This window comes from Phasianus colchicus, chromosome Z, assembly GCF_987193195.1.
Source record: "Phasianus colchicus chromosome Z, bPhaCol1.hap1.1, whole genome shotgun sequence".
NCBI classification, from domain to species: domain Eukaryota; kingdom Metazoa; phylum Chordata; class Aves; order Galliformes; family Phasianidae; genus Phasianus; species Phasianus colchicus.
The window spans coordinates 82,244,919-82,298,211 of NC_143476.1; the positions used below are offsets into that span (position 1 = coordinate 82,244,919).

At 40.9% G+C, this 53,293-nt stretch overlaps 1 protein-coding gene and 1 long non-coding RNA gene across 3 annotated transcripts; one reads left to right on the plus strand and one right to left on the minus strand.

Moving 5' to 3' along the window:
* Nucleotides 1-6,973: 6,973 nt before the first annotated feature.
* On the minus strand, nt 6,974-9,503 carry LOC116239685 (uncharacterized). 2 transcript variants are annotated; one of them, XR_004169147.2, is made up of 3 exons: nt 9,178-9,503; nt 8,502-8,769; nt 6,974-7,496 (listed from the first exon to the last, which is right to left on the minus strand). It is a non-coding gene; the product is annotated as an uncharacterized LOC116239685 (long non-coding RNA). The 2 variants fall into 2 exon arrangements; XR_004169146.2 differs by having other exon boundaries at nt 6,974-7,609.
* Nucleotides 9,504-9,701: 198 nt separating this feature from the next.
* GOLPH3 (golgi phosphoprotein 3) lies at nt 9,702-41,584 on the plus strand. Its single transcript, XM_031609893.2, has 4 exons — nt 9,702-10,233; nt 29,966-30,097; nt 35,230-35,344; nt 38,343-41,584. The coding sequence occupies exons 1-4, from the start codon at nt 10,021-10,023 to the stop codon at nt 38,765-38,767; spliced, it is 885 nt and encodes a 294-aa protein (XP_031465753.1). The 5' UTR covers nt 9,702-10,020; the 3' UTR covers nt 38,768-41,584.
* Nucleotides 41,585-53,293: the final 11,709 nt, after the last annotated feature.

Below are 53,293 nucleotides of genomic sequence, written 5' to 3' on the forward strand. Positions count from 1 at the left end.
GAAAAGCAAAAATCATGTTTTGACTTGTAATGTGAAAACAACTGTCACTCTGAAAGTGATTTTAGATTCCTGATGCATTTCTGCTTTTCTCATTTCAGCTTCTGTTATACATAACTAACTGAAGGGTTACTCTTTGTTTTTAGCATATTTTACTCATTCACATCTTGTTTCTTGTTAGTTTTAATGTGTTTGATGTGCTTTGTCCATATGCAGCCCATTGTCCATCCCAGGGGCAGAATGCAAGTCTCTCCCTTCTGACCAAGACCCTAATTTTCCAAGGCTATTCATCCACCCAGTGCTTTTCCAAAGGTAGCGGCCCATTCTCATGATTCAAATTGCAGCTGAATAGCTATCTGGCAGAGATGATGATAAAAAGGGCTAGTCACTGAAATGAAGTAGTAAATTTAATAGTAAAATCATTATTTAATGTATCAGTATTTAATAGAAGCTCCTTGAATACACAAAGCCTCTGCAGGTAACAGTGGACGCTAGAAAGAGCTGAAATATAATTACCAGGGGCCTGGACTCAGGCAAGAGAAAATGACTGAACATAAATGATTCTTCCTAATCTTTGTACTTTATTAAAGCATTAGTAGCCCTGTTGGTGCTGGCTGTCTATCTTATTATTCTGTCTAGACTGGCAGACATTCTTCCCCTTTTGAAGCCAGCGAGGACTTCCCTTACAAAGCAAATGATTCTCCAACTGAAACACATGCTCATTGATGTCTCTATATTTGTCAGAATAACACTGTGTACAGCTGCTCTTGTCACCAAGAAATTTACTTTGAACGTTTATATTCCTAGAATCAAAGTGTGGTTTTGGTTGGAAGGGGCCTCAAAGGTCCTTATTTCCATTCTCCTGCCATGGGCTGGCTGCCCCCACCAGCTCAGGCTGCCCAGGGCCCCATCCAACCCAGCTGTAAGCACCTCCAGGGATGGGGCACCACAGTTCTCTGGGCAGCAGTGCCAGTGCCTCACCATCACCACTCCCTCAGTGAAAAGTTTTCCTCAACATTTAATCTAAATCTCCCCTCTTCTAGTTTAAAACTGTTCCCCTTTGTTTTCTGTCACTATCAGGCCATGTAAGAAGTTGTTTCTCACCTGTTTATACGCTCCCTTTAAGTACTGGAAGCCTGCAATGAGGTCTCCCCTGAGCCTTCTCCAGGCTGAACAAGCCTAGCTTCCTGTCTTTGTAGGAGAGGCGCTTCAGCAATCTGAGTATCTGCTGTGATTCCAAGTCCTTCTCCACAGGACTGCTCTTAAGTTCTTCTCCAAGTCTGTAAACATACCTGGGATTTCCCTGGCTTAAGCACAACACCTTGCACTTGGCCTTGTTCAGCCGCATTAGGCCCCAAGACAGATCCCTGGGTAACACCGCTCATGACCATCCTCCATGTTCATGGGACATAGAGCCATTAAACATATCCCTCTGGATGCACCCATCCAACCAATTCTTTATCCTGCAAATATTCCACCTTTCAAATGTCTCCAATTTAGAGTCAAGGATGTGGTGCAGGACCATGTCAAAGACCTTGCACAGTCTAGGCAGATGACATCAGTTGCCTGCCCTTTATCTACAGATGCCATCACTCCATCACAGAACCAGATGGGTCAGGCACAATCTGCTCTTGGTGAAGCCGAGCTGGCTGTTTCACATCACCTGTTTGTCCCTCATGTGCTATTGTTTATGTGTGAGAACTGGAGTTTAAAGAGTAAACTAAATCACAGGGCTGAACAGCAATTCTTTAATAGAGCTGAACTCTTTTAAGTGAGGAAGTAATATTAGCTCTTCTTTCAACGCAGGGGATAAGAGGCTCTGGAGGAATTAAAACCTTTTAACAGCATTTGCTCAGCTGCGGTAACTGTGGTAAGGTTTTATGGATGGATTCAGTCCCTAGTGGAATTTTCTTAAGATATGACTGAATGCTAAACTACAGAAAATGTATTTAATACGTCTATCTTAGCTTTTGTTCAATTTGCGTAGCTGTTGACTTGCTTGACTTGTTGAGGTGCCACACAGACAACTACACTGGCAGCAGGATCTTTTCGAGATAAAACCATAGAATCACAGGATCATGAAGGTTGGAAAAGAGATCTAAGATCATCTTGTCCAAACACTGACTCATCCCAACCATTCCCACTAACCCAGTGACACATCTCTACATTTCTTGAACACCTCCGGTGATGGTGACTCCACCAGCTCCCTGGGCAGCCTTGCCAATGCCTCACCACTTCTTTGGAGAAGGAAGTTTTCTTAATATCCAACCTGAACTTCTCTTGGTGCAGGTTAAGTCTGTTATCACTCGTCCTAAATCACACGCTGAGGCTGATTTCCTGTCTCTCCTGGATGTCTGCTTGGGCCAGCTGTAGGGAGGTTTGCTTTGCTTTAATCAGCAAGTAATCTCTACCCGGTCAACACCAAATCCTCAGTGCTGAGCTATGGGAACATGTCTGTGTTGAAGTAGGCAACTGCAGCATAAGTGCACATGGGCAGCTCTGGTGTGTGAGGTCAGACTTTGAGGTGAATGTGATAGCGGTGAAGAGCACAGGATGTATCGCTCCCTGCAGATCTGGCGGGAGAAGCCTCAGAAGGGCTCTGAGGTCAGGGTTCTGGCTGAAGGAGCTATGTATAAAGAAGCTGTCTCCAGCTGTTTGATTTAAGCCATGCTCAAAGAAGCAGGGCTGTGTATTTTTGTAAACAAGCCAAACAGTATGAAAGGTGCTTTATTCCTAACTGGAGTAACCTGTAGGACTCTAAGCTGGCCAGCTGCCCAGATCAAGAAAGATCTCTTCCTGCAAAAGGAATGTTGGCAGATGGAGCATAATCAGGAATATATACATATATAAAATTTTTGTCAGATGTGCTGAAGAGACATAGTAAAAAAGCCCTCTTTGAAGTTTTTATCTATGTATTTTCAAAACTGAACATGATTTGTGTGTGACAGTATATTTTCAGAATGTACTTGGAAATCCACAGTGGTAAAAATGGTATCTTCTTACTCCAACAGCTGTGGTCCTCCCTCATTTCCATGCCCTATTTATTGATGTTAGCGTCAAAACTAAGTCCCTGCTACTGTCAGCACTCCAAAGAAGGGAGAAGAGCTCAGAGTACACCTTGGTAAAAGGCATTTGCTGAGGTGTGTGGTTCAACTACAATCACGTACCCAAGAGCAATGTGTCTGTATCACTTCAGATATAGCTCCTGTCAGAAAACAGGATGCTAGAGAAGCTTTAGCACTTTGTATTAACCCTAGATTTATGTGTACCATTGAACACCTGTTCAAAGATGATGTCCATATCTGAGGGCACATCATGTTCTGTACAGATGCAAGCTGTGCTTTTATTTTGGCCACAGGACATTTATGACCAATGGCGAAGTGCCAGCTCGGTCCTCCTGTTCCACGTTGAGTTTGCAGTTAGGAAAACAGAGCCCATTTGAGGCAAAAAAGGGAGAACCTCCTAAAGTTCTCTTTTAGAGCCAGTCTTCAGAGTGGGACCATGCTTCCAGGATTGGGAGTGCTTTCAGCACTTTGGGACTGCTTGCCCACTGTGAGCTGAGAGCCATTTCCTTGCTGGATGGCAGCCACAAGTGCATTCAGTAAAAGCTTAAATGCATTCTTCTTGTGTGTTTGTTCTGCAGGAACACAAGGGTTGCATTTGCTGCTGTGTGATGCAGAATATGAACAGTGAGAGTAATTTTGGTCTTGGGGGATTTTTAAAGGTTGTTTTAATTTCTCTCTGAAGGATTTACTGTGTAGTAAATAGCTGTTAAATCATTACTTTATCCTTTGGCAGAGAGAATTAAGCAAGTGCCTAAGAAAACATCAGTGAAAACAATTAGTAAAAAAAGATCATACATGCCGAAGTAGGACACCTTGACCGGGATGGCTGACTCATCAGTTTGACATATTCTGTGTTAAATATGGAAAGCTCATATGTCATCTCTCAGCAAGAGCAAAAATAAATTTATTTTCTTTCGAAGATGACTTACAAACCAGATGGGATCTCAGCTAAACCTCTGCGCAGGTGAAAGTACTGATGTGCTGTGCAGCATGTCCCTGTACAGCCACGTAGATGCATTGGTGCTGTTGAGAGGACCCTGGCCACTACCTCACACTGCTGGATGTCTCTCTTTTTCCAACCATCACCTGGGTTTCTCCACTGAATTTGTGTTTCTAACCTTCATTGAAAATTGTGAATGGCGATAATTTAGATGCTTATTTCTTTTTCTCTCTCCTCCCCATGGAAGTCACTGGAGTCCTGAAGGTCTGTGTGATCCTGCCTTCAGTGGCCCCTGGGAGCATGAGAGCCAGCCTAAGGCTTGGCAGCCAACAGACTCAAATGGGAGCATTCACTAAACAAGCGAGGGAAGCACGTTTTACACAGGCCTTCTAGGTGTCCCTAAAAACTGGATGGGATCCTTAAGAATAAAACAAACATCACTCTCATTTTTCCAGATATATCAGGTATTTCTGGTGCTGTTTCAGCTCTGTTCGTCTCCAAGAACGAAGGCCCAAATCCTCTCTCTTTTTTCCCAATCTAGTTCTCAGTTGGAAAAACATATAAAAATCCACTAGAGGCAGAACCATGAGCAGGAAGTACAAGATGTTACGTAATAGCTTTGCCACCCAGGCTCCTGATCACTCAGTCAAGTTTCTGCTGTTTGAATCCATGGTGATTGCTAGAAATACTAGTATTAAAAAAATGGAGACATTGTTATCACACTCTCTAAAGACTCATGCTTGAATATTATACATCATCTTATTTATGTGCAGGTTGTCTTGTGCCCAGTGCACAGCAGAAGTTCTCATGCATCTGCTGGTCATTAACAAGCCTGCAACATCACAGTCAGGAGCTATAGAAATGCATTTATTCAACTGGACAGCAGCACGCTCTCCAACAGCCTAGCTTAAATAAAGCTAGCCTCAGAGATCATCTTGTGTTTCGTACTCAAATGCTCTTCAATCAGTATTATGCAGGTAGCGGGACAATACAGTTGTCTCTGTCCCACCATTTTGAACGATTACTTCAGTTTAAGCTAAGGATGTGGTCTGTAGAGTTTCATTCAAAAATTTCTTGCAAATCCCCTATGAAGAGATTTGTTCAGACAGCAGCTTTTTAGCATCAAATATATTAATCAGTGCTTGCATTGATGGTAAAATGTTAGCTGGTGAGAAGCTCTTTTGAAAAGCCATTGCATAGAAATGATCCACTGATAATGTTATTTTATGACACTGAAGATAGATGGTGTTGCACATAGTCCAGTGCAGGATCTACCCAAAGAAAATCAATCTACATTTGGCTCGTGTTAACCCTGTGGGAAAACATTTCCAGGTGATTTTCTCAGCCTTCTCCTTCACAGTCGATGGAGAAACTTGAAATTCAGGTCAAAATGGAAAAAGCTGTCAGTGCCTGGCGGCTGTGCTGCTGCACTCCTCCCCCCAGTGCAGATCAAGCACACTCACAGCAAGAAGGTACGATACAGTGCTCCATAATGCTTGACTAGCACAAGACTTTGTCTGTGTTTTCAGAGACAACTGTCAGTGTAACAAACCCAACTAATCAGATGTGCTTCCATACTGTTTTGAGTCCTGAATGAGTCAGGGAGAAGCATAACCCAGAGATGTCTGCGTGTTCCATCAGTGAACACCTATTGCATGCTTTGGGTAGATGGTATTACTGGAAGAACTATCGCTGGTGCTACTTCAAAACCCTCTGTGTGCTGTGATCACAGCCTGGCTGCTTTCAGGAATGAAACCATCCTGCACAAGGCAGGTGTGGAACAGACCGTGAGACATGCTCGGCTGAGCCCTCAGGAACAACCTGACTCTGTTCCTCTCCTTCACCTCTCTGCACAGAGGCTTTTAAATTACAACTCCATGGAAACATTTTTCTGTGCACCATCTGGCTTTATGTATTTTTCAATGAGTTGATGAGTATTTACATACCCTAGAGAGAACAGATAGTTACTGATTTGTTACATGCGAAGGGAAACAAAGCTTTTTCAAAACTGATTTTATATAAAAGCCATTGGATTAAGTGCTTTAAATTCTGCCAGAATCCCAATGACCATTGTGGTGATGGTTTCACAAGATTTCCACCCCATTTTTCTCACTGAACTTGCTAAATAAGACAGCTACACATTTTTCCTAGTGATAATGGTTGGGTTGAATCACTGTGTAGAAATGAAAAAGCATCTTCCTCACAAACTGCACTTTAACCGATACTTTGTCTTCATTATTTCAGTACTATAATTGCAGTATTAAAATAATAAGTACAGATTCTTGCTACTGAGCAATACTGCTCACACACAGGGAGAAGATGCCATTAAAATGCAAAGATTTCAGGAACTAGCAATCATCTGAACTCCACAGGTCAGGAGAAAATGAGAAGACCTGGAAATACATGAAACGAAGGAGACCTTTTTGGAAAGTTGATGCCTTTCTGTGTCTGCCTTTGGTCTCCCTAAAATGTCTGTCAGTCAGCCTGCAAGAAAAAAGACTATCGGTTTTGTTTTTAAAAACATTAAATGCAGCACTAGATTTTTAATTCAAAGCCCTGCAAATCTAAAAGGAATCATTTTACTGACTTACTGGCTACATCAGATTCTATATGAGCTAGGTATTAATGCCACTGGATGTAATTTGCGAGTTCATCGTAACTCGATCCAATCTGTGACAAATACGGAATAATTCAAATACATATTTTTGAGACAACATCATTCCTAAATCTGCCAAGGAAGAGAATTAAAGAGAAGCTTATTGGAAAAGATATCTTGCCAAATTTCAGCTTTGTGAAATGGTAATTTAAATGATATCTGACTACTGAGTGCCAATTGCTGCCTGAGCATGGGTTTGTTGTATGGACAAAAAGAACTGTAACAGTTGAAGCTTTTTATTTAGCAAAATTTGCTGCTATGCTACTAGTGTTGGGAAGTTCACTGATAAAACCAAGAAGAAAATGCCAGTTGGTCTGCAATGGCTAGTGATGGTTTTATTTGGTACCAGGACAACAGTACAAGTAAAACAGGTACAGCTGAAACTACAAGAGAGAAAACACTACAGAACAGCATGCAGTCACTGTGTTCTAAACATGGTTTTTACAGCCATTTGGCCATTGATTCTAGTTTCTTCCCAACTAAAATGCCACATGTTGGTCTGCTCACTTCTCTTGCCCAATAGCAAGTCAAAATCATTGGCTCCCTCTCCTGTTGTCATTCTGTGCCTTTGTTCCTACCGCAGGTCAAACTCTTGTTGTCGTAGATCAGCAGTCCTCCAGATATTTTGTTCCTTCAAACTGCTTTTGATTATTAAAGTTCACTGCAGAATTTACTTAAGCACATACCTGTAAACAGTATGGTTTTAAGAATGGTTTGGCCTTAGGAAATCCCTGTGTCCCTTTGTTCCTGGCCACTGGCTTCCATGTTGTAAGAGAGTATAGAGCTCCTTCAGTCATGATACGGTGCCAATTTGTGCAGCTTCCTGATCAGCAGATTCCTGAAATGATACAGGTTAACACCATTTGTGTGTGTCACAGCAGATCCTTTCAGGGATTCCAGCAGCATCTCCACATGACACCAGCTGCAATGGGTGGGAGAGGCAGACCTTCACTGTAAGGGAATGGAAGACACGGATAGGAGTGTGAACAAGCTCGACTGGCAAAACCACTGATGGGGAAGCAATATTAGGGTGAGCAGCTTTCTAGCTGCTGTTTCTGTTAGAAAACAACTTCTGTATTCTTAATATTAATCTCAAAATGTGTATGTGCTATTAATCTGATTGTCCTTCAAAAGAAAAATCAGCCCAGCAATATCTTGCTATGAAGCTGTAACAGTAGAACCAACATTTACTCAGAAAGGCCAAAGTTTTTTGGAGCATATCATGGTTTAAAACTTCCAGTACTGACTGACTACATGCCAAGCTTGGGACATTTAAGCTAGAATACATTTGTCAAGAATGAATAGCAGTTGACCTCCTGCTTGTTAAATAAAGTTACTCTTTGTTTTACCTGCTATCCCAAGACATTTGCATTCAGTTTGTTAATTGCCTTTTCTGCTGATATCAGAGATAAGCCCTACTCCCACTGCAAAATGAATCATGGGAACTGCAACCAGTGCAACAAAGCGAGTCTAAGATTCATGCCTTTGCTATTTTCCCTTTAATTTCTGCTTCCCAAGGGGCTGGCAGCAGTTCAGAAAATCCAAGTGCTTTTGAAGTCTCCTACACCTGGCTAGGATAACTTCAGCTCATCAGCAGCTGTTAAGATATTGTTAAGATATCAGCTTTCTGCCAGATATTGGCTTAGGAATAAAAAGGGATGTGCTATGAGTTTACTGCAAGCCAAAGAGAAACTATTTATAGATGACAGCCCCTGCTTTTGCATTATATCTTCCTAACAGAACAATTAAAAAATGTAGCCCTTTAGCTCTGTGGCCAGGTGCCTCTGGGGTCAGAGTAGGGACGTGCCAAGTGGCTGTCCATGTGATGGGATGCACACATTACCCAAGGGCTAGGGAAACAGCCTCCTGAGCTCCTGACACAACCATGTTGGACTCATTAATACTTCTGAAATACGTTCCGGTGCGGATAAATGAATTGCAGAGAAGGTTGTTACATGGCACACTGATCTCCCAGGTGAAGATCCAACAAGCTATGTTGTCCCCCTCTGAAACAGCAGCTCTTGGTACTATTCAGGGCTCTAGTGCCAGTGGAATCAGATGCTGAAATGTGTCTTGTTTGCCCTCCTTTGGTTTTGTCTATTGGCAGTGCTCTGGTATAAAAAAAAAAAAAAAACCAAACAAACAACAATAAAAGACTGGATCAAAATTCAATTATAAGCAGCTATAATTTGATTCACACTGAGCTTATTAGTTCAGTTCAACGACAAGGAATTGGAACTGAAACTGATAACAAAAATACATTTCTTTGAAGTTCCACCGCTAAATTCACGCAAGCATCTGAGCACTTAAGGGCAGAAAAGCGACTCTGTCGAATATGACTTCACAGGATGTCAGACGTGAAACTGACCAATAAACTTTAATGCCTTTATTAACCCACCAGTTACATCATTTGGTCACTTTTGTAACACAAAACGGAAAAGCTGGAAAGTTGCCGGTCAGCAACTGCTTCTAAAAAGCCATTTAAAAAACCCTGCAAACAAACAAACAAACAAAACCACCGAAGATGAGTCCTTTGCGGCTGCCCGCAAAAAAATAACGACAGAAGAAACGACGTGAATAAGCAGGAAGGTATTCGAGCCTTCCGTCGGTTAACGCCTAAAACGCCGTCAGGGGGTAAAAGAACGTATTTAAACAGCGGCTGCGGCGTCGCAGCAAGATGGAAGTCACCCGAACAGCCCCAGCGGCCGCGCGGGAGGAGAGCGCCGCCGCGGTGACGGAGGACCGAATTAACAGCGGTGCTCCTGTTCGGCGAAGGCATTTCCGCAGAACGGATCTCGCGGCGCTACCGAGGAAACTTTTATTTAAAAACCCGCTGCACGCAGCTCCTTACGGCCAAAGCCGCCAAGGCCGCCAAACCCGCGCCGCGGGCTCCAGCCGCGCTCCGCTCCGCCGCCGCCCCGCCCCGCTGATGGCGGCGCCCCTCGGGGCGGAGCGCAGCGCAGCGCCCCTCCCACCGCCGCCGCCCGCCCCGTCCCCGCCCGCCGCCTCGGGGCTCCTCCCGCCCGCGGCCTTTTCCGGCGCCCCCCCTCCCGCCGCTGCCACATCCTCCGCTGACATCAGCCCGCGCCGCCATATTGCACCCGAAGCCGCCTCCGCCAGCTCGGCCCCCGCTGCCTCCGCCTCCGCGGCCCGGCCCCGCTCCCCATGACCGCCCCCGGCCGGCCGCAGCCGCGGTGCGGGTAGGGCCGAGCGGGAGCGGCTCCCGCTACTCCGTCTCCGCGCTCCCGAGTTGTCGCCGAGCACCGCCCCCGTCCTTCCTCCTCCTCCTCCTCCTCCTCCTCCTTCTCCCTCAAAACTCCCAGACCCCCGGCCCGGCCTCTGCCCTCCCGCCGCCCGCAGCCATGACGTCCCTCACGCAGCGCAGCTCCGGCCTGGTGCAGCGCCGCACCGAGGCGTCCCGCAGCGCCGCCGCCGACAAGGAGAGGGGGGCCGGGGGCGGCCCGGAGGACGAAGGCCGCCGGGAAGAGCCGGGAGACGACGAGAAGGGAGACTCCAAGGAAACGCGGCTCACCCTGATGGAGGAGGTGCTGCTCCTGGGCCTCAAGGACCGCGAGGTGCGGACCGGGCGGGGGTGCGGGGGGAGGGGGCGGCGGTGGCGGGGGGGGGGGGGGGGGTCTGCCGGGCCGGGGCGCGGGTGGGGGGCTGTGGAGGCGAGGGTTGGGTGCCTGCGGGTGGGACGCGGCCGCCGTGAGGCCTGGGCGGCCTTGCGGTGGCTGTGCTGCTGCTGCTCGGCCGCCGCTGGGACGTGGGAGGCCGGTGTGTGTAACGCCTTGTGCCCGCGGGGCTTCGGGGCGCTCGGCAGCCCTTTCTGAAAACTCTTCCGAGGCTGATGCGGCCGTAAAGTTGATGGAGACGGACGTGATAAGAACGCGCCTCCAATCCTAAGTGGGTCAAAATGAGGAAATAGCGTTTTTATGTAACTCCATGTTTCCACTGAGTTTATGACACCCTTGGTTGTCGTGGTTCCGTGAACAGCAGAGTGTATTTCTGTCGACCTGGTGGTCAGCTTTGTACTGACTTATCATTCTGTAAGTAATAATCAGAACAAAAGACTTGCACGCTGTGCAAAGCCCTATCGGGGGGAACAGTTTGATATGCTGTGTGGTGAAGCATAATATGCCTTTATTTTAGTTACTAGTTCTCGTGTGGACTTAATTAAGTGGCCTGCTTAATTCTCTGTTGTTGTTGCAAGTAAACTAAAGAAGACTGATTTGGGTGGAAGTATCTTGAAGCTGTTCACAAGTAGAGAAAAACAGGAGGAAACTGCCAAGCAGTCTGTTCCTTGACAGTGCATTGCATCTAGAAGAACTTTACTGGTTGATGATGTGTAGATTAGGAAGTAGTTTTCCTAAATAATGGTAATTTTATTGTTGGGATTCTGTCTGTGTATATATATGTTGCAATAACATGCTTTATTTCTCTCTCAGTCCACGTACTTCAGGCCACGTTCTCCTAATCCCACTTTTCCCAGATGGACCTTGCCATGGCATCACAGTAAAGTCAGCAGATACTCACAGTGATGTGTGCTTCTTCCTGCTGATCCTGAAGATGTGCCTTTGTGTGTTGCTCTTCTAACTCACCTGAATAGTTGCAGGGAAGAGTTAGGCTTGCTGAGACAAGCCAGGATAGGAGGTCTTGCTCTGAGGAAGATGGGTTAGACTAGGTGAATTTCCAGCCCTGTTTTTCCTCAGATGTGTGGTAAATCTGCTGAATCAGTGGGCGCTGGGCTGTAAAGATTTCAAACTAGGGAGCATTCTGTCTGCTTAGAAAGAATGTACAGCACGAGTGTTCCTCATATATCAGAAGTTAGTAATTCATACTGGACCTAAAAAATGCAGCTTTGTACTGCTAAATCTTCTAACTTTTAGCATGAGCAGCGATGGTGTGTGCTACAGGCAATGCAGTATTTCTTTGTGTGAAAAAGGGAACTGATTACAGTAGCATGGGTATTCGTGACTCCCTTGAGATTTTGCAGTTAAAACGTCAGACAAGAAGAATGATGAGAATGATAATGTCATTTGTAGGGTGGGGGGCTTATGTGCACCAACTAGCACACAGTTTCTGAGGCTGGTTAGACTCAGATCACTAGAGCCTGTGTTTTGCTTCTGTGTCTCTTTGTACCTCTGCCTTTTATGCAAAGTGAAGCTCTTTATCTTTACAGTTTTTTAAATTTAAAACTGTAGATAAATTTTTGAAGGTTTGGGGTTTTCTGTTGTTCTAGTGAGCAAAACAAATCTACTTTATGCAATTGGGAATGCTTTTTATGAAGTTTTTACTTCCAATAGAATCGATCCCCAGTGACATTTGTTTGAGGCTTTCTCATGACAGCAAGTGGAGAAAAGTAATAAAAGGTCTATAAAGAACAACTGTGAAACTGCACAGAGTGTAAGGGACAGGGAAAAGCAGGTATGTGAGCTTTAATCTCAACTAAAAGCCAGTAAATCTGCAGTTGACAATGTCCTGTTTAACTGTATGCTAAATTACTTCATTGTGTTGGAATAGAACAAAAGTTACAAGACTGAACTTGTGTAAGAATGCATTTCCCTAAAAACAGTTACTTCACAAAAGTCGCCACTAACTGCATTGATAACTTAGCTTTGACAGTTTTGGGGTTAATTTTTTTTAAACATTAAATAGTAGTGAATCATGGCATAACATGTAAATTTTATCAAAAATGCCTCACGTGCCAGTGGACACTTTATGATTTCTTTGTGTAGGTGGAAGAGCCTTTGCTCTTCAGAGAGTTTTACAGGAAGATTCAGACAGTGATGGACAGGTGCGTTCAGTGTTTCTAGCAGATGGCTGGTATTTGTGAGAATCCTGCTTTCGTGGCAGCACAAGGCCTTCAACAGCCATAGCAGAACTTGAGTTGTTGCCTAGTGTCTCCGCACTGTTGGTTCAGCCATGTGCATATCCTGCTGCCCTAACAAACACAGAACACCTCATTCTTAATGCTTGAACACAATTAACAGCCTTTGCACATGCTTCCTAGGCATTGTCTTTTTCAGTTTTTTTTCTTTTTTTGTAAGCTTGATCTTATTAAAATGTGATTTATGTACATGGGCTGATTGTTCTTTTTTTTTTCTTTTCTTCCATTGCTGTTTGTGTCTTCTGTGTATGCACAACTATTTCTGTATTCCAAGGTCGAGACAGGTTGCAAGGGGTGTGTGCTGATATACACACATGCTTGCATAAGGTGTCAAATGCGGTGTCCTTGGAGGAACAGATAATTCAGTGGAACAGAATGCATTACTGCAGTACCAGAGGGAGCATCCTTCAAGAAATACCCAGAATCCCTCTGGAAATGAGGCTACGAAGGGGAGTCTTGTTCATCCATCTAGAGCAGAGCAGTAGCCTGTTGCTATAGGAATAAAAAATACTGAAATAAAATATTTTGCTGTATTAAGTTAAAAGTAGTATTGTGGTAGGATAGGTCGAAGTTCCTGTGAAAGGGAGATTGTTACATGGAACTTCTGAAGCATCGGAGCTCGTCATTGCCAAAAGAATGGAGTGGTAAATACTAACAGCTTATTTGTAAATGACAGCTAAAGGGCTAGTGCAGGCCTGTTGGCTCTTCAACAGTGGCCCTTCCAGATACTGTCCAGCTCTGTCCCATAGGAAGCTTCATTTTAAGTTGTTTTTTCTATATGTAGGTTTTGTTTTGTCTTTTCCTTTTTTCCTTTTTAGAGATCTCTCTTGATAGTCGTTGGGAATCCGTTGAAATACAGCAGTGCATACGGCTGTTATGTGTACCCTGTGTCATAGCTAGATGAATCAAAGCAGCTATTGAGGTTTATAGTTTAGATAATAGGTATAATATAATATAATAAGGTAAAACTCATATTTGATCTGTAACTAGTCTGTTGTTTGCTGAAAGAAAGCTCATGTGAAGTATGCTGAAATAAGTCGTACTACTGCCTGCTCCAACAGGGAATATTTCTGGTTCTACTATTTGTTCCTTTGGTGAAGCCTAAAATGTTATTTGTGAGAGTGAAGCAATATTCAGTCACTTAATTAGGTGCAGAAATTCTTTGGAATCTTTGCTCATGCTGGGCCTTTGGAAGCCTCATTTATTGATAAAGTTGCAGTGTTACAATAGAGTTACAGTGTAGCTTTTTGTGAAAATAATGTGAAGGCTTCTATATTAAATTTTCATTCTACTGAAATAAATTATTAGGGAGTGAATTTGCCTATCCTTTAAAAAAAAATCTGAGCAGTTAGATTTATTAGTGAAATTTCTGCTCATCTTAAAGAGATCTTCATGAAAAGTGGGGAAAAAAAATTACAACTTTTGAAATTGATTTGTGTTTTATCCAGTCCTAAACTTTGGCTTTGTGATGCAGAAGGTTGTGGGGTTGTACTTTTTTCTTTGCCTACAAATTCTCAAGTTTTGAAAAGTTTTGATGTTATCTTCTTAGTTCTGCTTAAAAGAAAACCATATCCATGGTATAACAATGGGGTGTGTAATGTCTGTGATGAAGTCATTCCTTTCATAGCTCTCTACCTTTCTGCCCTTCTTTTTCACCTCCCAGCACAAGGCTCTGAGCTGGCAGAAGATGAGAGGTGCAAGACGAGGAGCACACAAATTCTGAGATGCAGTGAAGCCCCTTTACTGTGCTTGTCAGTAAATCCTCCTTGAGTCTTTGGAGGATCTGGAAGTAGCGTTATATTTATAAGTTGACTTTGTGTTGAAAAGGTGTTTATTTTTCAAAGTTTGGATGCAGCCAGTATGTTATCCCAGCTTCTCTAGCGTGGCTAATCTGTGATCTGTATTACTTATTCATGAATAACTTCAAGTGCAGTGTAATTCTTCCTTTCATCTCAAGCTGTCTAGTGTAGGAAAACCAGAAAAAAAAAAAACTTATTCAGAGCATTTCTAGTGATGCATCACAATTTTTTAGTGCTCTTAAAAAGCAAAGCTGTAACTCTTCTTCCTCTCTTCCAACAAGCTGTTTTTCTGGCAGATTTTGTCATGATGTGTACCTGAGAAAGGTATTGCTAGTTAGTAGTGGAGTAAGTAATTGTGGAACAGAAAAGCAAGGTTTTGTATTTAAAAAAAAAAAAAAAAAAAATTATTTCCAGGGTTTTGGGTGTTTTTTTTTTTTTTTGACAGTGAAGCAGTTGAGGCACTGATGCATTTATTGTAATTAAGCTGCATGTAATGGGCCTTCTTTGCAAGGCTAAATTGACAGCCTAAAAATTGCAGGCAGTATGTCAGCTATGACTTTTCTTTTCAGAGCAAGTGACTGCTGCACACATTCACTTGCAGTGCACTAGCTGGGGAAAGGGAAGCTAGTTCCCAGTAACAATGCAGTCAGTTTCCTTTGCATGGGCACATCTGCACTGAGCTTTTAGTAAAGAAGGTAAAAATATCAGTTGTCTTACTGTGTACTGCTGCTGAGTACTTGTTTTTCCATAGCTAACCTGCTTGTAAAATGTCAATTTCAGTAATTTTCTTTAGTTTCAGAATGAAGTATTGATGAAATATTACTGCAGAAAGATTTAACATGCATATTTCTGACATAAAGATAAAAAAAAAATCATAAAAATATCAAATGGAACAAAACTGTTCTCTTCCTCTAAAAGATACTGCCCACAAACCTGGGTGTGTGGGAGCAGATAGGCGTCTTGCACTGTTAGTCTCATTGTAGAACCATGGGTCCGTTCCACCTTTAGCTTACATTGAACTACAGTATTTCAGCCCTTTTGTTTCGTTTTGTTTGTGGCGAACCATTAAGATGATAAATGGTATGCCTTGTGAGCTAGATCTTTGTAATTGGAAAGGCCTTAAACATTTGCAGAACCTATTGCTGTTTGTGGATGTTGCAGGGTGCTGTTCATCACACCAGGAAGTTAGTCTGGGCTTTTTGCTTATCTTTCTGTTGCTAGTTTTCTTCCCATGTGTAAGCTGCTTATTGCTATACGTTTTCTAATAATCTCCTTTTGCAGTCTTTTTGGATAGTTTCATGTCGTTATAGCCAGTCCTTACCTGAAAGGCTTGCAGTCTTTTGTATGCAGGCAAGTATTGTACTGTGGATTTTCTGCTTAGCAAACAGTCTTTCCAGTTTTTACTTCTATAGATGCTTGTTTCTTCCCCATCTGGTAGTCTCAACTAGGAGAGAATCATTCCCCATGTATTGAGTTTCAGCACATTTTTTGCATGCCTTACTGGAGGCAAGTACAGTACTTTCTGGTTGGATTGAGGTATGTGCCAGGAGGGGTGCCAGGGCTCTCTCTGAAGCACCAACTATAACTGCTTCGCCTATAAGTTATTTAAATATGGCTTCTGCTTTAGCAGTATCTGCAGACTGTGTACGAGACTTTACAGTTGGTACATCTTAAACACTAAATGCAATAACTTGTTCCTTTTAGTGCAAGAGCAGGGCAGGGGGTGGATTTTTTCTTATCTTGTAGTGAGAATGTTGTGACATGGCATTCTTAGGAGATGCTCCTTTTTTTGCAAACTTTTTGCACCTGGGTAAGTGAAACAAAGGCTGTTCTGAAAACAACAAGCTGAAGGGATCTAGGGGAGTTCAGACAATCTCATTTTGTGTGTATTTTTTTAAAACATGTAAGACATGGCTCTGGAAATTCATCTTCATCATCTCCACAATGACTGATAAATAAGGATGGTTCACTTCCTTCTAAGTCAATTACTCTGCTGCTCCTCTGTGTTAACCTAGTGCTTTACTTTGTACTTAAGTTGTCACAGCAATTTGGGGGGAGGGAAGGGAGAAGGTATGAGGGAAGGATGGCTGTTGTATTTAGCGGCTGGTACCAGTATATTGGTAAGTCAAGAGGAGAGAGTTCTAATTGTTGTGTTGCCTAATCAGTTAAGCATCCACCTATTACTTAGCCAGCATTAGACCCACTTTCTCTGCATTAGAAGGACTTACAGGATTTCAGCTCTTTCCTTCTGTGAGAAGAGCGTGCCATGTCTGGCTGAGGTGGAGTTAACTTTCCGTGCAGCAGCTGGTTTGGTATGCAGTTCTCCATTCGTGACCTAAACGGTGCTGATAAAGGATCCTGTTAGAGCTGTTGCTGAAGGCTGCCCGGCAGCATCAAGGCCTTCCCTGTTTGTCCCTGGGGCGCAGTGGGACGGCCTCACCCGCAGCTGCGGGGGACTCTGCCAGGATAACCGGCCCGCGGGTATTGTGTGCCATATGGCCTCAGCAAAAAAAGGAGGGGGTGGGGGTCGTTGCTCAGGGACTGGGTGGTTCTCAGTCTTACACGTGGGAGGTGGTGAGCCATTGCCTTTGCATCACTTTTTTTCTTTTTTTCTTTCTTCTTTACTTTTCTTATGAAACTACTGACCGCGTTGTGGGTTGGTTGTTGTTTTTTTTCTTTTTCACCTTATCCTGCTGAAGGAGAGAGAGCAATCTGTTGTGGGGCTCAGCTGCCTGCCAGGGTCAGCCCAGCGCCAGAGGCCCTCTGTGTGTGCAAGTGCTGTGCCGTGAGCTTCTGCTTGTTGAATTTGCATCTAGGCAGGATGTGATCTCTTTGTTTCTGTTCTGCCATGTTTGCTTACTGCTGTGGGAAGATTCCTTTTGAGTGAAATATCTGGTCTGGAGGATTTGAGCACCAGTTCTAATTAAACATTTCTTTCAAATTGGGGCCAGATGGTATGCTCAGTGACAATAGCTGGTAGTGTAGAAATTAAGTTGCAGGTTATGGAACGTGCTTATTGCAAATTGTGCACGGTGTATGGAGAACAGAAGTTGGACTCTGATGAAAGGCAGTGCTGCATGAACTGCACATTAATTGAAGTAGCTGTCTGCATGTGCATGCACCTAATCATGGCAAAAGTGAGGATTCTGTGTCTTTTGTTAAGGGCTCAGCACTGTGTGTGGGTAAATTGCTTCCTCTTCAGCAAAGTTGTCTTTTAGATCTTCCCTTTGGTGAGATGTCTGAGTATGTAAGCATATACACAGACAAAGCTGGGTGGTAGCATTTGGCTTTAATGCTTTCAGTAGTCAACAGCAATTGCTATTTGTTACTCTTAAATGCAATTTCAAGTTAGTCAAATACCTGACAAGTTTCTTGGCAACAAAATTACACTTTCCAGAATGTGCCTGCATGCTTTCCTGAAGTATTTCTAGTGTTTGGCTGCCAGAACGCTTCAGAGACTTTCTTCACAACCTTACCTTGTGTTTATAACTAGACTACAATGTATATTCCAGTGAATTGGCTAATGATTTAAATGTCATTGAAGTTGGAAAAGGGACTGCAGTCTGGCACTATGTTCTTCAAATTGTAGTATTTGAGTAGTATGCAGTTCTGCACTCAAGTTTGCTTTTCTCTCTTAAACCTCTGCAGTGCTGAAAAGGCAATGGCTTGCCTGAAAGGTAAGAATTGCTGTGAAGAGTTGGTTAGGTGTTGATTGGCACAGTTTCTCAGAGACAATAAAGAGGAATCATTTTTTGTAATTGGTAATCAAATATCCAAATGTGGAGCTGAAATGTTTTTCCTTTGACACATCAGAAAATACAGAATATTCTCCTATAGAAGTTTGTCTTGAATATTCTGAATATTCTCAAATTCTTTTTTTCCGTGTTACTGTTTCTGAGGTATGAGTGATGAGGGATGAATGTCTCTAGCATTCTCATTTTTTTCCAATTACGTAGATAGATAGAATGGCTCCTTTTACTGAATCTGAAATTATTTTGTACCAATTTAAGAGCTTCTTGAAAAATGAGACTCCCTGTTTTCTTCACCAGATTTATATTACTCAAAATTACCCTCTCTGAATGCATTCCTATTAGGCACAACCGAGCTTCACCTTTCTTTAAAAGAAGTTGGTTAGGGAAGAAGTTAAAATTGAAATCTCCAGACGTTATTGCTGACAAAACTAAAAATCAGTTTTTTGCACTTCAGGGAAACTTATTGTCTTGGAATCTAAACACAATGAAATAACTTTGAGCGTCCTCACCAGAAGAGGTTTGTGTTATTTGCTTGTCTTTTAGGTCCATAATACAGAGAAGAGAAGGATAAACAATGAGTGGAAACGAAGGAAATGATATTGAAGAATTCTTAAGCAAGACTCTAACCCTGAGTGTTTTGTTTTCAGCTAAACATGAATAGGTTGGGCTGAGATGATGCAGTTCCCTGGCAAAGGAAATTGATTTGGGTCTTGGCAGAGAATGCTGCCACAGAAGCTGAACTCGATGTTGTGTTTTAACCCATTTGGCATCGTGCACAACTGTAGTGCTATGGAATTTCTTAATTGGTTTTCTTAGATTTCTTAGATATGGATTTTCTTAGAGGTAAAAATATAAAAATAAAAAATCTTTAGCTTTTGTACGTAGAGATGAGTATATGAGCTTTGAATGTTTTTGGAAAGTAAGAGAATCCCTGAGTCATTAAAGGACATATAGAATTTGACCATATCTGCTTTTCTTGTTTAAGACTTCCACTGTCAGCTGCAGCTTCTGAGCTGTTAAGCTCATCTACAGGAACATTAAACTACAGTAACCTGCCTTGGAAAGGATATAATGTATTGTTTGATTATTTGAAGGTGAAAATGGATTTGTGTGTGTAATAAAACATACCTGTAATGAGGTTAGCCTAGTATTACTGTGACAGTTCAAACAATTTTCACATTCCAGCCTGTCTTCAAGTTTTGTTAGAATTAAGCTTTCCCTTTCTCTTCTTCCATCATTTGTTATCTTTTGTTTGCATTTTCCCCCAGCTCCTTATGAATATGGTTAGATATGCTGGTAAAAAGACTTTCAATTGGTTCTATCTGGAATTAAGGTGCTTTGCATGTTTACAGTCTCTCTAAGGTTACTTGAAGAGCTGGCTGAGGGCTTTACAGAGGTCCACTTTTAAGGACCTAGTTGAGGAGAAACTCATGCTGGCTGTGCAGGAGAGGAGTTGAGCAGAACTAGCATAGAATTGCCATTACATTCCCGTTACGTCTCCTCTACTTGCAGTGAGCTATCAGCACTTTGAAAACTATTAACTGATAAAGCTAAATTTCCAGTTTTCCTGGTTGTGAAGAATTAAATTATTTTGTTATAGAGGTTTGTAGTAAATACACAGAAGTGGTATTTGAAATAATTGTTTAGACATTAAAATGGAATTAGCAGATTTGTTAAGTATATAGTTTTACACAATAATTAATTTTGGAAAAAAAAAATAAAAGAAACCTATGTAAGAAGCCAACAAAGCAAACAGAATTACATCATTTCAATATTTGTACAGGTCAGAGGCACAAGTAGCATTTTTGCAGTGCTTCTGGTAGTTTAACAGTTTTCATAACTTTTGTAGCTGCTTTTCTGCTATTTCTATATGAAGATGTCTGATTCCCTGCTAATGTAGCTTTATGTATTACCTAAAGTTATGCTGCCCAGCCGTGTTACGCAGACCATGGTTTTGGAAGTTTGAATCCCACAAATCAACATGTAGTTATTTCTTGTAGTAGTGACAAGTTTTTCCTATTTGGGTCATTGAGAACTTAGGAAATTTTTTTTTGTACTTTGTATTCATTTCTTACCAAACTTGTTTGCTTATTTTTATGTCAAGAAGCTTCTTGCAGCAATTTTCTGCAAACGTAGGTAATTTTTTTTTTAGAAGACTTTGTTATTCTGATATAAGCATTTTCTGCTCTAAAAAAGAACGTTGAAGTTTTCAGTGTTGGATGGAAAAGTCAGGTGCCGGTTTTGTTGGACAGATACTTTGGGTATGCCCAGCGTTGAATTAAGCTTATATTGCATCAATCTTCCTGACTTGCACCGAAAATTCAGCAATTGTATTTTTCTTTGTAGGATGATAGTATTTCTAAATGAATCACTGTCTTTCAAAGGGCTTCCTTATTTAAGAAGCCTGTATTACAGCAGCTTGGTTATTGACTTCAAACTGCATGAGATTTTTTGAAGTTGCAGTGTCAAGGAGGATAGTTCTACTTACCTGCAACAGTACCAGGCAATATTTCCTAAGCAGCAATTTTACTTTCAGCAGTGTTATGTAAAGGTTCTGAATTCAAGGTTCCCTTTCTGTTCTTTGTTCTCTTCTGCCCTTCTCTGCTGGGATCTCCGTTTAGTTGCAAGATGTGAAGGAAATACCTGAGGAGATGTAGTGTGTCTGTAGAAGAATATTGATGGTAGATGCATTAGGAATTCATGAAATGAACATTTTTGGTCAACGTAAAGGAGAGAAATTTTATGTTAAAACACAATTTATAATAAACTAGATACTTGCCTTATCCTTTTTGTATACATGTGTTTATAGTTTGTATTTTACCTCTTTGAATATGAGAACAGCTTTAAGGAAATGTTGCAGTTTTTGAGATAATTCCAGCTGCTTTTAAACATTCAAAATACTAGTAATAATTGCAGAGGGCCTGCATAAAAATAAACAGTATATTAAGGTGATTCTCCTCTTTGTGAGAGTTATGATAGCCCCATGCTCCTTAATTTGCTAGTACTCTTCATTAAAAACAAAATACTTTAAAGAGGTGTAGTCTATTAAACACCATATTTGTGAAGCAGAAAATAAAATCTGTTGTAGCAACTTTAGAATTTATGTCTGCAGAGGATGCAAGGGAAAGGCAGCAGCCATTCTTGATGTGGAAACAGTGGCAGAAAAACTGTTTTAACCCATTGCAGGGCGCCTGGACCGTGTGTGCAGTTACCCCTGCAAAAACAGATACTGTTTATCAGCAGCAGTTCAGGTTCTGTTGGACCGCCTATTTTGGCGTGGCTATCAAATGGCTGTAAATGAAGACACAGAGGAGGAATTACCTTCTCAGGTTCAAGGAATTTTGTGCAAGGTTGAGGTAAAATGCTGCAATTTCAAAAGTCACTGTAATTTAAATGAGACTCCTGAAGGAAGAGCAATTGAAATGATGTATGGAAAGGAGTGGTTTCAAAGTGATTCTTATGCTGGCAAATTGGTTATGCATTGGGTATTGTTTTGACCTCTGTTTCTTTTCCTGCTTTTCTTTTTTCCTCCCTGGTGTTTATTGCTGCTGTGTTAAGAACTGTAAGTACTTACTTAAGTTCTAAATGAGTCTTTCTCTTATGACTGGGATGGCTACTCAGTGATCATTTGAGTTTTCCTGCTTCGTTATGCATCATGCTATGTAAATGCCATTTCTTAATTGTGTAGTGCAGCTTATATCATACTGTTTTGCTTTGGCCTACGAATAAACCAAACTGACCGAGTTCTTCCAGGTTCCACATCTGATTTATCCAGTCCATCTCAAATTATACATCTGCTGGCAACTGTTTTTCCTTTTCCTCATCTTTGAGGAAGAAATGAGCCACCTTGTACTTCTTATGTTTCCAGTAATGCGGTTCACAAACAGACCATGACATTTCCAGCACTGTGTCTTTATTATGCTGGTATGTTAATTTAGTAAAACTGATTGAGGAGACCTAGTATAATTGATCTCAGTGATGCCCCACGATGTTGTCAGGCCTGGAATGTTTTTCAGTATGTTTGTCATCTGTGATCTCTGAGAACTTCCCATAAAAATAGTCTGCCAGTATCAGGAAGAATAGAAGACAATGAAGAAACTACTGCTTGGAAAAACTAGATATCTGTTCATATATAAACATCATAGTTTTATGTTTTAGAGACTTTATATGGCTGCCGTTCACAGGGTATTTGAATGCCAGCCATGCAGAAATAATAAAAGTACAGGCAAACTCCTGAAGAGTTCAAGACTAGTAGCTATCTTTAAACACACAAGTAGTTGAAAATCTTCCTCTGGGATCCTCTTTTAATGGAAAAAAAAAGAACCTATCTGTAAATATGGAATTCACTGTGTGCTAATGTGAAAGCTTGCTTTGATTATGCCTCCTATTTGAGAAACCCTGATTTTTTGGTTTCATGTCTTCATGGTAGGTAGTCCAGTTCATTGTTTTGTAACTAGGACTTTGAAGCCCCTCAGGAGCTGTGATTGTTATTTATCTTAACTTTCTGTTACTTACCAGCTTGGCCAACTTCTCTACTGGTAGAACTGTTATGGATGGAAAAGGTTACAACATTGTGTTTCAGGTGTCTTTACACAATGCTTCAAAAATTGCATTCCTTACTACATTTTTGAAGTCTTTTTGTTTGTGTATTTCGTAAAAGAAGAAATTGGAATTTCCTGAGTACAGGCATGTATGAATTTAGGTAGCTCCACCGATGTTTCTTGTTTAGAGCGCTCCCCTTTACTTGTTTCATTTCAGTTTTGTTACAGTAGATCTTTTGTTCCCCTTTTATACAGAGGGTTTTAGGTGAGGAAGTACTGAGGTTTGAATATAAAATGAAAAGGCTTTTAAGGAGAGAAATTTAGATTGGGTAACATTATGTTGTGTGCTGTCATACAATGGCTTGGGTTGAAAGGGACCTCAAGGATCATGAATCTCCAACCCTCCTGCCACAGTCAGGGCCATCAACCTCCACGCTTAATACCAGACTGAGCTGCCCAGGGCCCCATCCAACCTGGCCTTGAACACCTCCAGGGACGGGGCATCCACAGCCTCTCTGGGCAGCCTGTTCCAGCACCTCACCACTCTCTCTGTAAAGAACTTCCCCCTGACATCCAACCTAAATCTTTCCTCCTTCAACTTCAAACCATTTCCCTTTGTCCTGCTGTTATCTATTGCTGTAAAGAGTTGACTCTCCTCAGAAGCTCTGCTGTTATGGCTTTTCATAAATGTAAATTGAGTCTGAGTCAGAGTTGAGTCTTCAGCCCAGCACTGACCTCTAATACTGAATGTTATTGTGTCTGCGGAGTTGAAGATGAGCCTGAAGGGCTTTTTCTCTTACTAAATGAATATATTTTTTTAGCAAGTGGGTCATATTAACTCTCAGTAACCTTCATGGACTACTACATAGCTTTATGATGTTTTTTAATTAAAACTAAGAAAGCTCACATTCATTTGCTGTGGCTCTGTGGTCTGTAAAGTAATCTGTAATAGCTTGAGACTTGCTGCATTAGGTAAGGAAATGCACCGAAAGCCGCAGTCTACCATGTGCTGTGGAAGGTTCTATAAACAGGTAGTCTTACCAACTATGTTAAGCATGGTTTGTGTTACCACGAGTGTATCTTGGAAGCGTCAGGGTGGGAACTCTGCAGCCACTTCTCCTCTTTTCTTATGAATCTGTGACATTTTTCAAAGTTCTCTGCCATTTTCTGATCCATGCAGAGTATAGTAGAACTTCTGGTTTCCTATTATGAGATAATTGAAGAATTGGAAAGAGGATGTCTTTCTATAATGGGATGAGATATTTAGTAACTCTTATGGGGAAAACAGAGTCTTCTGAAGTAGAATGTTAGACGGTCCCACTCAAGTCTTTTGTCCTCATTTTTAATAGGAAGTATTTTTGAACTTTCACTCTGCAATGTTAGAAACTTTCTCAGTTAGTATTTTGAGATGATGTCTACAAACATAAAACAGCGTCTGCAATTCTGTTGTATTTCTTTGCTTTGCTACTAGCTGACTTTAATTAGTGCTTGAGACAGAATACTGAACTTCTTTTTTTAAGAGAGGAAGCCTCACCATGTTTTGAAACTGAATAAGCCAAAGAAACAGGTAGATATCTAACTGCTCACTGACTGGTTAATACTAAAGTGAAATATTTCTGAATTTATGTTCGGATTTTTAAAGCGACATCAATTGTGTATAAATCACTAAAGCAGTTTGACAGTAATAGTTGCCATATACAGTCAGTTGTTCTGGTCGTGTTAGTCTCCTCATTCTGATTGCTTATGTACTTAGTCAACTGTACTGGTCATTACTGCAGTAGCTTTGGGGGTCTGAGATGGAGAAAGTTATCAGTTGATTAAAGTTTTTTTAATGTGTTCAAATTCTGGAATTTGAGTAAATTATGGATTTAAAATGTGCAGAGATCTATACTGAATGTTTTTGAAAATTGAAAATCATTGTTTTCTATAGGAATGTATTCAGATACTTCTGCAATAGCTATCTTTTTGTGACTGTACTGAGTGATTCAATAAAATATTTAAAGAGGTTCTGTGCATAGAATGTTAGGATGTTATGGTGTTGTCAGTGCAATGTATGTATTCTCTCTACAGTTTACTTTTGTTGCTCTGGCTTTTTTTTTTTTTTTTTTTTACAGCATAAGCAGATGCTACAGGTCTTTTCGTAGCCAGGGCAAAGTTGGAGCTCCTGAAAGACAGTCATTTGTTCATGCAGGATTTCTCATAATTCTAGCAACCTTCAGATCTTTCTTCACAAGTTCCAGGGCCCCGTTCCACTTAAAGTATAGCTTTGTGAAGTTTGAGATTCAAGGGTGTTGCAGGTAAGTAAGGTAAAGATGTTAAGAAACAAGTGAAGGTGTCAAGGGACGCTGGTAGGACCTTTCCAGTCAGGGTCACTTCCTTTCTGTGAGGCATGTGCATCAACCCAGACTCCTGTTACACTCTGCATGCCAGCATTTGTAGGACATGGCTTCCTGTATATGTTTGCACATTTTTGTTTACATACCCCAGCTTTTGGATTCCTACTGCACGTAGGAGGAAGTTGCAGGAGTTTTGCTTAGTTCAGCATTGCTAAGCCTTTTTGATTACTTGATTGGTAACGGTTGCTTGAATGTGTGCCAGAATAATCATGTGGCTTTTCCCCCTTTTAATGTGGAAACAAGAATAAGATGGCTGCTCACCATAAACAGTGTAAATATGTTGTCTGCTGTCTTGTCTGCCACATATGCCTGAATAGCTATAGTGAAATCCACGAGGACCATAGAAACTCAGTCTCTGTTAAATGCAAATGTGAGAATTTAATATCTTATTGTCATAGCAGCATGCAGCAGAAAGCAAGCTGCTTTAGGAGAAAGGATGTTGTGAGCAGATGGTGTAGAAATGCAGCTGAAGAGTCAAAGTAAAGGCAGGAATGGAGGATAAGGCAGTAGGGTGGGTAACACAATGGTCTTAAAGCCATGGTCAGGATATGGATGGTGCTCAGTAAGTAGAAGCTGTGGTGATTAGTGGCGTATTGGACAGAAGACCTCTGAGAGCTGGGAAGTGGTTAAGAGAACAGAGTGAATGGGTACTTCACCATGTGATGGGAGAGAAATGTTTTAATGAACATGGATTTTGGATAACCTATTTTTTAAATAGAAAGAGGATGTTAATCTTAGCTCTGTGCTTTGCTGTACTTTAGTGGGAAGCTTGAGCTTTCAAAGTTAATACAGTTGCAAGTTTCTACTATAAACTTTTATTTATTTTCCTTTATGCTTATCTAGCAAAACTATTTTCTATATTGAATTTCTAGGTCAGCTGCAAAGAAAACCACTTTTCTGCTGTGTTTCTGTAAATAAACATGACAGTTGTAAACAGTCTAAGGATCACTGAATCAGTGTAGATTTAAAATTGTCTTGAGAGCTATTCATAGCTTTGTGCTATTCTGATGTGATTGCTGTCAGGTAAAAACTATTCACTACGTACTAAGTCTTCCCCACCACTATTTCCTACCAGTGAACTACTTAATGAAATAAGTATTTCACTGAGTTAGGCTGTTTATAAAATTAGCTGAGGCTTGTAGGAAGAGAGAAAAATATTTGGTGTTGTATTGCTGGGAATATTGATGCTGTTTGAGAACATCAAATACTGAATGACTTGTGCCTGTCAGTAGTGATCATCGTTCTTGAAGTATTTTGAGACTGCTAGGTATTTGGAACATAACATAAAAACGGTGTTAAAATGTTGAACTGAATCCTTATTGTCTTCAGTACTCTTTAACCAGCAGTGGCCAGAGACTGACATGCACAGAAATACTTCCAGTGCATGCTTTGTACTTCTATAGTAATTTCCCAGATTGCATACTGCTTATAGAATCTATTTAGAAGTTTTCTTCTATTAACTTCCACCTTCCTATAAAAACAGTCTAATTCTTACATAGACAAGGAATTGGTCTTTGACAGGTTAAAAAAAGATAGTTTCAGTTGCCACCCTTGATTTCTTGTCTGGAAAAAGGAGGAGTAATTGCTGCTTGTGTGATTCTACAGAGCTGTTCTTCCTCTCTGCATATTCTCTCTACCCTTTTCATTCTTCTTTTTGTCGCTGTTCACCTATGACCTCTTTAACAGGTAGTACTATAATGCTGAGCATTATTGTTTTTCTTTGCCATATCATACATAGATCATTTGAGGTAGGTGATTGTGGAAGATAAATGTCTGCTTTTACTTTGTTTCAACTACACCAGAAACCTTGAGTTAATTTAAAGGATGATTTAGTGAGACTGTTGTGTGCTAACCTTACCTTCCCTGAAAGTTCCTTCAATTGGCTGACATCTTTGCAGTAATACTCAGCATGGTCAGTCAGTCCACCTGCTTCAACTATCTAGAAAGATCAATTTAATGGATTGTAAAATATTTAGGATGTCAATGGCTGTTATAAAACACCTTTTTCCTTACTGTGCTAACATAATCTCTGTCTAATGAGATGTTCGTTTTCTTGTGGATACCCTGCAAACTTTGAGCCTGAAAAGAAAGTTGAGGCAGTGTACTTTCTTGTGACTTTAATGTCATGGAACTCATTAGACTAAGCAGTTCCCTTTTTGAAGATCATAATCCTTTTGAACTGCTTTTTAGGATTGCTTCGTTAAATCATCAGATGCTTTTGCAATCTCCATCCTCGTGGAGTTTTCAAGACCTGCTTGAATAAGGCCCTATGTAATTTGGAATGACTTCATAGCTGAACCTGCTTTGAGCTGAAAGTTGGAATAGAGACTTTGTGAGGTCCCTTCTGACCTGAATTATCCTAGTATTATTCATTTATCTATATCCCATGGCCTGTGGTCATACACATTGGATAATTGCTGAAACAAAGGATTTAATACTGAGTAATTGCTGTCATCTCCTTGACAAATACTTTAAAAATAAATCTGTCTTTTCTTACTAAACAAGGGAATAATTTCCAGAATTTAAACTGTTCACATAATAGTATAATACTTAGTGAGTATAAAGAAATACTCATTTGTCAAGTCACAGCTGTCTGTCCTGTAGATTTTTAAGATGTATACATCTTGTCTGATTTCAGAAATTATTTTTTACTTTAAGGGTGTAATTGATTCGAAATTGAATGTAGGAGTCATCAAGTACTGCACCTTGTCTTACATCTTTATTTTTCTTCTAAGACAGAACTGGTCTGATGCCAACCAAAAAGCTAGTGGAATGGCTGACATCTGGTAATAGCTGATTCTCGCAAAGATCAGTTTTGAGTGAAAAGACTGGCAAGATAACTTCAAAAATGCCTTTGCAGCCTTTATACTTATGGCCTTTTAAATGAAGATCTGACATTTCATTAACAACTTCCTAGAAATTCAGAGTTCCTGTGGAATTTTTATTATTATTCATTTATATAAAACAGCTCTTGAAAACATCTAAATGTGAAATGGACACAATTATTATGTTCTTAGAAATCTGTATTTGATGGCATGCATTAGCTGAGGAATAGTTTCTGTATGTTGTAGTGGACTTCTGGTATATCTGACAGGTGTCATTTGCAAATGTAAGGTTGTGTTGCTCATGATTTGAGCTTAAGCTTAGTTATTGGCTGGGGTGAAGTTTGCTCTCCTTTTTTCTGTTGTTTCCTGTATTCCAAAGTGACTGTTCTCATGGACAGGATGCATTGCTACAGGATTTTTGGAAGGCCTTTCTGGATCATACCAATGTTTTTGCAGTCATTTATCAAAAGGCAGATCACTTCTCGAAATGATTTTGTTCTGTCTTCACATTACAAAACTAAAAAGAACAACGTTGGGTATTTAGTAATTAAAATAGAATCCTTTTTATAAGTCTTTGTCACTGCATGCAAGCAGTGGAGTACAAAAACCTGTAAATGAATGTTTCTAACTGGTAAGTAAATTTACTGGATCAAGTGTTCTGTTCTGCAGACAGCTGTCAATGCAGAAATGTAGATGAAGCATAAAAGGTGTGATGTGGTTCATAAAATAAATGTGGTTTGCAATCCATGTGAGAAAAGTATGCTTTGTGTTTCGGAAATATTAATGTTTTTAGGGGGTTTAGATGACAAAATAGTAACTGTTCCAAATATTTGTTTGGAAACTTTTTGTTTTCTTTTGGTTTACAATTGTAGAATCACCAATAATGTGAATGTGACCTTCAACATCACCCAGTCCAACTGTCCACCAATCACCAATATTTCATATTTTCCACTAATCCACATCCCTCAGTACAGCATCTACATATTTCTTGAACACCTGCAGGGATAGTGGCTCCACCATCTCCCTGGGCAGTCATTCCAATGCCTGACCACTCTTTCATAGAAGTTCTTCCTAACGTGCAACCTGAACCTCCCCTGGTACAACTTGAGGCCATTCCTTCTCATCCTGTCACCAGTTACATGGAAGAAGAGGCCAACCTCCAGCTCGCCACAACTGCCTTTCAGGGAGTTGAAGAGAGCAATAAGGTCTCCCCTGAGCCTCTTCTTCTCCACTCTGAATAATCCCAGCTCCGTTCCCAATAAGCCCTGTGCTCTGTGCCCCTCACAACTTCATTGCCCTTCTCTGTACACACTCCAGAGCCTCAATTTCTTTCTTGTAGTGAGGGGCTCAGAACTGAACACTGTACCCAAACTGCAGCCTCACCAGGGCTGAGTACAGGGGGACAAACACCTCTTGCTGTTTACACAATTTCTGACACAAGCCAGGGTGACATTGGCCTTCATGACTACCTGGGCACACTGCTGGCTCGTGTTCAACTGAGCATTGACCAACACTTCCAGATGGTTCCCCCTGCACAGTCTTCCAGCCACTTTGCCCCAAGCATGTAGCATTGCCTTGCATCACTGTACTATGTTCAGCCTGGGAAATCTGGTCTTCAGTTTGTGCTGATTGCAGTATTTGTTTGATCTTTCCAGTTACAAGATGTTCTCTATCTTACTTAATGATTTTTTTTCAAATAATCATTATTTCAGTGCTGTGTTGTTTTATGGCATGTTTCTGTGTATCATGAAACTCTGATGAGCCTGTGAGGTACTAGTAATGCCAAGTGCCTGATGTCTTAAAAATGTATTAGCTCACAATCATCATCAATATACATCAAAATAAACCTCAGTGGCCTACCTTGCTGTTTTTTTTCTGTCACTTTCCTGAAGTTTCCTAGTTCTTTGAAGAACTGACAAAGCCTCAAAAGTAAGAAAATTCATCTGTTTCTCTTTAACATTTACAGCATGGATATGATGGTTTTCTGTCATAAAAGTTTACAAAGGCAAGGTAACTGCTTAGAGAACACAGCAGAGAACAAGTTTCTTGTTCTGTTTGTTTTCAGGTTCAAGCGGAAGTATCTGACTGTCTTTCATTCTTACAGGGTTACACATCCTTCTGGAATGATTGCATCTCCTCAGGATTGCGTGGCTGCATGCTAATTGAACTTGCATTGCGTGGACGTCTTCAGCTAGAGGCTTGTGGAATGAGGCGCAAAAGTCTGCTGACTAGAAAAGTAAGTGGAGTTAAGTGGTCAGTTTTGCTTCTGAGTTGTGTTTCAGACAATGCAGTAGCTATAAATTACAATCAGTTGTAACAAAGCATTCTTTTTAGTATGTGGGTAGAGGTTGAGTAGTGACTTAAACTGCATGCATAGAGTTTGAACAGCGAGCTGAAGTGCCTTGGAAAATTTTCTGTACTTGTTCACAGCTCCTGTTTGTTCTCATTGACATGTTCTTACTGCACTTGGGAACCTTTCATAATCAGTTGGCAGTGGTGGTGGCCTGAGTGCCATGACAGCAATTGCTACTAGGAGCCAGCAAGCACTAGCTGTGATCTGCTGAAAGAACTGGCTGGCTCTTGCAGCATGAGCAAGATGTGGGCTGGGCCTGATAAGGACAACTCACTGGCAGTGTGCTAGATGCATCCTGCAAGCCTTGAGGTGCGCACAGTGCTGCCATCCCTGAATTGTAATAGGAGATATCCCTGTGCTTTGGTCCCCTGGGAATGCTCAAATCTATCTAGCTAAAATGGTTTTGGTCACTGATGTTTAATATGGGTTTTTAAGGTTCCTTATTGAATTAAGCTGAAGATTAGAAGCTTTAATTTATTCTTTTTGCTGCTGGATTTTTCCTTTACAAAACATGTAAAAATTCTTTCAAGAATTTTTACTCCATCAGCTTTAGTGGATATTTGTAAAATAACTTTACTGAATGCCTGGTCAGATATTTCTATTCACCGCAAATAAATTCTCTTTTGTGGGCTATTTCTCTATCAATATTATGCTTTGCTGATTTTTTTTTTTTAAAGGAGAGCTTCCAAGTTCCCTAAACATCTCCCAGCTTCCTTCTTTACTGAAGAATTGAACCTCTGTTGAGGCAAACAGCTCCTACTTCTTTTAGGTTTATGTAAGCATATTCAGCACTTATTAGTTTGCACAATCTTTTTCCCCCACAAAGCTTTTGGCTCCTTAGGCATTCAGGAATGTTCTTTAGCAGTTATTTTTCTTTCTATACAAACTTTGTCAGGTCTGCTTAACTGAAGTTTTAACTGTGCTTTTTAGGAAAATAGAAAAACAACCTGTGCCATACCTTTACTGCAGCATACGAACCAAATTCTTGTATTCCTCCTTTTTTTTTTAAGCATGTGATTTTGGGGTTTGGTCTGACTGGTTTTTGACTTCAATTTTTTTTTTTTTTTTTACGTCTCTTAGAGAAAGCTGAAAGCTACCTAGCATTTTAATGCTTTAGTATAAAATTCAAATGCAATTGATTTCTACCTAAGGAACTTAATGCAAATAAAATTCCTAACTACTGATATATATAGTCTGATGTTTCTTCTCTCCTACTTCACCTCTCTGTATAGAAATCTTGTACTGTTTCCTATGTTATTTCAAGTCTTGCAGTGTTTAATACTGTATTGCTGTTTTGAAAAGTCAGTGCTCTGATTTGTAACTCAAACCATATTATCATTCCAGCCATGTTCTGAAGGGGAAAGCTTAACTTTTACTTACTTAAGTTGGTGCTGTAGCTAAGAAGTGCGGTTCTGTTTTTGCAAGGAGGCTTTTTTAATTTTTTTTTTTTTGGAGTTTCCCATTAGCTGTTAATACTGTTTGTGCGGCCTTATCAGGTAGTCACTCTGTCTTAAAACTCATTCACTTCTCTGCTCAGTTAAATTTTTACTTGAATCATTGTCTTGTCCTCAGAGGTGGGACACAAGCAGTAAGCTGAGGAGGAACAGGAGGATTAGTTTTTTGGACAGTAGTGCCAGATCTTAACTGTGCTCAACTGCCAGGTACAGATGAAAGTAAGAAACTGGCAGGCAGGTGATGAACTTTAGAAAAACTTCTGATGGCCAATATGACTGGTCTTTGTGTTGGTATGTCCTTGCACATTTGTCTGGAGAGTATATAATCACTGTATTGTTTCAGAGTTCTATCTACTGGTGTCACTATTGGAAATTAAAAAAAAAAAATGAAAGTTGAGGTTTGTATGTAAATAAAATAATTTCTAAGACTGGTGGTTGTTGAAGATGGAAAGTGGAATTCTGTGCTGCCTTTTACCGTCTCAGAAAGCAAAATCAATAATTACAGCTTTTTTTTTCTTGAACTAAAAGAAATCTCAGCAAATCCTTGGATTAACCTCTGTTTTATAACTGACAATTCTGAGCAATTCATACATGAGTGATTTTTTTTTATTGTTATTACTCAGACTAAATAATAAAAAGTTCACTCAGGAAATTAGTGCATGAGGTGCTTAATCTTCAGTGCTGCTTAATTGCAGAACGATGTTGTGGAAAATGCAAATTAAATACTTTGTATGATTGAAATATTCTTAGTGGCTGGATATGAGACACATCCAGTATGCAATAAATTCCTGAAGAACTGGAGTAAAGAAAGATTTCTGCAATAGGTCTAAGGATCATAATCTCTGAGTAATCAGGTTTGTAGCTTCTTTACCTTTATCTTAGTTCATCTATTAAAAAGAGGTAAAAAATATTCCCCCATGTGGATACTTTGTCTTCTATGATCGTTCACTTCACAACATACCCAACTCACTCAATTTCCACTCTTCTTGTGCTTCAGTGACTCAGGAAAGAATTAACCAAGAGATATTAGTCAATAAATCCATGTCCTAGAAAACAGATCTGTGAATAGAGGAAAAAGATGTCTGAGCTCCTCTTATTGCATGTCTCTGTGCTGAAAGAGAGAGGAAGAAAAAATACTGTAGAATTGTAAAGCATAATTGTGAAATATATATGTGTTTGGTTTTTTTTGAGGGGAAGAATAATTGGAAGAATCTGTATAGGGATTGTTCTGTTTAGCAGAGAATTGAGAAGAAACAGTGGCACAGTTATTTGAGTGCCCAGCTGCAGAGATAAAACTCAGAGGCAAAACCACCATGTTTTGTGGTTTCATAAAGGCTCAGAGAGATCTGATTGAGTTGGATGGAAGACTCTGCTCCTTGTAGCTTTCCTCTGAGTGCCTTTATGTTTAGGCTCATTCTGTCATTACGGATCATGTGCTGACTACCTTCTTAAGCTTCCTTGCAGTGGTAATAAAAGGTATCTTGACTCCATATATTCAAGGCAAGCTGTTTTCTAAACTTCATAGAGATCTTCTGTGTGTTGGTTTTTTGCTGATCTTAAAAAAAAAAAAAAGGCATGAAAGGTTGCTATTAATTGAACACAATGTAGTAACTAAAAACACTTGAAACTTGCTCTGATGTATTTAGGGAATAGAAACTTCCAGAAGTTCAGAAAAACATGGTATGAAACTGGAGGAGATGTAATAACTTGGTGTGTGGTTAATGAGGTATTTGAGTTAAGCTGTGCTACAGGCTTGTAAATCAGAAAGATGCACGTGTTGGAGTTTGTTTTTAGTAGGGCTGTCTGGACTAACACTAAACTCTGAACTCCTGATTGATACCCACTTTGCAAAAGTATTTTGCATGCTTTATTTTTATATCTAAGCAAATCTAATTCTTTTTAGCCTGTCATTGTTGACTGTTCCATTGTTTCTGATTTTATTCAAATTTTAAATTGAATGCTTTATGCATGCTATCTAAAATGGAAATAACATTCCAGAAATGACCTGATAACAAGAAAACTGTAGGAAAGATCTCTAAATAGTTAACACAGCTCAAAATGAAATTTTCACCTTGCTAAAAGACTGCTTTTTTGTCAATTCATTTGACTTGCAGCCTGCTGCTGGAGGGTTTTCTGTTTTGTTTTGTCTGTTCTGAATTACGTAGTGATGCATTGAATCTTTTTTATGCGCTCCTGGTTTCTCATCCTGACTAAAATACTTTGCCTTTCTTTCTAATTTCATGTTGTTGTCTTTGGACACATCTCTATTTAAGGATAATCTTGATGTTATAGAGCTGTCTCACTCATTTCTGTTCTGTTTATCTGCAGACTATGAAAGCACAACTCCTCTGTTGCTTATAATATGGATTGTTTGAGTGACAGAGCTAAACTTGGGCTGTATTTCATTGGAATACTTTAAGCTTTTACTGCATGATAGCAGGCACCTTTTGACTATTGGGAAGATTTGCTTGAAAGTAACATCTCTTACCTGCTGCTTCTTCTGTAGATGTGGAATTGTTTTTATGTGGTTGAGTTTTTCTTTGTTTCTTGTTATTTCTTTACCTGCATATAAAGGGCCAACTGTGACACAATTGCCAGATTTAATCATTTGCATAAGCAACTTTGTATCTGGCAATTAATCTTTTCCTAAAGAAATACTGTTGTGGGAAAGAGGAATATCTTATTAAATAGATTGACTCTGGTTACTTAAATCTGTATCTTTTCAGTTTCATGCTGTTGTCTATTTAACCAGAAAAGCTGGTATTTGCGCATAGTTTATATAATTGCTTGTACTTCTAAATAAGCAGTTACTTAAATTCTTATGCTCTATTATGTTACTGTGAATGATTTTTTTCCCCAGTGCTCTCTGGGGGAAAGAATTCAATTAAATCATTTTAGATTTAAGTGACAAGCACTAATTCCTGTAATATGCAATATCAGCTTTTGTACGTATATAGTTTGCTTACCTGTTAGTGAATGGAAAGTAAGTTTTCTCATCAGTGTGTTCTGCAGAGCTGTAAAAATTACATACATTACAAAAAATAGATGTTCTATTGAGCTCATTGTTATCTATTGATCTTTGAGAGAAGAAAGCCTGCTTTCTTATTTTTCTAATTGATTTCTCAACTTCGTATTGCCCAATTGTTTAACTGCAGTATTTTGAATCAATTGGTTTGAAACGGTGAAGTAGACTGCCACCAGAGAACAGTTTAGAACTGTAGTATATTTTGTTTTGAGGAGGAAAGGAAGGACCACCTTAGTGGTTTATCTTCCTTATTCAAGTAAAAGTTAGTGTTAACACATGCTTAATAGTTATAGTTTTAGTTAATTAACTTGATAATAGATAACTGACTCAACACTGAGGTTTTTTCTGTAATTAAAATATTGAGTAGTTTTTTAATGAGATTTTTAAAAACTTGTATATTCTTAACAAAAAGATTTGTCACTTTTTTATTTCCTTTTGTTCTCATTACAAGTAGATTTTCCTGGTTTTTTTTTGTTTTTGTTGGATGTTTGTGGTGTATGAATGAAGTGAAAATACTGTGTTTTATTCTGTTTTAGGTGATTTGCAAGTCTGATGCACCTACAGGGGATGTTCTGCTTGACGAAGCTCTGAAACACATAAAAGAGACCCAGCCTCCTGAAACAGTACAAAATTGGATTGAACTGCTTAGTGGTAAGCCTTGGACATAATGTATTTGCTTTTTTTCTCCCCTCAATAAAGCTGGTTACTTGGAATCACTAGAGATTATACTGGTAGATTTTAGAGAAGAAATTATGCAAAAATTTAATTAGTCTGCCTCCTGGAGTAGTCTCTTGTTGATTGTAGCCTTTAATCAAATATAAGTAACTGTTGCTTTCAACTTGGTACAGAAAGGATCGAGGTGGAAATGTCAGAGAACATCTCAGCTCTGTGGTAAAATGTGTCTTCTGGTAATCTGAAGTGAATCAGGATTGCCCTGGAGCTATAGCTGTCTTTACTGTCTTTCTTTGTAACTGGAAATGAAAGCTACTGGAAGTCTGGAGTATGGTCATATGGATTCAGTGCTCAGAACTTTGGATAAGAACTTAAGAAGCTACCCTCATGGTTGTAAAAATGAGAGTGAAAATTCAGCCATCAGTAATAAAGAAATAATAAAGATGAGTTCTTTATTACCTGGAGAAATGTAACAAATATTTTCAAATATTGCATAACACTTCTAGTTGATCTAAATAAAGGGTTTGTGCACAAATCTTCATATAAAGCTAAACATTTTTTGCAAAACAAAAAAAGGAAGAGAGGAAATAAACATCAGTTTGATTTCATCTTTACAGTTGCAGTTAAAACTCTTCATATAACTGTCCAAGGTTATAACGTGTACTGTTTTGTTTTGATTTTTGGTTCTTTTCTGTAGCCAGAATTCTTTTCTAAGACTCACCTGTTTTTACAAAACACAAAATGCAACTTTTCTGCAGAAGATTGGGGCTGTAGTTCAATGATATGAACAGTGGAGATAAAAAATGAAACCAGTTTTGTCAAGAACATGGCTTTGGCAGGAAGGGGATTGTGAGATTTGGGATTGTTCATCTGAACCTGTTTGTTACTTGTAGAAACAGATGAGTTTCACAACTGAGTAAAATTTTCTCCAGTTCTCTACTTCTTCGTGTTTATGTTCTTCCTGCACTACCTCAAAAAGCCTTTCTTGTACTTCTGTGTTCTGCACAGTTCATATTCCATCCTTTCCATTCCTTCTTTCTAATTCAATGCGTGTTGGTCAGTGGGTAGAGAGAATGAGAGTTCTTGTCAGTAGAGGGCAGGGCTGCAGCACATCCCCACGATGTCCTTGTTCTTGTTCAGCTCTCCTTCACTTCTACAGCTTGTAAAGCCAGTTGTTTTCCTCTTCACAAATACTGATGTTTCACCTTATCAGCATCAAGTTAGTACTGATTCAAAAAAGGTCATGTAGTGAATGAACTATGTTGTAGGTTTTCCTTGAGGCAAGAGCCTCATAAACTTTGGCTCCAGGAAAATCATTATCATTAGTGCTTTGGCTGAGACTTATATCAATCTTTTTTGCTTGCACATGAGTATTTAATTACTGGTTCTTCAATGCCATTAGGGTACTTCACATTTCTCATAGTTGAGATCTGCCCTTTGAAGAATATTTTTAATGAATTCTTTACTCCGGGGCCTAATCCTGGGAAAATAGTTATCCCAGCCATTGTTATCAGAAGTGCAAGCATACTGCTTCTGTTCCAGTGCATATGAGTTCAAAGCCATTGTGGAAATCTTTATATGGATGTTTGAAGCTACATTTGCTGGGCCAATGTTGCTTATAAGATAACCTCAAAGAGAGGCAAGTATAGGGAATACAGAAGTGTGGGTCAAAAAGTCAAGTCTCCCTGTGAAAGGAAAGGAACACCCATCTGTATTGGAATAAATGTGTAGTGGTGGAGGTTGGTCACAAGGTGTCACCACAGTACTAATTCTTATTATCACACCTACCAGATTCAGAAGCATCTAGGAAAAAATGTTCACTCTGTGAAATGCTAAAAGGACAGTGCCTTTTGGGGGGTGATGGTGTGTGATATTTTCATTCACGGTCAAGCTGAAAATCCTACAGCAGTAAGGAGTGGGACCTACAGGACTTATCTTTTACTACACAGTTGGTGTCACCCCTTTTGTTTACTTGACTTGGCTGTTACTTGCATACAGTTTGTTTAAATTCTTGTGTTTTTATTTATTATTTCTGAAAATTAACCAAAAAAATAGGAACACACTGCTGTAGAAGTTGTTATATTGTTTGTGGAAAAACTATTTCTACATAAGAAATTTTCGATACTGTTTCTTTCCTCACCTGTAAAAGTGCAACGGCTTTTTTAATATCAGGAGGAGATCTTAATGCTGAAATGCTGAGGTAAGCTGGACCTAAAAATTTTAGGTGAAGTAAACTTCCAAACAAAGATGGATTTCTCACTGCTTAACAACTTCAGCTTCATATGTAGCTGCTGACATCTTGTGCTTTAAAAATTCCCTTCTCTGAAGTGCATACATGTACTCTGAAGTGCCCTTGAGAGGAGCGGAAATGGAGAGCATAAACTTGAGGAAATAGAAAAACCAGAGTTATGTAGGATAGCCACACATTAGCTTGTCTTTATAGCAGAAAGAATGGCGGTGACGGTTCTTCCAGTCTCTGAATTGATAAATACTGGAAGCGGACAAATATTTTTTAACCTTTGATTAGCCCTGAAGAAGTCAGGCAGCTGGTCTAGACAAACTTGGAAAGTTCCTTTCAACTCAACTATTCTGTTCTAAATAGACAAGGTTGGAGGAAGTGCTTTTTAAATTGTAAACAATAAATATTTTTGTTATCACTATTAAAACTCTTTGTGACTGTTCTTCATAAGTACAAGAGTGCTTATTTATCGTATTCTTGGTCAAGGCATGACTTAGCTAACACTGAATCCCAACTATAAACATACCCTGAAACTCTTCAAATTTGATCTCATGGTTTCTGGCCTTATGCATGTATCTGAATAGGTCAGAGATCAGAGAAATGCTGACATGACCACAATGTCTTGCTGTAGTAGTCAGCTATATGAATTTGACAGCTCATTCTGCACCACAGGGAAAAAAATCACTGTAATAGTTCAGCTTAGTTTTTGCCTGACTAGCTTTTTTTTTTTTTTTTTAGGAGAAACATGGAATCCATTAAAGTTGCACTACCAGTTACGAAATGTCCGTGAACGGTTAGCTAAAAATCTAGTGGAAAAAGGTGTACTGACAACAGAGAAACAGAACTTCCTTCTTTTTGACATGACTACGCATCCTCTCACCAACAACAACATCAAACAGCGCCTCATCAAGAAGGTTCAAGAGGCAGTTCTTGACAAATGGGTGAATGACCCCCACCGCATGGACAAGCGTTTGCTGGCACTCGTTTATTTAGCCCATGCTTCAGATGTCCTGGAGAACGCTTTTGCCCCCCTTTTGGATGAGCAGTATGATTTAGCCACAAAGAGAGTGCGGCAGCTTCTGGATTTAGACCCTGAGGTTGAATGTATGAAAGCCAACACAAATGAGGTTCTGTGGGCTGTTGTAGCAGCTTTCACAAAATAACTGCAATCAGACTGAAGTGTTCTCTTTTCTTTCATGTAAACCAGTTGTTTCTCTTCTATTGACTATTCATATTTTCTGTAATTTGTACCTTCTCCCATGATGAATCAGCTCTTGTTTAATGGGGATTATAAGTGGTGTATTCCTTCCTTCTCTGTGCATCTGTATACAGGATTCTGCTGGTACAAGAGACCTTCCTGTTTAAAACAACAACAGAAAAAGGTTTTACTGCCATATTGGCATTCCATTTCCTGTTAAGTAGGAGTTATTTGAAGTACTTTGGTTACTCTATTTTTCATTTTATTGTTACTGGAGTGGTTTAACATGGAAAGCACCTCGAGGAAATGTGCATGCAATTGGATCACTAGTCTCAGCTGACACAGATGTGTGCATGCATCAGTACTTCTACAGTACGATTCATAACAGATCAAAAAGGGCCTTTTTAAATCACCAAAGCTCTATGTTGAAGTGTCTGTCAGGGCATTTTATACACAGACCTTTTTTTCAATTATGTCTAACAAAATTACTTTAAAAGCAGAAAGTCCGTTACGCAGCTTTGTCAATGGTCCTGTGAAGATGCCCTATAAAGTTTTACTTTTCATGTAAGTCTCTCATGTACTTTCATTAGAATGATAGGTGAGTCACAAGGCTAGTGTAGAAAGGTCCAGTTGTTTCATAAGCCAGTTTTGGGATGGAATACATTCCATTATATTGTATATATAGTTCAAGTTGTATATTAACAACTGCCCCATCTTAGTATTTTGCAAGATCTATTTAGTTGTACGCCTGGTGCCCCTTACTTGCTGTCAGTCGTTGCCATTTGTTGGAAAGAAAGGCCTCTTATAAAGAGCATGTACTTGAAAGCTTTTTGTTTCCAGTGTCTATGGAGTTTGCCATCCAGATATTCTCAGTCTATATACATTGCCTTTGATAATTAGTGTACAGAAAGAGACCACTTTCTGTCATTGTTTAGTGTTTGTTTTTCTTTCCCCTCCTGTATGGAAGATGCTTGTGACCAGTACAATTCTTGAGTGCAGTTTTTAATTTTGTTTGTATGCAATTTAATGTTTGTCAAAATGTCATAATCTATTTTACACTTTAAAACAAAGTCCTAGCAGGTGTTGCATGTATGTGGTTTGCAAGTAATGACTGCAGTTTGGATGATTAAGATTTCTGTAATGGGACACTCATTTTAATTTTTGTATACAATTATGCTGATTAGCACACTGCTGTGGGGGGGAAAAAAACAACAACAAATATCTACAACTTCGGCTTTTTAAGATTTGTTGCCTCTTGACCACTCCTTGTTACATCTCCCACAGTTTTCACAATGTAAATACTATGCATTGAACAAATAAGCATTGATTTATATATTTTTTTTCCTCATAACGCAGATTTATAGCGGGGCTTACAGGTGTTTAGAAATGTTATTGGTTAATATTCAGAGCAAGAATACTAGATGGTGTATAACTGTAGAGTTGAAATCTAAGGGATCTCTTAATCTGTATACTAGCTTTTTACCTACAGTAAATAAACTATGATCTTGAAAGTGCCTGAAACAGAGCAAGCATGTCATTTTTTATTTTCTGTTGCTAATTAGAAAGGTTTTATTGCTTAACTGAAAGCTTTAGTTAATATCCTCCTTATTAGAAAGGGTGAGTTTATATTGCATAGATTGCAGCGTTCATGACGGAGACAGGCAGAGTTAGCTTGTGAGTGTGTGGCTGTGCCTGCCCAGGTAGGCCTCTTCTGTCATGAGCACAACTCCACAGCCTCATCTGTGACTGGACTTGCAATTTTGCACTTCATTTCAAATCATTTAGATGCTTATGTAGCTTAGTTTAAAACACAAATTCGTAATTACTACATTTTTTAATAAAGATTTTAAAAACATGGTCCTTAACATTTAACACCACTCTGTTCATTCAGTACTTAAATGCTGTTTCTTTAGGGGGAAAAAAAAGAGATGAAATTATAAGAATATTATAAAGTATTTCAAACTCTGGTTTACAAATAAAAAGATGAACAGTGTTTTCTCAGTTGTAAGATGCTGTTTAAAACTTTGAGGAGCTTGGGCATGAACTTGCAGCTTAGACAATTATTTTAAACATTTTCAAGCCTTGATTATTATAAGTGGAGGGAAAACGAAGATTACTGTGTTGCTCTTATATTTGACAGCTTACAGAATACTTTCTGTGCTTGGTAGTATTTGCTATTCCACTGCTTTCATTGTGTCACTAGTGGTGTCTTCTTGTGTTTTGGAGCTCTTTAAGAGGAGAGAATTAATTAGTTGTAAAAGTCAGAAAAACAGTTGAGCACTCAGAAACAGGTTGAGTGCAAAAACTTCTAAAACAGCTTTGAAAAGTTGAAATGAAACGAAATGTTTTGGTCTGATGACATCTTTCATAATTCCCTTTCTGCCTTCTCATCTCTCATCTTCGTTCTGTACTTGTGTTCCTGCCATGTTTCATGTTAGGTTGCCCCACATTCAGGCTTTTGTCTGCCTTTGAGCCAACATGTCTAAATATGTCACTCCTCTTTAACTGCCTCTGGAGAGAGGTAGTGTCCCATCCACGTACACAGGGAGATGTGAACTCCCTGCAGTACTTAGCACCTTGCTTTTCCTTCAAGGTAGAACCTGTGTGATGAGGAAACTTGTTACAGAGAGCCGTCGGATAGGTCTGGTGTCAATACTGAGTGGTTTGTGGAGAGTGACAGTATCTTCTGCTAGATTGCTTCATATGAAGCTGGGTATGTGGGGGAAATAGAAAAGCTTTGGAGTCTTCAAGTCCAAGTGCCACCAAACCTTAAGGTTACCAATGACAGAAAGTTAGGTAGATTAATAGGGAGTGCTTTGACAAACAGCCTTGCCTTCATTTCTATATCAGGTTCTAAAAAAATGGTTAAACACAGAGACTGTTCTGCTGAGATCCAGGTATCCTTCTTCCTGATAGCTGCCACTGCGGCTCGCTAATGTGGTTTTAAGGGAGTTTTGGCTGCTTGTGTTCCAACTCTCACTGGCTGCTTGAAGTGATGGCTACTAGCTGTAGGCAGAAGAATTGAACCTCAGGGGGAAAGATGTTATTCAGGGACTCATTCTTTTAGAACACGTTTCCATGTTAACATCAAAACCAGGATTTTGAAGGATAAATTCACAAGTGGTGTATACATAAGCAATTAATTTCACAGTCCTTGAGATTAACTTTTATGTTTCTAGAGATGACTACAGTGCTCCTATATGGGGTTTTAGGGAAAACTCTCATGCATGATGCTTTCAAGGTACAAGTTGCATAATTTGGCTATAAAAGACTGGTGACTGAGTGCTTGTGTTCATGCCCATTTCTCCTACAAAGTGAAGATATGTATTAACTGATGTGTTCTCTGTGAACTGAATCTGTACTCAATCAAAATAAAGCACCCTTTCAAGCTATCAACTGCAAATGGTTAATGTGTATCATGTGCACGTCACACCCAAACGATTTTTTATTCATTTGTTGGGTAGTTCACAAGTGTTAAGGTTTTGGTCTTCATCGGTTTGGGAAACAAAACTTTCCAGATTTCCATTACAGCATCAATTCTGCATAAACTGGGCTTTTAGCACTTAGGCAGTCAGGCCTTACAGAGAAGTACGCATTTCTTGAGAACAACTCATTTATTCTGTAGCAATGCTTAGTGTGTACATTGACATAATTACTCAGGAAAAGAGTTGCAGCCAAGTGCTTTCTAAGCGTTAAACATGGAAGTGAGATTTTAGGGTGCCTTGTGTAGGAAGGCAGGCTCTTGGGTGGGGAAGGACCACTGCCTGTGCTCATCTCTGGACATCTGGAGTTTCCTCCCATTGGTTCTTGTTCTCTCCTTTCTAGAGAGCAGCAGCATGAAGCCTGTGAAGAGGTGAAGAAGAAATGCCTTCTGACTCGGAAGTAGGAGAAACTTGTGTACGCAGTGATAAGCTGGCTTATACAACTGTGGAAGAAGTAGGGAAAGAAATGCTGATGCATAGTAACTTTTTTTTTTTTCTTCTTCTTTTCTCCCCACAACCTATCTGAACTTTCAGGCAGTTCGCTGTTTCTAGTTTTTTTCTCTCTTGACTTTGGCACCTGGTCTTTTGTTCCTTTTCTGTGTATCTCGGTGACTTCCTCTTCTGTGCTCACAAGCAATCTGTACTGACTTCCAGCCTCAGATGTTGTCAGTCTTGCCTTTTCATTTTAACCTTTTATTATTGCTTTCAGATTTAGAGCCACCTTGAGTTCAGCTTTCCATCACCTTGTCCTCAGAACTGCTTTTGCCTCTTCTCTGGCTGATGGTTTGAGCAGGTTCCCCTCCTACAAATAGCTTTGTCTGTGCTAGCTGCCTCTGTGGCTGAACTGAAGCAGCTGGATTTCTGGTATAGCATATAAGGTACGATTTCATAAGATAAACAAAAAAATGATTTAATTTACATTGACACTGCTTGTTGCTCACTTCAACAGCAAGCTGTTGTCCATGCAGAGGGAGGACTTGCAGCTGACTAATGTGACTTTTGCCACTTCTGTAATGTAAGTAGATCTTGTTTCTGAGTCAGTGTTCTGAGGACTTGCTGTCTCCTTATTAAATTTCTCTTGTAGTGAGGATGTAGACAAGATTCCTTCCTTTTGTACATTTCCCCTTTTTACTTTTTCCCTCAATAGATGGTAGGAGAAACCTTCAGTGGTCTATTGTAAAGTCAAATGGCAGAGTGTTCGTAGCCTTGCTTTGCCATTATCAGAGCATCTGTATGGGTCCTTTTTCTTTTCTGCCTTTTCAAACGGAGTCATGTTAGAGCCAGCTTTCAAAATTCTGTTCTGACTTCTTAATTTCCTGAGGACCTCAGTCACTTCTGAAAGGTTTACCTAAGACATGTACGTTTTGCAATGCTAAGCAGAACAACGCCTACACACCACTACAATCTCAGATCCCATGTTCAGAGGACTTGGAGAAGGAATTTAGTAAACCCAGGTCTTTTAACCAGGCAGAAGTTCATAGTAACCCACCTCAATCACAGAGAAGTCAATCTGATGGAAGTTGCATTGGTGCCAGAACAAAAACGGGTCAAAGAGGGTTTGATCTCCTGCAAAGGCCCGAGATTCCCGAGGCAGTTTATGCAATGTTCTTAGTGGCGTTTCGAAAAGATCTTCCATGGATGCATGCATTATTGCTCTTTGCCCACACCCATGTGAAAGTGGATCTGGTCGTAGGCCAGAGATGAGGAAGTCTTGCTGCCTCTGGTGGTGCAGTGCTGCTGCAGGTCCAGGCAGACTGTGAGCCGTGCCAGCCCTGCGATGGACCCAGGCATCTTCCACTGGAGCTTACTCGTACTGGGATCTATCCCGTGTGCACCAGGGAGAGGTTTAGGGCCGAAGCGTTTCTCTGAGCACAGCGGAGGAAGCTGGAGACCTGTGCATAAAGGGGTCTGGCTGAAGCACTGCTGGTCAGCACTTTGCAGATGTCTGGGGTGTGCTCCTGGCTGCGTGGGAGAGGAACAGCGGCTGTTCACAGAAATTCTGGTCATCCAGGAAAGCGCCACGTCTGAGGAGTGAGGGGTTGTGCTTGACATGGGGAGTGCGTGTGACCTTCCATGAGCTGGAATACATGCAAATAAAACAGGCTGGAATAAAATGGAATTATAAACACATTGGGAATAACAACTGAGGGTTGACTGTTGGATGTGTTGCAAGCAGGAAATGGAGCTAAAATTGCTGCACTAATAAATTGCTTGCTGCAAATATGTTGTCTGATGTTAGGCACCAGCACTGAGAGCAATCTAGCTGAAGATTTACATGTATTTTAATATACCCAAGCCTGACACACTCTGCCAAACGGATACGGGATCCCCTTTTTGTGGGCTGATGTGCAGGGGAATTTGTACACAGCGTTTACAGTTAGGCATTAAAACTAACTTCTTACATTTGTTTGTGAGAGAAGGCAGTTTTCTTTTGATGTTGCTAAAGTAACCTATTTTTTCCGCTTTCTTTTGTAGAGAATATGCTGCCAGGTTCATGTATGGCTGACTATCAGTGTAAGGTTTAAGGACAGTAAGCTGCAAGCTGCAGAAATATATGGTGTATTTTTGTTTACCTTTCACAGTGATGGAAAGAAGCACCCATTGCTCCATCTTTAATTGAAGTGTATCTTCATAAGCAATCGCTTAGAAGATAACTACAGGAATGAGCAGGCTGGTGACTATCCTGCTCTTAGCATGTCTTGCAGGCAATTTTTATCAGCTGCATTGAAAAGAGTTCAGAAATCCAAGCATTCACCCCCAGGTGTTATAGTAATGGTGGGATTCAAGACTGCTCAGCCCTCAGCTCCTTGGCTGTGCAGTCAGATGACTCCCAGGTCTTCTTTGGGCTCCCTGGGGCTTGCAGATGTGCCTCTGGCCAGCCTCAGATGAGCAGCCAACTGCTGCCCCTCAGGCTGCTCTCCTCCAAGTTTGTCTCCTCTCCCATGAACATGCAGCCTCAGCCTGCAGGTCTGTATGCAAGTTGCATAGGTGAACGTCGTGGGTCCATCAGCAAATGAGAGAGAAAATAAATATCATACATGGAAAATGCTGATGTAAACTGACAGAAAATCTTAAACTAGAGCCCTGACAGCTTGGGATGGAGGGGGCAGCCAAAGGAAAGCACAGCTTGGATATCCTTGAGGTAAACCTATGGGTTTTACTGAGGGGGCTGAGAGTGATGCTGAGCACCAGCCAGGAGAAATTGTAGAGGCTGAAGGAGGTCCTGGGTCAGAGAAAAAACAAATACTATGCCTGTCTGTAGGACAGGGAACATAGCACAGTCAGACTTGTCTCCAGTGCTGGGCAAACACAGGAAGTATGTCCTCTTGACTCCTTTTCCAAATGTGTAACAGAGTGGAAGGTACCTGGAATTGGTCAAAGATTTACTAAGTGCAAATTTTGCCCGACCACCTCAGTTACTTCCCTTGATGAAATGCCTGGCTGAGGGGGCAGTGAATATAAGACCACCCGGTTTCAGCGAGGCTTTCAGCTCCATCTCCACAGCACTCTCATAAGGACGCTATGAAAGCATGAGCTGGAGGGCCAGACAGTGAGGTGAGGTGAGAATTGGCTTGGCCACTGGGCTCCTGTAGTAGACTGGGTCTAGTATTTCTCTAAATATAGCTTCATTAGCCACATAAGGAGACAACGTGCATCTTCTGGAAAACTTGTGGATGATATTAAGTTAGGAAAGCGTTGTTGATGCACCAAATGGAAGAGCTTCCATTTAGAGGGACAAGGAGAATCTTAAAACTGGGTCAACAGACATCTGCATTAAGTTTTTTCCACTGCCCATACAGGGCTCCACTTCTCCTTGCTGACCTTCCCTAGGTGTCTGTTAGGGAGAAAGGTTCTGCACCTCCAGCCGTGGCTGTTGGAATAACTTAAGCCAAAACATGCAAAGCCATTCAAGCCCATGGGTGTTATTTATATAGTTGTTTATCTACTTTAGGCATTTGTCTCCTGTGTGGAAAAGATTCCTATTGTAGACACTGCTGCTAAACAAAAGAAAGTGAGAAACCGTTTTGCAAAAGCGTGAACTCTAGGATATTTTCAGCGGATATATGCATCTGTCACTTCCTTCAAATACAGAATTATGCATCTACACCAGTGAAATACTTGCCTTCCCTATTAAATACCCATCCTTACTTATGAATGGACATCTTGAACTTAGTGCTGCAGCATGACATTTTTCTCATGTGGGGGTCTCTATTCAAGTGCCAGTCCATGTATCACAAGACTCTCAGTCACATCATAGTTTTCAGTGCAGACCCTTGGCATCTCTTAATTTCCAAATCAACTTTACTAAAGCCAAAAAACAAATTGCCACCTCTATCCAACATCCCTCAGGAAGAGAAAAAGGCTCACTCCAGAAATAAACGGCCAGAGCACCCATGGAATTACTCCCTTTTGGAGTTCTGCTATAATCACAAACATCAGCTAGCACTACTTGACAGCCAGGAGAATCAACAAAAAAAAGGGTTAAAAAGCAAAGTCAGCTGTAATCACAGTTGGCTGAAGTGTTGATTCATATCGTAAATTGTGGTAATTGTTTTTTAATTTAATTAAATGCACACATAGCTGTGTAATTAAAAAGTATGTAGGTGTTCTAGGTTTCTTTAGGAACTAACAAGCACTTTCATTCTTGCTTTCTGTCTGCATTGAGTCACAGCTAATGTGAAGCAACAATAGTAATTCTTTTAATGGCTTTTTTTCTATGTGGACACGAGGTCATTTATAATCAGCTATCTTTTATTTGAGTACTGACCTTGTGCATGTTTCAGTAAGTGCCTCATATTTAGATTACTCACTTTTCTAATATGTGACCTGGACTTTTAAAGTTTCACTTAAAATGCACCTTCGTTTGGTGCTCATTACTTCTAGGATGGAAGAGGCAAATTTTGGTCTCCTTCCTGTGTTTTCTCTGAATAAGAGACTTGTTAGCTTTCCTCTGTGACCAGCTGCATTGCAGCGCTCAGCACTGAGATGCATAGTAGAACATGCAAGTCCATATCCTAGGTTGTGGAGAGTCACTGGGATATTTCTGCTTAGCCATGTCATCCCTTGCATTGCTATCTAAAGTAGCTAGGTTCCTTCCTGAGGCCACAGCTGCCTGTGCAGTGGCTGCTAATGAAGGGCACCTTGAAGGAGGAGGGGGACTGAGTCTCATCCAGTCTCCTAACCAAATCCTGTACCTGTTTCCCACTCTGTGTCCTGTGTTTTGGCTAAATCAGGTTTTCTGGTGAGACGTCCTGCCTTGATGTGAGCATACCAAGAGATTGGGAGCCTTGCATGTCTTCTTTTTCATGCTTGGGTAGTTTTGTTTGTACAGGGTTAAATCCGTGCTGATATCGTGCAATTGTCCTACATTTCTAAGGCTGGTCTTCCAAGTGTAACTCCCAGCTGTTACATTGTGCTATTTTCCCTATGAAGATGCATTTATATTGTAATTAAGTCACTTCACAATGTTTTCAAAACCAGACTGAACAGCTTCAATTCCTTAAGGGCATATCAGTACAGAAGAGTAGACAAGTCACACTGACATGATTATACCAGGAAAATAAAACTGCCAGGCTCCAGCAGAGCTCCACACAACGACATTTGTTTTGGGGTAGAAGTTCTTTTCTTCTAAACTTCTTCCAAAGCTGTGTTGATGTGAGGTGGTCACCCATTGCTCTCTCCTGCCTGGGGCAAGATTTGGGGTGGGCAGGGAGCACCTGGGCTTTGGAGAGTGGGAGAATCCTGGATAGGCTCCGAGCTGCTCCCCTCGCCTTGAATGTAGGACGTGAGATTTCATGAAGCCAAAAATGCTCAACAGCCCCTGGTGCTTCCCATCTCTCCTGGCAAACCCAGCACCATAAGCGCTGCTGAGATCCCACCCGGCCCTCGTGGCTCATGCGAATCGTGGATTGAGCTGCCGTAGTGTATTTTCAGTCATTTGCTGAGAAGAGCCATTTCGGATTTAAAACTCAAGATAGGGTTGCCTCAGAGGTTTTTCTGTAAGTTCAGAGCAACCTGTATATAAAGACATGAAAGTTCACGGGAGCCTGTTTCAGCCTGTAAGTGGGTCACAAGACGCCGAAGCGCTGAGTGAAATAACACCCACACAAATCAAATAAAAGAGTAGCTAACCTGTATTTAAAAAAGAATAATCTTTCTGGGTGCCTTAGTCATAGATGTCTTAGGCATGAAAAATTCAAGAGAGCGAGCACTTAGTGGAGAAACGGCCGCAGAGGATGCCTCTAACCTAAGCACAAAATTATCAGACTGACATTAGCAGGTAAATCACCTTCCCTCGATGCTCAAGGGAGATGGGTGTGTGCAATTTCACTGGGAAATAATGAAATCCGTAAGTGTGAACCTTGGAAGTGGTGTCTAGTGAAGGGTTTAGAGGGGAAAATCTTGACAAAAATGTCTCATACGGGAGCCTGCGGTTATTAAATGAAAAAGGAAAAAAGATAAAAGGGAAGAGAGAGAAGAGCAGGTAAGGTGGGATAAGCCCTACAAGGAGCTGACACTGGTTACAGAGGGACTCAGCTGTGTAAAGTGGTGCTGAGCAGAGCAGAGATGTGGTCTCAATAGCTTGAGAGCCTGCTGGTGGGTTTTATCTCGGTTCATGGTAATTACAGCACAGCCCCAACCAGCACTGCAGCGTGTCTGTAATTACTGTGGCCCTACAGGGTTCCTAGAGGAGGTTTTGGATGTTTTGGTGGCTGAGCCCAACTGTTAAGAGGCTGTGGGCTGTGCATGGATGGAGCTGCTCCCAGGGCTGTGCCTCACGGCAGGCTGCCTCACCCAGGGGGTTTCTTTGCCAGATGCACTCAGCCCCCTGCACCAGGGGCTGTGGGGTGGAGGAGGACAACATCGGGATGTGAGCCCTTGGGGGCTGACTTAGCTCTGCTGGGAAATGAGGATAAACACAGTTATCCCCACACAGTTATGGGGCAGGGAAACACTGCTATTCTGCTCTGGGCTCATCCTGTCCTTGTGCTACGGTTTCCTTGTAAAAACGGATGTACAAATGTATTTGACCTGGGTTTCTGGATGTTTGACAGAGAGCAATGCTGCCCTCCCATCAAGCACAGCCTGTGACTTTTTATTTTATTGTTTTAACTGACTGTAAAACCAGAATGGAAAAGGTTTCACACAAAATGGCGACAATTTGTAGACAAGACAGCGGGGATGAAAGATTATTTCCATTCAGTATAATGCTCTGCATGCGTTGTCCTGTCCACAGAAATGGGCCTTCCTCAGAGAGGTGTTTCCCACCACCTGCCTGAGGTTGGGCTTCAGAGCAGTGATGCATGAGCAAACGTGGGCCCCCTCCAACACCACCCAATGACTGGCTGAAGAGGAAGATGCTTTGTGTCAAAAATTTGGGATGCCAAAAGAAAAAAAGCAACAGCATGTTATTGAAACATTTTCTGTCTTTGTCAAAATTGCCTCCTGTTTGGCATCAGCTTACGGTCAATGCTTTCACAGTCCTACAGTGCTCAGAGGATATGTGGCTGTGGCAGTGCAATTAGTGGGGTTTTCTCAACAAGCTGCGGTTGGGCTCTGTTTTTGGATGCCAATGAGAGCACAAAATACTTTTTACTGCCTATAAATACAGACACTGAAATCTGTAGGAAGCCCACTTTGTCAGCTGAAAACCCACTTTAGGAAGAAAACGAAACCTCTCGACCTTGAAATAGCTTCCAAATTCTAAAAACAGCACATCCAGCTAGCTCACCGCCTTCGTAACAGACATTAATCACTGCCGTATTTTACACAGCATGTAAAATTTGAGTAATAGAATCACAGTCCCCATCACCATATTTGCAACTAAGAGCTGATAAGTAGAAGTGCTGACCTCAGCTGGTCGATTCAACCCGATGAGTCATGGTCTTGGGGCCACATATGCTTCCTCTGCTAATATCCTAGTTCCTATTTATTTTTTAAAAAGTGCACTGGCATGCTGTGTACCACAGAAGAGCTTCTCTAATGGGCAGATCCATAAATAGCAATATTCCATTAGTTCCCTCTCTTTTGTAAGAGTTTCACAGTCACCACTCATCCTGCAGCATCTCCAAGAGACTGGATGGGGACAGGGACACAAGCAGAGCCAAGCTACTGAGCAGTGAATTCATCTTTAAATTCTTCGTTGAAGAGCTCCCTGGTGTCTTCTTGCTTTCTGCACCACAGGGAGCTGAGCCATAGAGAAAGGCACAGCAGATGTGGGATGCTCAATTGAGGGAGATTTGGCATTGCTCTCGATGAGATTTTCTCTGCAAAATGCTGGCTTTCTCAACACAGCTGAATGAGAGAGAAACAAGTCTCCATCAGTACCTTGTTTTGGTTCGGTGGTCCAGAGCAGGCTGCCTGCCTTTAATGAGATCCCCCAGGGCTGGGCACTCGGCTGATGCAATGCAGAAAAGTCTTCTTACCCCAGCTGCCCTGTGACATAGCTTAATAACCATGCAACACTGCAATGAAACCTGCTGCCCTCTCACCACATCAGTGCTGGTCCAAGCTGGTGAACGACGCTCCTGGGGGTGTGGGTGCTCACCTTGACACTGTCTGTATGGGTGCTGACAGGGCTGAGGATATGGGGAAAGAACGGATGGAGATGGGTGCTCAGTGCCACTGCCCTGCAGTAGAGGGGCTGCACATGAGGAACAACCCTGGTGCAATGCTGCTTTTGCCACTCCTGCAGGCACGTGCCTACTGGAGCAGAGCAGAAGGAGCCATTTGCACCCCTTCAGCAAAGGTTTGGGTACCTCTTCAGGTTGCAAACCAGCAATGAAGTACTTTAAGAAAATTTTAGAACAGCTGTATATACCAAAGCGGAAGCCTTTGCCTGTGTAACAGCCCTTTGTATCACACTATCATCACTTAGTTTTCTTTGATGCTCATGATGTTTACGGTTCTTAGGTTTCTTTGCTCAAAGCAAACTGACTCTAAATCAGGCTTGGCCTTCCATTAGACCTGACAGATTCACAGTGCAGAGAGAGTTTGTTCATTTATTGCTCATGGAAAGAAACAGGAGCACAAACAGCTGTTGTGCCAACTCACTTTCATGTGCAAACTCACCAGGCTGGGGACTGAGCAGGACACTCATCCCAGCCAGGAGTGGTGTCCCTCCGGGAGACAACCTGCTGCATTCTGATTGGGATTACGTGGGATAATTTAGTCAAATTACATTAATATTTGACAGTTCAGCTCCTGGAAATTTTCAGTGATGCTATTTGCAAGGACGGTTTTTGATTGCTGCAGATTGCAGCTCTTCAAGAGTGGTGTAGCGGTTTGTTTTTTGTCCTTTTGTCTCTCCCTGTCTGTCAGGAATTCTGGTGATTTATTTGATTCACTGCTCCTTTGGATTGCCTGTGCTTGCTACAATGCACCCATGTCTCAATGACACAGAAAAACGTTCATTTGAACGAACAGCTCTGGCTGGCAGTGCTATGGGTATAATACAAAAATAGAACTGGAGAAAGAATTCTTATTAGTTTCTTCAGAATTCCAGACCCCAGGTAGTTCAACCTAAACAACAGCATGTTTCACTTAAAGTAGGAAACCAGGTACTGGTCGCTGAAACCATCCACTGCGGCAAGATCTGGGTGCACTCAGGAGAGATTTCTGCTCCTTCACAAGATTTCCATCACATGCTATGAGCGCTACAAAAATTCAGGCGTGCAGTTTTTTTCCACTCGCCAGTTCATATTTTCTAAGCCTTGTACTTCTCTCCCTCTTTCTTTTTTTTTTTTTTTTTTCAGAAATGAGTAAGCACGAGAAATACAAAGGAAGTATTAGAAAGCATAAATGAAAAGGCATTCAAGACAGGATGCTGTGGATGGAATCACAGAATCACCAAATCACTGAGGTTGGGAAAGACCTCCAAGATCAGGCAGTTCAACCATGCACCTACCACCAGTATTTCCTCACTAAACCATGTCCCTCAGCACAAAATGTTTCTCCAGCACCTCCAGGGACAGTGACTCCCCCCCTGCCTTGGGCAGTTTGTTCCGTGCCTGACCGCTCTTTTGGATAAGTTTTTCCTAACGTGCAACCTCAATCTCCCCTGGTTCAATTTGAGGCCACTGCCTGTCACACAGGAGAAGAGTCTGACCCCCATCTCACCGCAACCTTCTCTCAGGGAGTTGAAGAGAGCAATAAGGTCTCCCCTGAGCCTCTTCTTCTCCACACTGAACAATCCAGGTTCCCTCAGCCATAAGCCCAGTGCTCCAGATCCCTCACAGCTTCGCTGCCCTTCTCTGGACACACTCCAGGGCTTCAGTGTCTCGTAGTGAGGGGCCCAAAACTGAATACAGTACTCAAGGTGCAGCCTCACCAGAGCCGTGTGCAGAGGGATGGTCACCTCCTGCTCCTGTTGGCAAAACCATTTCTGATAGAAGGCAGGATGCCATTGGCCTCCTTGGCCACCTGGGCACACTGCTGGCTCATATTCAGCCAAGTGTCACCAGCATCCCCAGTGCTGGATGCTCTTCCACACAGCCTTCCAACCACACCACCCCAAGCCCGTAGCATTGCCCGGGGTTGTTGTAGCCAAAGTGTGGAACCCAGCACTTGGACTTGTTGAATCTCATCCCATTGGCATCAGCCCAGTGATCTAGTCTGTCCAGTTCCAGCCTGTACAGAAAGGTAATAGCCAGAGAGTATGTGGGATGACAAAGAAATGCCTGCAAACCAGCTGGTGATTGGGTTGTGTTGTTTTGTTGTTCTTTTTTTTCTTTTCAGAGAACTCTTCTGATGAAGTGATTCTATCAAACGCGATTTGGGGAGAAACTCAAGCCTGTCTAGGAAGAAAAAAGGGGTTTGAGGATGCTGCATGTATCATGCTGGTAAAAACCAAGCAGATTAAACTAAGTCCCTCCTGAATATCAAATCTCTGTATATAGTGTTATACACAATCCCCACAGACACTCTGACTATACACTTCATTTTTGCCTTGCCAGCATTTAATGGTATTATTTTGCTTTTCTTTAGCATTTTACATCCAAGTTTCCCAA

What these genes read in the sequence shown, in the direction of transcription:
- GOLPH3 (XM_031609893.2), top strand. Translation starts at nt 10,021, where the DNA reads ATGACGTCCCTCACGCAGCGCAGCTCCGGCCTGGTGCAGCGCCGCACC. An exon ending in AAAGTCTGCTGACTAGAAAA is followed by an intron (nt 30,098 to 35,229) that starts GTAAGTGGAGTT and finishes ATTCTGTTTTAG; the next exon opens with GTGATTTGCAAGTCTGATGC. An exon ending in TTGGATTGAACTGCTTAGTG is followed by an intron (nt 35,345 to 38,342) that starts GTAAGCCTTGGA and finishes TTTTTTTTTTAG; the next exon opens with GAGAAACATGGAATCCATTA.